Source organism: Pinus tabuliformis, chromosome 2_1 (genome assembly GCF_031772625.1).
Source record: "Pinus tabuliformis cultivar Carrire ecotype Pingquan chromosome 2_1, CPIR1, whole genome shotgun sequence".
NCBI classification, from domain to species: Eukaryota; Viridiplantae; Streptophyta; class Pinopsida; order Pinales; family Pinaceae; genus Pinus; species Pinus tabuliformis.
Genome location: NC_142299.1, coordinates 637,466,179 through 637,538,267, shown reverse-complemented (window position 1 = coordinate 637,538,267; position 72,089 = coordinate 637,466,179). Strand labels below are relative to the sequence as shown.

The window sequence follows — 72,089 nt, the reverse complement described above, 5'->3', positions numbered from 1 at the left end:
AGGAATTTGGTTCAAAATATGTACACAAGTTCAATTCACAATCATAAGAAACATCCATATCAATAGGTGAATTAGAGTCATCTACATCACCTCCATTTTTCCAGTTTGAATTTCTAGTTCCTGTCTTTCCAACCTCATCAGGATGAACACTTTCAAGTGTCTTTGTCAGCCACTTTGGGGGATCTTTCTCAGATGGTCCAAGCTGCTCTGTTGATTGAGTTGGGACTGAATCAAGATTGAGTCTCCCAATTCTATCAATCACATCACTTAAAGCATCATCTGTTGTTGGAGTTTCATGTGGGGGAGAGTGTTCTTCAAAAGAAGATTCCACATGTTGATCTAGTATAGGAATCCCCCTATCAAATTCTTGAAATTATTTTGCTTTTACAAATCTATCCAAGCGATCAAGTTGTCACTCAACAACATTGTCAGTTTTGGATGATTCAAGAAAAATTACATCTCTAGATACAACAAACTTTTTATTTACTTCATCATAGAGATGGTATGCCTTGGAGGTGTTTGAATACCCCAGGAACATAAATTTACAACTTCTAGCACCGATTTTGTTTCTATGTACCTTTGGTATCAAGGCATAACAGGTGGAACCAAAGACCCTGAGATGCTTTACCGAAGGAACATGTCCATACCACATTTCATATGGAGTCTTGTTCCTGATAGCATTAGATGGACATCCATTCTTTATATATGAAGCACATAGAACAGCATCAGCCCAAAACATTATCTTTACATTTTTGAAGAAGAGCATGGATCGTACCATATTTAATATTGTCCTATACATTCTTTTAGCTACACCATTCTGTTGGGGATTATAAGGCACAGTTGTTTGATGTTTGATCCCATGTTGGCAAAGATAGTTTTCAAATTCATTTGATATGTATTCTTTTCCATTATCAGTGTGAATAGACCCAATATGACATTGTGCATCATTTTCAATCCATTTATGAAAGTTCTTAAATGTTTGAAAAGCATCAAATTTGTTCTTCAATAAATAAACCCAACACATTCTGGTGTAGTCATCAATAAATGTCATCATATATTTATTTCCATTTGCAAAAGGAACAGGCATTGGACCACATAAATCTGAATGAATTAGTTCAAGTTTTCTATGTGCTCTTGAATGTGAATCATGAAAACACTATTTTCTATGCTTTCCTAGAATACAAGAATCACATTGCTTAAATTTCATAGGAATTGTAGGCAAACTAGCAACACCATTTTTCTTCAACAAGCGGAGGCTGTCATAGTTCAAATGCCAAATCTAGCATGCCATAATAAACTTGATGGATGTGTACCTTCTTCACAATGATAATTGTATGAGAAATGTTGTGTACGAGTAGAGGTACCTTGCAACTTGATAAGCCTTTCTTCTTCTATTCCCCTCATGACAAGTGAGTGGTCAGATGCTTTTCTCAACTCAAGCTTGCCATCAAACATATGAATGGAGTGACCTTGCCGACAGATGTGAACCAAGGATAGCAAGTTTCTCTTCGGCTGTGGGATATATAGAACATGGCGCAGAAGAAAGTCTGGAAGACCAGGCAATTGAAGCCTGATTTTGCCAAGCCCTGATGGCTTGATTTTTGATTGGTCTGCAAAGTATACTACTCCATCAACATTGTCAGTAAATTATTCAAAAAAATATTTTCTTTGAGTCATGTGGCAAGTTGCTCCTGAGTCAAGCAACCAATCATTTTTCCAAGAAGCAAGTGAAGCATTAAATAAATCTTCATTTTCTCCAATATTACATTGTGCCACAACATAGTGAGCAGATTCAAGTGCTTTCACTACAACAAAACCAGCGATTAGCGTCCCTTTTTACTTCTTTTTTTGCATCTAGAGCCCATTTTTGGTGCTATTTGCATCCATTTATCAAATATGGTGCAAAACTTGACACAAAATTTGCATCAAGTTTTGCACCAAATCTTACACCAAGTTTAGCACCAGGTATTGCAATAGGTTTTGCACCACATTTTGCACCAAATTTTATGCCAAGTTTTGTGTCATCCTTTACACCAGGTTTTGTTCCAGGTTTTGCATCAAGTTTGGCACCTAATTTTGTTTGACATACTTTTGCATCCTCATTTGCATCCACTTTTTGCACCTACACTTGCATCAACTTTTGCATCGACTTTTGCATCCTTTTTTGCATCCTTTTTTAAATCATTTTTTGCATCCATTTTTTCATCCATTTGTGCATCCCTTTTGCACCAAGTTTTACATCGTGTTTTGTGTCTAGTTTTGCATAAAAGTTTGCATCTACTTTTGTTGCATCCACTTTTCCCTCTTGTTTGGCATCCATATTTACATCCTCTTTTGCAACTATTATTGTACCCACTATTGCATCTAATATTTTTGTGCCACAATTAGCGCCTAGTTTGGCACCTCCTTTTGCACCCACTTTTGATTATAATTTTGCATCCACGTTTGCATCCTCATTTGCGTCTAGGTTTTCATCAACTACTACATCTATTTTTGCATCCCTTTTTGTATACAATTTTGGACCGGGATTTGCATCGGGTTTTGTGTCTTCTTTTGCATCTACTTTTGCATCGACTTCTATTGCATCCACTTTTGCACACAATTTTGCATCCACTGATGCACCCATTTTAAATTTCACTTTTTGCATCCCTTTTTACATCTTCATTTGCATCATACTTTGATTCTTTTTTTGCATCTATCATTACATCCACTTTTGTTATGCCACAATTTGCACCATGTTTTGCACTCACTGTTGTATCCACGTTTGCTTCCAATTTTGCATCCATGTTGACATCCTCTTTTGCATCAAATATTGCATCTATTTTTGCATCCACTTTTATGTCAGGTTTATGCATTGGGTTTTGCATCTCGTTTTGTATCTACTTTTGCATCTACTTACATTCTATCCATTTTTTGCATCCAATTTTGTTTTGCCTGTTGCATCAATGTTTGCTTCCACTTTTACATCCATTTTTGCATCTTATTTTGCATATTTTTTGTCTATTGTTACATCCACTTTTGTTGCACCATATCTTGCGCCTACCATTGCAACCACATTTGCTTCCACGTTTGCATCCCCTGTTGCATCCACTTTTGTTTCATCCATTTTTGCATATACTTTTGTTTTCGTTGTTGCATCCACATTTGTTTCACCACAATTTGTGCCAAGTTTTACACCTACCATTGGACCCATGTTTGCTTCCACTTTTGCCTTCATGTTTGCATCCAAGTTTGCATTGACAATTGCATCTACTTTTGCATCCACTTTTGTGTCAGGTTTTTCATGTTGTTGTGCATCTACTTATGTTGTATCCACTTTTCATCCAATTTTACTTCTATTGTTGCCCCCATTTCTATGTTCGCTTTTGCATCCCTTTTCCAACACTCATCATATTTTCTGCATTGATGATATTCCTTATGGCATTGACAATTATGAACAATTGATGACAATGTCAATAATATTGACAATGATGAAAATGAAGATGATGGCGATGACATGAATTGTGATTATGATGATAAAGACGATAGTGGTTACAATGACAATGATGATGATGGCAATGATTATGATGATGACGATGCTAATGACGTTGGCGAATCTTCCCAATTTTAGATGTTGTCATTGTCATAATCATAAGCATTATCTTTGGTGTCATGATCATCATTTTCATCTAGGTCATCATCAAAAACAATAATGGCATGAATGATGATGATGCATGATTACAACAATGTCGATAGAAATTACAGTAATGATGATGATGGGGATGATAAAAATGACAATGACGATGATAATGGTGGTGATGATGATCATCATCGATCATCTGTCAAAAATAGAGTTGTTATTTCTCTTACGTATATCAATGTGTCCTAAACAACCCTTTTCTAGCACTGATCACATTTTTTGGGTTGATGATATTTCTTACAACATCTACAATTATGAACAATTGCAAACAATGTCCATAATGATGATGATGATGGCATGAATGGTGATTATGATGATAATGTAATGATGGCAATAACAATGACAAGGATGATGGTGATGATGATGACAATGATTATGATAATGAGAATGACCTTACAATCTTATGGATTTGTGAACAATTACTAGTTTCAATACCATCTTCTGGATACGTATTACTATCATACTTTTTAAATTTTCTGTCTCTCTTGAGGTATCTTACTATAATGGTGTTGTCAACACTAGAAAGATATCTTGTTGTAATGGTGGTTCTAATGTTAGCACTAGCAAAGTTTAGTAGGGAGGATGCTACTACAAGAGGAATTCCTTCTAAGTGACTATGGCATTCAAAATGAGGCTTTATGGGCTGCTTGTTAACACATGTTCTCATGCTCATATAAAATTAATGTGAAAAGTTGCTTTAATTGGTTCCCATGCATAATTGATATTGATAATGGGGTGGTATAAAATTGTAATGGGCATATCCGTTAGTTAGTTATGATATGTCAACAACATTGAAACCATCCAAGTGACATTTCACCTTGGAACAATCGTCGCTCGTGCGAAAACACGAAGTTTATGTAAATGAAAGTTGTGATTGTAGTGGAATTAAAACCATCGAGAAATATCAAAGAAGACGCTGCCTACCAGTTTTGAAAGACAACCAAGGCATTGAACAACTATTTGCGTTAGGATGTAGTGAGGGAATCGAAGGAAATTTGGCAGCCCTAAGTTGCCATTACTATTGCCAATCACACATTCAATAGTAACCATAAAAGGTAGCCACATATAAACAGAACCTCGAGGTGTTGACAGTCAGAATATATTGTAATAGCTTTGACGTATATATAGTTTTGTGTTTAGATGAGAATGAAGTGGGCTTCATCCAGGGTTCGGCTCAATCCTCGTCCATTCCATGCAGTGGTGTTTAATTCGCCAAGCAAGAGAATATTACGTGAGTGTTCAGAGTTAAATCAACAGAAATCAAGGACGTGTGATTGTCAAATTATTGCTCCTCCCTTATGATTGAGCGCTTGATGCGATGGTCATTATCCTTGGGTGATACTTTTATTCCCCATTTTCTATTGAAAAAGTAGCGTTTTTCTGTTCGATTATGATAGGATTGGATGAACGCCGGTTTGGGTGGATGTAGACCCATGTTTTTTTGTGGTGATCTTCAAATGTCTTGAGGATAAGAAAAAAATCCTTGACCAAGGTCCATGGTTTTGGGGATGAGTTGGTCTTCTAGTGAAGCCATGGTTTCCCAACTTCAATCCTCTCACTATGTTGCTGATGACTACTCTAGTATGGGTAAGATTCCCAGTTTTCCCATTCACTTTACCCATCTAGATCTCTTAGAAAAAGTGGGCAATTTTATTGGAAGATTCGTCAAAGTAGACAGGGAAAGACTTTTGAAAGGCATTTTCACCTATGTTTGCATATGTGTTTAGGTAGATCCCAATGAAGTTTTGCGAGATAAAATTGAGCTCAAGTGGATGGGAATTGTGTATTCCCAACCCCTGGACTATGAAAATACAACTTTTCGATATAGGAATTACCAACAAGATAGACACCTTCAAACTGTCTGTCCCTTTCCAATAGGGGCTTCCTCCTTACAGTCATCTAAGAACTCTAGCTGCAGTTGGAGGGATCTTAAGGAAAGAGAGGGATCCAAAATGTAACACCCCTCCCTTGTGTGTCAAACTTTGCAAACCTAAGCTGAGAAAAGCTAGGTATGATGTGTAATATAAAAAGTAAATACATTATTAATAAATTAATCACTTGGAAAAGTGAGACACCAAGAGATGAGATTCTTGCCAAATCACATTGGTGAATGGGAAAGGATAATTCTTTCATGGTAAAGCTTCTCGATTTAATTCTAGATAAGTTGGATGGATTGGAGATAAATATCCATTGAGAAAAACATAAAAGTTGTGCGGGAGAGAAAGGCAATCTTCTATGAGGAAAATCCTCATGGGAGAGAAAGGTGAGCTTTTATGAGATAAGCCTACGCAAATGGATAAAAAGATCCATAAAAGCGAGACACCGCTAATGGAAACCATATCATGAAAGAAGGTATTAAATACCCATTGCATAGATCAATTGGAGGCGGTTGATCCATGGCAAGAACCTCGACTCGGTGGTGAACTGAAGAGTCATTTCTAGGTTGGGTAGCGGTGCTCTGTTTTCCAAGTGTCGTTCTCTCTTTTGATCTAGTTTGACTCACTTGCGTGGATTGTTCTGTATGTTGGTTTCTTACCCTCTATGTTATAAATTCCTTAGCATATGAGAGAATTTGATTGAGTTTTAAATGCACTGCATGTGGCATTAATGAGATGATTTTATGGATGCACATAAATGAAATTCTAATTACAGTCACAGTATGTGGATCTTATGTAGAATTGGTGTTAACCTGTCTTTTGTTAAGATAGTGAATAGTCGTGCTTGAGCCGCTATGCAAATTTGTTAACTGTGGTTAAGGCTCGACTGTATAAACTATGGTACAAGTTATTTGTGCTATGCATCCAATGCTGCGCTTCTGATTAATTGTGCATAATCCCTAAGATACACATCTTAACGTGTCATGCAACTGTGGCAGACGGATTATTGATTATGTATGATAAATGATTTTGTTTTGAAACAGTAGAGCCTATGGTTCGGGTTATCTAATATATGCATTATGCATTATAGGATGAATTGCATCCATTGAGGCATTCTAATTATTTATTCGTATTGCATAAGATATATGTCGGTGGTACTTTCGGCCATGACAATAGGAATATGAACATGCTATATGGCAAAGCTAGTTATTGTAAATGGATGACCTGATCTCCATAAATGTTGGATTGAATCCTCAAAGGAGGGATACTCGAATGCGGGATATTGAATAATATTGATTAGTTCCTCCTCTGTGATGTGATGTAGGCATGGGTAGAAGTGCTTGTGTTAGCTTTGTTATGAGGTAGTTGTATATGAACGCGTGTGACAACCATTACATCTAAATTTATTACAAGCTAAAATTAGTAAAGGAAACCAATATGTTGCCTTTAATACTATGGCTAGGAGGTGTCTACTGAAAGAGGACCCAAAGTTGATCATAATTCATGGAACAAGGTTCAATCAACCTTAAGCACAATGCAAGAATAGGATGAAAACCTTAAGCATGACCACCAACTCATCGAATGGCCTTGAGGCTGCAATATGCAAGAAGAGGATGAAAAACATTGACTTTGAAAGCTTTTACAACCAGAGAACCTTAAACCCCAACTCCCTCCTTAGGACAAGTGTATTTGAGTTTACCAAGAGTTGGCTTCCAACACACCCAACGCTCAATGCCAAACATGACATGGTACACTAAAACACAAAGACCGTAAAACCTTTCAACATATCGACAAAGTACACATTCTTCCTTGAAATACACATTCTAAGGAAACCCACAAATGACTTCTCCTCATTTTGAGGATGGTACCTAAGTTAAATTGGATTGCATAGGGATTTCTTAACACAGGGTTCAAAATTATTACAACAATATACTCATTAATCACTAAATATGTCATTTGTAGGAATTGCAGTTAGGTGGGGAGGATAACACTCCTATCCATTTTTAAAGCTACACCCAATTAATAAGTTCTCCATGTGCCACAATAAATGCAATTTTTATGACTATAGTGACACATCCCTCGAGATTTCCTTCCACACCAACACTTTTATCCATGAACTAAAGAGTGACTATTTCATTATTATATTATACATACATGTTAATATAAGCATTAAAATTTGTATTCCTTCGTAAAAAATGCTAGTCCAAGAGATACATTTGATCACCTTGTCTTGTATCCAATATCCAATGTTGACCCCTATATCCTTAGATCTAGAGTGAAGGTTTCATTTCTAATGTTGTGTTTGAGCTTAAATTCTAATTAAATATTTGGGTTAGCCAAGGTCATTACTTAACTTAATGGCTTTGCAATATACAATGTATCATATTTTTTTTAAGTTCAATTGGTGAGATATGTCTGGGGGATTGAACTTTCGATCACTTGGATACACAAGGGCTTGCCAACATGCTTTTTTCCAATTGTGCTAGTACCCTCAGAAAATATACAATGTATCATATTAACATCCACTTAAACCAAATTGACTTTTGGGACACATGTCTCTTTGATGTTGAAGGGAATCCAATTATGTGATGTCAAACACATTCCCTCACAAACACTCACAAAGACCCTACACTTTTTAGGGTTCGAACCTAGGTTGTCTGTTATGAAACCAACTCACAAAAAGATAGAAAAGATAGATAAACAACTTAGAAATCAGCCTCTTCGAAGGGGCAACCTCCTTTACATTACACAAAAGAACAATTATTGGATGATACAAATGACAAAGCCTCATTTCTATATATAGGAGTCTAAGGGGTCACAATATAATCAAAGTCAACATAACAATAATAATATAAGGGCACAAAAATAACAATAGTGGGCTTCTATGGGGCACAATAATAACAATATGGGGACAATAAGGGCACAACAATAACAGTAAGGGCCACAATGACACTAGTAATGGGGGAATCACTAGTGTTATAGGGACCTAACATTGTCTATATGGAAACACTGTATAATTTTGAATTTATTTATTGTAGATTTGTACATAGATGGATATTCCTTTCTTTGCATTTATCTTTTAGACTTCTTGCTTTCACCAATTGATTTAGAGCTTATGGAGTCTCAAGTAGCACCAATCCCCTTGCTTCTATTGGATTGAATAACATGATTTCTCTTTTGAAATCCATAATATCTCATTCACATGCTTCCTATTTCTCCCATAAGACTTTAGCACAGACTCCATGATCATGTTTGTGTCCCTCTTAATAACGCACTCCTTGGAAGGGGCCATAAAATCTTTTATTAGGACTAAACTTGGATGTCTCTTCTTTCTTTCCCTTTGATTCTTCATTCAATCATACCACCCATCAACTTGTTATTTTTCCATTTTTCTTATAATGACCTTTGTTGTTGGGAAGGTGCCTTTCAAGTAGTTTGTCTTTGCATATAGATACACATAAAGTATCATTATTTTAATCTAATGGACGTGGTTGTTAAAATCACCAATATTTAATTAAATATGCATTGTTATACCTTTGCTCAAGTCAACTTCAATTCAAATTCTAACACATGTGTGTATACCCTTCCTTGCTTAGTTTGTATATTGTTGTAAGTCCCCAATATATTTATGTTGGCTTTTGAAAGATCATCTCATCCCAAAATAAGTAGGGGGGATTCAATATTCAAATCCAGAGTGGGGTTGAAGAAATGGATATTGAAGATGGATTCAATTATAGAAACTATCTTTTGAAAAAAGGTTAGTTTTGCCCCAAAAAGAAAGTCCCTCCTTTGAGACCTTGCCACAACTTCCATAGTTGTGAAATTTTACAATAATAGAACCTCTAGAGTAGAGGTTTACCATATACTTAGAACTTAGGTTGGAATTGATTTGATTCTTGAACTCTTTAGATGATGACTAGAGATCATTAAATACATAGTTTGAAGCGTTTGCTTGTAGTTATTAATGAACTTGTTAACCATCCATAGATGAATACTTCCCTTGCACATGTGCTTGATTTTGTCAATAATGAAAGAATCCTACTATGTTTTTGGTATATTCGACAAGACTACATCTTTAAAATAAAGAAGATTCAATTCTTAATGCTTTGCAATCCTGTAAGAGGGAGGGACAATCGAAGTCACGCAGGAGGAGGTATTCCCTTTGTTTAGCGAAACTCTACAGAGATAAAGCACTAAATGCAAGATTAACCCCTTGTTTATGTGATAATTAGGGAATATATATCTATTCTCTCAAAGATTAGTCTTATATATTCAAAAAGAATTTCTCATTTATTCTAAATAACACTTAACACTGTTTATAGAATAATTTCTCACCATTACAATCACAATAATCATTTTTCAAGGCAAAAACTACATCAAAACTTTTTGAATATGCAAGTAGATAATCTCCACAAATGAAGATGAAAACATATTTTGAGCATGTTTAAAGTGGATTAAACTATAATAATAAAAGACACAACAAAAATCTTGATACAATAATAGCTCAAATAATTATCTTTAACAAAAATCTATTAAAAATTACTATAAAATTATAAAATGAAATTAACATTAATAAATAATCAATTAATTTATATAAAATCCCAATTTAATAATGAATAATTACTTAATTCTTTAAGTTCCACTTCAAAGAAAGCATTGACACATCAGCTAGAGAAGGGTGCATTATTGTTTTTGGAGTAAAAGAAGGGTGCATTATTGTTTCGGAGTTCTATGTCCGTCGCATCAATATTTTATTTGATGTGCCCAATTATTTTTCCAAAGTAAAACTATTATTCAGCTTAAATAATAGAATGTATAATATTTCAAATTCTATAAAATGTATAATATTTCAAATTCTTTGAAAATCCGTTTTACTGAAACACAAATATATGGTCGTCGATGACATGATCGACGGTAGATATTCTATCCCGCCTTTAAATTCAAATCCTCTTGGTAGTTTGGCGCCATTGCGCGTATCCCTCTCAACGAGCTCAGTAGCTCGCATATGAACAATCATGGTTTGCAATCGCATAAACATTGCCCCAGAATCGATCCACGAGCCACCAGATCTCTCTTTGCACGACTTCCAACAGTTCATCTGCGTTTCTTCGTGGTCAAAACGATTTCAGAAAAGGTATTTTTCTGCAAGAGAGTGCTAAAATTGCAAAGCGCCATTATTTTCTTGTCGCCGTCATGAATCCTCTACGCCTTGTCCTAATGAAATTATTTAGAGTTCTTGATTGGAAAAATTTGCCATATTTCAACTTTCTGGAAATATTTCATTAAATAAGCTACCGTATTATCTAAAATAAATCTGAAGAAAGAGGTCGTGCTCAAAACAATGTTTTAAGCAGCAAATTTCACAAGGGTTATTTCTGGTTCAGTTATTCTGAGCTTTCAATGGAAAATTTTGACTCTATTTTGGCTTACAGGCAAGATTTCATAAACTAACGATCTCTATAAATGGACTAGACAAGGTTGTGCTCAAAATTTTGTTTAAAAAATGGCAGAGTTTGGGAAGAAGTTCTTTAAGTTAATGGATCAGCATTCAGATGCATTTCGAGTGGTTTGATTGAATGATTTCTGTCTCAGTTCCGCACATTTAAAAGTTTTGGAGAATGGGAATTGATAATTCTGGTATTTGATGGTGTTCTATTCAAATTACACAGAAGAAGATAGAAAGCTAGGGCTTTTAGAGGCTAAGCGTACACAATGGCACAATCTTTACAGGTTTTCGTGAGATTTTTAAGACAGGCAAATAGGATAGAAAATTAGGGATTTCACTAAGCCAAGAAAGCTAATGCTACATTCTTTACAAATTTACTTCAGAGTTTTGAGACTGAACATTTTTGATGTTCAAGTGGTTCGTAGATATCTTCATGCGGTTTCTATTTCCATGGAACCAAGAATTTGATACCTCAACATGAAATACTGTGCTCCGAAGGGTTTTCCCTTCCAGCTCATCTTTGTGTAATGGAATAGAATCGTTAATGCTCTTTAGTGTCTGGAGAAGTCAAAACTAATGGATCAGGAAGCAGGGGCTATTGGAACGGTTAGTAATTGAGGGAAACACTATCCTTCACAAAATAACAACGTAGAGGAAAACTCATGGTACATTTTTGTAGTTTTGGTCAGATTAGGCCATCCAAGCATGCCGTTAGAGATTTCAGAGAGAAGCTCTTTGTTTTCTTTAGCACCGGCTGAAGGGGAGAACTTTTGCCACATTCCGGGGTCATCTCTGTTCATTATATAAGGAGGTCTTGTAACCTGCTCCAAACTGCCAGTTTCTCTCTTTGAAAGTTTGTATTGAAAACCAGTGCTGGGTCGAAGGTTTACTCATATGAAGGATGCAGAAAATGAGAGTCCTTTAGTGAGTCCATGAAAAAGGCTTGGCGAAGATTTGGGGCAAAATGATACCTGCAGCAGAGCCAACAAAGTTCCAAAATTAGAGCCAACCTCACCAATTAAAATCTGCAAACAACCTGGAATCCTATCTTTAGGACGAGATTGTTTGAAGCACCCCGAAAACTCAAGTATGTTATTACTATGCTACCTTTCTATAGACTGGAATTATTTCTTTTATTGTTGCAATATCTGTGATATAGTCCTGGTTCAAGCAATTGAAAGATAGACTTGATTTTTCTTCTAGTTGATTATGAGACTCTGTACTCAAGGTCATAAGAAAAAAAAATCCAAAACTTTTTAGCTAGTGAAGTATAAGTTCCTGAAAGTTAAATAGTAACTATCTCTATCCAATTACCCACTGTGTAGGCAGGCATATCATTGATTTTAGCAAGCCTTAGCATTTTCCTGTCTACCTGGATAAGGAAGCAAAATACAAACGAATAGCTATCTTATCCCTGGTTGAACAGGACAGGTAAAAACCATTGTTTCCTTAAATTAGTTTCATCTTTTACCCCTATAATAAGTTATTGTGTCAGGTTTCTGAACTCTTCCCTGACACACATGAAAGTCACATGCAGTTTCAACAATGGTATTGATAAATTATAACAAATTCTTGTACAAGAACATTCTTATAGTCGTTGCCTCTCAATGCCAAGCAGATGTTGCAATGAGAATTTTGTCCAACCATCCAAAATAGTAAATACATAGCTCCTCCTTCTTCCTTAGTCTTATAGCTATTGCAATATGATTAACAGAGCAAAGATTTAACCGTGTCCTTAACATTAGCACTGAGATGATATACACTAAATCCTGCCATAGTCACTCTAGCTCTCCATTTTCCTGTAACTTCATACCTCTCAATCCTTTCTTCTCCCTCACAAGCAATTATGTTCACTGTGTCTCAGGCAAGGCATTGTTTTTCAACATTCATACGATTTCTGCTATCCCTTTTAAGTGTAGCATCTAGCGACTCAAACACTGATGAGTAATAGTTTAATGCTTCCATGGACTGGGGGATGAAAGGTGTATTATTAGTGTTAACCTCTTGTTTTATGATCAGAAAGTAGAATGTCATGCTTGGAGGCCTTTTTTAACATATTGTTATTCGGTAACCATAAACTGCTATTCACAAAAACCAGGTATCATAATTTCTTTAATTTCAACTTGTTTCTCTTATTGGGGACAATGAAATGTACTGTCTTGCAATCTCTCTCACATGCAAATGAGCTAGCAGGTTTTCTTGAAATACAATTAAGAAACTGCTGCAAAATTAGCAAATTAACTCCATAAGATTCCCCCACAAGACAATGCTGTTGCTTGCCCCTTGTCATAGTTAGTTGCTTGGAGTCCACAAAATACTCCCACCTCCTTTAAGAATTCAATTCATCTCCAATCATTCGCTGCTTCTGTGGGGAAGGGTGCATTCTTCTTGTTACCTCTCAAATTGTATGTAATGATAAGAGCCCTAATCCACAATGTACAACTTCAGGGAACTGTTAGGATGGTCACCACCTTCACCTCAACAACCTATCCTCTTCACTTTAGGCTGGCTCTCCTTTGGCTCAAGGGGATATACCTAATACTATTAATAAGACAAAGAAATGAGGCACAAGGTGAAGTTGAGAGAGGCCTTAGTAAAATAGAGTTTTGGAGTTTTTAGGGTTTTAGAATAAGTGATGGAAGGAGAATCAAATGGCTTATGAGGTCAAGAAGAAACTCTTCGGAGAAGTGGCTTATTTCCTTCAAGGATTAGGGGTTTGAGACTAGAGTCTAGAACCAAAAGGAAAGAGTGATCCCTCACTCAATGAAGAATAAAAATGAATATCAAGGTCTACAAGAAGGGAACTTTCAATGGAAAACCTTCACCAACAAGATCAAATATGTTTTGATAAATGTACTTAATACTTCTTACTAGGGAACCAAAGGAAAAACATAGCAAGGTGCCAAATAATCACCAAATCAACAAAGGAATAATGCAGAAGAAAAACCCTAAAACATCTCCCTTCCAAGTGGTAACTTACCCCCTAAATGGATTGATCTTGAAGTCTTGTAGAAGACGAGCATTTCATCATTAATCTGTATGCACCAAAATTCAAATAATAACCAAGAAAGAGAAGCTTCAAGAATTGAAAACAATCATCCACAAAAAAAGAATCCCTTACACCATAAATGCTCCAAGAAAGATATGTCAATTAAGTTCCAAGGAGTGAGAGCTACAAAAATCCAACCATGAGTGAAATTGAGGAAGTGCATCTCTTTACACATGAGATTGACCTCCTCATCAACAAACACATCATTGACAATAAAACCAAATAAAATGCTCAAGGGAGCTTATTTTTGTTACACTACTGCTCAAGTGAACTTATTCATTTTCCTACCCTACTGTAGCATGTACAAAATGCAGCTACTAGGTGAAGTCAGTGATCCAATGCAGCCACCTTAACATCTTGGAAGCACAATGCCCCTTCCCTCAGTGCTTAGTCATCATGGAAAACAGGGAGACATCAAACTCTGAATGGTTACAAGTTGGAATCTCTGTCAATGCCTCTCTGGGAATGAATTTGGATGCCTGCAAATGAAGTATGTCATGAAGGGGCTGTAACTTTGGACATGTTCTGCTACATGATATATCTACCCATCCCTGCAAAGGACTGTTATAATTGTTGTCAAACCATAAGGTGTTTTCTTGGCTCTTGAGCATCTCTTCCGAGAAAACAATATCCCCCTTTACTGCATGTTTTTGGATTCTGGTTTTAAGACTATATGAAAAAGTACAAGACTGTTGTATTTTTGAGTCTTGCACAGATTCAGCAGTTTGCATGTCAAGGCCATATTATCAGTTCTGCACTCTTCTGTTCCCTTTGGACACAAATCACTGTTCTTTTGCAAGGCATTCCCGGAACAAATTTCAACAATGTGGTGATCCATATGACCAATTGGTGTGTTCTTCTGCCTTACAAGAGAATCAATTTTATTTTCTAAAGTATGCCAAAGAATGGCACCAATGTCATTCTCAGGGCATCTTCAAGCATGTATTCTTGAGTAGGGCATTGATACATCCTCGAAGGACTGTCCCCAAAAACTATCTGAAAAATGAATACAACATTTACTATAATAGCTACAAGTTGATACTTTCCAGGAATGGTTATTACCTTGCTCAATCTACCACATACATCTTTTTTATTGTCATTTTCTATCATGGTGTATACATTTTTTTCAACAATTTTGAAGTGTGCCCTGCCTTCAATGCAATGTTGGTTCCAGGAAGGAATATAATCACTGTCGAACTACCATGACTGCCATTTAATGATATCAGGCCTGTTTCTTCAAAATCTAGCAAGCTCTCACAAGGCAAAGGCCAGACATTAATAGAACAATGAGGTGCATTTCCATTGTCACCTCAGCAATCCTCCTTCTGCTTTTTAGTGGAATTATACCACACAGGAGGCTTCCCAATTTTCACCTAAATGATATTCTAAGTTATATGGATCAAGGTGATATATCAGATGAATCAAAGCTAAGTAAAGGTACTTTCAATGGACAAGGGCACAATTGTCTATGTGTAGGAGCAGTGTACCATATACAAAGCCCTAGAGAGGTACTTGTGACCTAGGGTTACATCGTGTAGATCAACAAAGGGATGCCTAGGTATACAAATACCAAGAAAAGGTTTGCAAATAAGAAAAGGCAAACCTTCGATTTAAGACCCAAGTTGAAGCCTTAGCCAAAGTTAGGATTTAGCTAGGGCACAAATTGCCTAGGGTAGACTGTTGGGGAAAATTCAAGCATGAAGAAAGCTAGATTTTGAGTGCCAAGGATCAATCAAGTTTAACTCAAGCTACTAAAGCCTCAATGTCTATCCAATAGGAGACCCTTGTTGAATTTGACCCTATGCCCTAGCCCTAGCGGCCTGCTTTAAAGGACTTCAAAAAATAGAAGAGGAGATAAGATGAAAGTTTTTATGATTTTTGATCACCAAAAGGATTCCTAGTGCCTTTTCCTACCTGGGTGATGTAGTCTATAGGGCTAAATTTAAGATAAATTAAATTTATGCTTGGAGTAAGAGGGAAAACCCTAGTTTTCACTTGATAAACCCTAGCTATCTTTTTAATGGGGGGGAAATTAAATAAATGAAAGCTCTCTAGGAGGTCCTTTATGGTATTCAAGGTTTAGCATGCAATAATCAAGCAAGATTTCCATATAAGATATGCATGTAGAGATGGAATAAGAAAAACCCTAGCATAATTTTATCACATGAAAAACAATAAAAATCTGCAATTACACTTAAATTCTTCCAAGAAATAGCCTTCTTTCAATCCCAAAAAGACACCTCCAAGACACAAATCATTCGCCAATAGCAATGGGTCCAAAAAGATCACATCTCCACAAGTAGCGAGTTGCATCTAGGCTAAGTAGAGCTTTATAAAAGAGGTTGAAATCCACAAGTGATGATGATAAACAAGGGAGTGATCCTCTATTTATATGAGGTCAATCACTTCCATTAGTTTTCCTAAAAGCCTTATAAGAAACTTAATTCTGAGTGGGCTTGAAGTAAATGGGCTACCAAGCCAACTCAATAGTTCAATACAAAAAAATAAGCCACTAATGCTCGCATGCATGGGTTGAAACTCTTCCCAAGCATGATGTTATGCCCTTTTAGGGGTAATAAAGCTCCAAAAATACAAAACAAGGGCTAGATGCATCTCCAACCATCATAATCAATCATGAATTGAGGTTGAGTCATCAGATCAAGCCTTAAAACATCTCCCTTTATTTTCCTCCCTTCCTATGGATTATAATTGATAATCTAATATTTTTTAACTTCATTTGATTCTCTGAAGTTGATTCCCTTCCTCCATTTTCATTAAAATCATCATGTTATAAGGCAAAAGGGCATACCTTTATATGAAATTTTGCCAGCAAAGAGTCCAAAATTAAATTTTCATGCAACTAAGCAACATTGCTTTTTAACAATACTCTTGGTTCAACATTTTTTGACAATGGTCTTGGTTCAGTACTTTCTTACGAGCAGAGCCCTCTCCATTCCTTCAAGCAAGAGTGGTCTCCTTGGAAAAACAATAAATGTGATCATTTCAATTTTTTCATAATGTAATACCTTGTACCGGATATCTTTGGTTTATGCCTTCTAAAATCTTGGATACCTCATCAATTTTTCCCTTAGAGAAACACTGTTTTACAGAGTCAAAAAGTTAGTTTCACAACCTCTTCTAATTATTTTGCCTTCTAATTGTAATGATTTTTCCACTTCACTGGTCTGAAATAGAGCAGACATTACTTCTGTGTATACTTTAACATGTACAGAGGATTTACAATCTATCACTTCTTCAAGAACTTTTTATGCCTCAATTTTTTTTCCTACCTTCCCAAGATGATGCATGCCATAGATAAAACTTGCATGACTTGGAACAACACGTTCCCTAAGCATTTTGTTCAGTATCTGGGCAGCGGCTTGAACTTTCTTTGATTTGCAGCAAGCTTTGATGAGTGAATAGTACAGAGCATCCTCCTACAACATGGCATAGAGCAAAATATGCTTAACAGAAGTAGTCATTCACATCAATAGCAGGAAAACCATCCTGATGTGTTTCCAACAAAACATTATCTTGTGATACCCTACACACCACCATATTGGGTAAAAATGTAAAACTAGCATGTGTACCCCCAATGCCAACATTTTTTTCAAGAAGTTCCAAACCATAGCAGACAAGACTCTAGATACTAAAATGACAAGAAAAGTTTACAAAACTTTGAGAATTGTCAAGCCTGTTTCAGAATCTCAGATATCTAGTGGGCTATGCCTGTCCATGAATGCACGTGAGAGACCAATAATATACAAGAAGGCAATGAAACAATCACAAAAGCACCTACACTCAAAATTCCATTCTGGAAAGAAGGAAAAGACTCACTAAGGATACCAAGGGGTGCAAAATTCTAGATGTGAGGAATAGCAGTTACTGAGGAATACGGTTCATCTATTCTTACTGTTACAGATAATGCATTTACCAGATTGACTCAAGGTCTATTTCCTAGTGTCATGGAACACTGTGTTTTGATGATGGCTTTTGGTCTTGTTCCCATGGAACTGTAGTTGCATCTGGCTTAATCAATATGAAAGGGCTGCCCTGTGCGCGATTAGGAAGAAGTTTCCTTTCTTTCTCCTCTGGGTTATGTTTCAAAATTATAACCATCAGCTATCGGCATGTTGAAGGGATCACACACCTTTCAAGCAGAGCCCATTTTTCTGCAGGATTGTCCATAGGCATTGTTGCAGGTAACACCCCTTCATACAGAAGCCAGTTTTCCACAGAAGAATGGTGGCTGTTCAGTGACTCAGGACCTCTCTGTGCAGTCACAAGTAGTATCAGCATTATAACATATCCTTTCAGAATTCAAGTATATCTTCTCACTGGAAAGCAAAACAACCTCACTTCAGAAACAACAAACAGTGTAGATTAGGGTGAAATTTGTGATCTATGATCTTCCTGATATATGTCATTCCCTTTCTAATCTTGATGACATTTTACAGGTCTGTATGAGCAGAAAGAATTCTCTCAGTGCTTAATCATTTTGAATTTTTATGGCTTCTCATGTTGGTCCCCATGTGAGTATCAGTTAATACTGCTGTCAAATTGTATAAAACAGATAGACAGGAGGACTGAACACAGAAGGTCTACATAAACCAGTTTTGCAGTGCTTCCTTTTGCTATTCATAAACAACTTGCACTGTGGGAATGTACTACCTGCAAGGTTGCGTTGTTTGTTTCATGAAAGGCTGGCCGCTAAATGGCATTGGGAGCCCAGTTGTTTACTTTCCAAGTTAGTCATTCCTATCAGATTTACTTTGGCTAAATATCGTAAGTTAACACCCCATCTTTTGTGTCATATGAAGTTGAAGTTGAATCTTTAGAGTAACAATATTCTCCAAGCTTGTTTCTTTTGTTCAGCAAAATAGATTTCTAAGTTTATTGTTCTTTGTGTCACTGGCCCATAGTAAGGTTGCTTATTTAAATAATTTATTCAAATTATCATTTCTGTTATTAAACAAAAAATATTGTATAGCCCAGAATTGGGCCCACTAGAGTTCATTCCCCTGTTAGGTCAACATAAAACCTTTGTTGCATAGATCAATGGGCCATGCAACATTGGGCATATCATTTTTTAAATTCCAATAAAAAAAAATTATTTGAAAATTAAATTTTTAATATAGTTTTTTATGAAAACCCAAAGAACCCGAAGAACCCAAAGAACCCAACCCGAAGAACCCGAAGAACCCAAGCACACGAAGAACCCGAAGAACCGAAGAACCCGTTAAAGGAAAAGAACCCAAATTTTTTTTTTGAAGAACCCGGTTCTTCTGGGTTCGTCTGGGAAGAACCCGTACCCGAATCCGGTACTTGGGTGCGGGAACCCGGGACGGGTTCGAGAACCCTACCCCCAGGTGCAGGTACCCATGCAACACAGATTTTCATGGATATAACTTAATATAACTTTCTTATGTAGAAAACATGGCTTATCTTAGGCTTAACCATGCATATAAAATACCACCTATCATCTTCATTGAAAAAAGAATGGTGTCTTTGTTCATAAATATCAGTGATTAATCGTAGGAATGGCTATTATTCTCTATCAAACAAAATCAAGGACTAAGTAATGAAGATCTTGGTCGACAACAAAACTTATGATTATTAACTTCACATTAAAATTCACTTCATCTCTGCCACCTTCAAGGAAATCTTTGTTATCCATCACCATATTGATGTTGTGACTTGGTCCTTGAAAAACATTCAGCATGTTTGATTCATGGAAACCTTCAAGTTAGACAGTATATGTCATGCTAACTTGCAAGAGATTGGTGTGAGGTACATTGAGGCTTGCACGGCCTGCCCTGCAGTTTGCCCTCATGAAAGCATAGAAGTAGATTATAACCAGTTTCTTAGGAAACCATGAATCCTTTCTAGCCTTGACATCTCCGTGACCAACAAGATATACAACTCCTGATAATTCAGAACACTTCCATAGTTCCAAATGTACATCACAAGAAGGAAGCAGGTGGCAAAAACCATTTATCCAACCATTTTCCCCCACTTTCATCAAAACTGCAGAAAAATAAATTAGCTCAGTTGATCCAAATAGAACAGGAAATCCAATCGCAAGGAATATATTTTTTGCCCATATAAGAACCATGACAAGAGTCACTAGGCTTGTAGTCACCATAATCATCTCTACCTTTGCAATGCCATATGCATTTGATATCTCGACCGTGCTCTTAAAACAATCACATACCAAGACACACATTATCATTAGAACCCAGTTGATGACAAGAATGTAGATCTGACCCATGAACCGTTGGGATGTGTGAATTATTTTCAATCTGGGAAAGCATCCTAGGGCCATGGACATTTTAATAGATGAAATTGTTGCTGAGATCATTGCCTGGCTTGCAATCATGGCAACAACACTAGCTATCACGAAGACTGGCCAGATAAAACCATCTGGAATTGAAGCAGAGAATACGTTCTCCACCACAGAGGGATGCTTCATAAGATATGCAACTTGATCCATGTAAGCCAATAGTAGGCATGGGAATACTACACATGTGAAGGCTATCTGGATGGATCTTACTGAGAAGTGACCCAAATCAGCAAACATAGCTTCAGCTCCTATTATGCATAACACGCAACCTCCTAGGGACATCCATGCTTTGATAGTGTTCCTCTTGAACAAGTAATAGATATAAACAGGATTGAATGCCCTTAAAATTGTCATGTCATGTTAAATAATATTGTAAAGTAAAATAGAACCAATAGAGAAAAACCATATCATGAGTGCCAGAGAAAATGTCATGCCTACTTTGCTTGTACCAAACTGTTTTATGCTGAACAAGATCACCAGGAATATGATTGAGACAATGACCACTGTGTCTTCCGTAAAGCTAGATATTTCATCTTGCATGCCACTAACAACAGACATGACTGATATTGCAGGTGTAAGTATGCCATCCCCAATTACCATGGAAGTACCCATGAGAAACAAGAGTAGCAGTAGGGTCTTCAATTTTGTACTTCTCTAAAGGCTTTCTTTGATTCTTAATCATCTTTCCAGTTTCGGGGTGGGCAACTTGAGCTTGAAACTGGAATTTTTTTCATCTGATGGTTGCTGGTTGGGGAGCAGATTGACCTTCGCATATGTGCAAATCAAAGAGTACAAGGAAAATGTCCCCCCTTCACCATTGTCATTGGCTTTGAGCATAATGAACACCTATTTAGCCAAAGGGATGAGGGCTATTGTGTACATCACTAAAGCTAATGCACCCAAAACATCTTCCTCTCCTTTGGTACGAGCTTGGATGAATACACTAGTGAAAACATACAAGGAGTTGGTACCCATATCTCCATAGACCACTCCAAGTGTTTGGAATGCCAAGTCGAGCGTCTGTCCTAATGAAAGGTCCTTATCATGGCCCTTCTGAACACCGGGCACATCCATGGCCTCCACATCAAAGGAATCCACTCACTTGGTCTTCAGAACGAGCCCACGCCTCATTTTGTGTCATGTCTGATCATCGTCAACAAACCACCTTGGGGATTACCCTTCCATTTCACTGCCATCAACCGACCTGGACTCTGATGACAACAAAGACATTGAGCCCTCACTGATCCCATCCCTGTCTTTCTCATCCTAGACATTGATATGATAATGGGGTTGGCAATGACAAGAATGATACACAAAAGAGAAATCAATAAAAACTTAGGAGAATCCCCACAACTGTTTATAAAAAAAGCACAAGTTTATCATCCAAAGAAGCAATTTCTGCATTCAAAGACCACAATCCTCAATCTCATAATTTTATCATCCATAGAAACAACTCCTGCATTCAAATCCCATAATCCAGAAAAAGAAAGAGCTCAATCTCTTCGACCCACATCGTAACATCGCATCCCACATCCAGATTTCCATTGAAATCTTGAAAATCCTCATACCCAAATGATTTTTTGCAGTGACTTCTATGAATACATTACCATCCTTCGATCAGAGCGTTTTTGTTAAAGAAGAAACATATTATATATCTTCAAGGAGAAACATATAATGGTAATGCAAAGTTTTAAAAGGTATGTGATCCTTAGGCTTATTGGAGAGTATATAAAAAATTTCACACCTTTTTATGAGATATGGGAGGAAAACATGTTAAAGATTTTTAATAAATATAAAATTTCCAAAATGATGCTAGTTACGTGTGATTCTTTTTTCATTGTTTGTGATTATGAAAAATGAAACTCAATGTTTTTTCATTAGTGCACACATATTTCATTATATAATTGCATATAGAAAAATCATTCCAGAGCCGATAACAATAAAAGTGAAGAATTTATGGTCCAACGTTATATTTAAGGGAGATGTTTAAGGATGACGTTTGAATTTTGTTTTTCATTTTAAGACATTTGGAGCAAATATTAGGAAGGACTTTGAGAGAGGAATGTCCTTGATTTTCGAAAATGGAGTTGTTCCTTTCCAGCCATATGCCCCAAGTGACCATCAAAGGGAGAGCTCATAAGTTTTTTGGATGTTTTCTTTATAGCCATTTTTTTACACATATCCATAGAGTCCCCATGCCATTGATGTGAATTACTTGTTCGGTTTTTTTTAACCAAAATTTTTAACCAAACAAGAAAAATAAAAAAAATGCCTCAAGATCAAAGACTGAAACAAAGACCTATTGACATACCTTTTAAAGTATGGAAAGAACTTGTAAAATCATATGAGAAGTTGGATGCACAAAGAAAAGCCGGCAATGAGAGCATTCAGGTATTGAATTTTTCATTAAACATTATTTAGAATGTATTAATACTTATAAGTATCTTAGACATGTATTTGTGTGAAAATAAATTGAATTGGTTTATGTTTAAGGACAAGGCATCCAAGGCGAGGTTAACCAAGACAAAAGTCACTCATCGTAGTGGCCAGAAAGGTTTAAAAGCACTGATAACAACCTTTGTAAGTATATTAAACATGTGATATTTTTTTAATAAATTTTGTACTAGAAGAAAGTCATTGTTATCTAATTTCTCCCTATTTACTGATTGATAGGAACTAAAATATGGAAGACCTCCAAATCATTTGGAAAAGGAGGTGCTGCAGCAAAAGAGATGGGTTGAATTTGTTGTTTGGATGGACTCTACGGTATGTAATCTTAGTTGGATTTCCAATATACTTTTAAACCATATTTTCATTTTATTTTTTAGTACTATTAGATATTATATCTTACCTCATTTTATGGTTAACATTGTATAACAAAAACATGCGTTGTGTTATGTAATTAATACTAACATGTAATATTGATTTTTTTTGTCAGAATGCTATAGGTAATGATTGCCAAGACGATGATCCAAATTATGTTCAACATATATCAGGAGATGATGAGGATGAGGATGAGGATGATGGTGGTGGAGGAGATGATGATGATAGTTGCGGTGTTGGTGATGATGTGGATCAGAGTAATGAGGATGGTCAAGATGATCATGAGGATGATCTTGGTGGTGGTAGCTAGGCATGCACATGCATTGTTTTTTATGAAGAAATTATTGTGTAGAATGACATTGTTATGTTTAGATGGGTGTTGTGAATTTACCCTATATCAATGAGACATTTTGATTTTGTAATCATACGATGAGTTTGATTTATGTATGTTGTTAATTTATCGTAGAATAACGATATTCATGAAATATTTTGATTTGTTAATCATATTTGAATTTTACTTGTTTTGATTAAAAATAATACTGATTTTATTAGTATTATGTTGCTATTTTATACATGTTTTGAAAATTGTTAATGACACATTGTTATTTTTTTGGATGGATGTTGTCAATTTCTCTTAAATTTCTTTACAAATGATTTTGAATTGTGATATCTGCTTTAATGATATTTAGAAACTATCATATATTTCACTATGAATCTATAGAGGGGGTCATATATGTAAAGAAAAATATACTCTATATAAGAAGTCAAATGCGGATGTAACCATGGATGCAAAATTGAAAGTAAAATTGGGTGTTAAACTAGGAATTAATACAAAATGCAAACAATTGACATACAAAGTGTTTTAAATTAGAAGTGAAAAATTGTGCAATAGTTGACACAAAGAAGGGAACAAAACATGGCATACAAAAGGATATCAAATTGGGCAAAAACAAGGACACATAAATGGGCACCAAATTAGATGCAAAAAAAGACAACAACTAGATGTAAAATAAGATGCAAAGTTGAGCGTTAAAAAGATACAAAAAACGTTACAAATTAATATGCCAAATGATGATGCAAATAATGGTGTAAATTTGGGATGCAAACTTGGGTGCAAAAAAGGAAAAAAAAAAAAAGATGTAAGAAAAGACATAAAACAAGATGCAAAATGGGGCTGAAAAAAGGTGAAACCAAGGATGCCATATTGGATGTAAAAAATGAATCCTAATCACATGCAAATTTAGGCTCGAACTCAGACACAAAATTATATGCAAATGTGGACACAAAATGAGGCAAAAAAAGATGCAAATTTGGATGGTGAAAACGATGTAAAACTAGACACCAAAAAATGCAAAATTGGATGAAAAAGTCGGTGTAAATAATGGTGCAACATTGGACACAAGTAGACACAAAAAAATGGTGCAAAAAGGGGCATAAAATAGCTTAAAATTGGATGCAAAACTTGGTGCAAAAACAAATACAAAAGTAGACGTAAAAAATGGCTCTAAATTGAATGTACCATTAGACACAAAATAAGATGCAAAGGTGGACACAACACATGACTCAACATAAGATGCAAATATAAATGCAAATTTGGATGCTCAAAATGATGTAACATTAGATGCAAGAGATGGTGTTAAAAATGATGCAAAATTGGATGAAACAAATGACGCAAAATATGGTGCAAAATGAGATGGGAAAAATGGAGACAAATCAAACGTAAATGTGGATGTAAAAAATGGTCCAAAAAAAGATGCAAAAATGGGCACAAAAATGGATGCAAAATTTGGTGCTAAATCAAATTCAACACATGGTGCAAAGATAGGCACCAAAGCTGGTGCAAAAATAGAAGCAAAAACTAGTGTAAGACTAGATACAAAACCTGGCGTAAGACTAGATGCAAAAACTGACACAAAATGGATGCATAAAAAGACGTTAAATTGGATTCAAAATACAGTGTAAACTTGATGCAAAAATGGAAGCAAAGAATGACACAAAATAGGAAGCAAAAGAGAATGAAAAATAGATGCAAAAAATGACACAAAACTAGAAGCAAAACCTGTCATAAAATAAGATGCAAATCTTGGTTCAAAATTTGACGCAAAAAATGATGCATAGTTTGGTGTAAAAAATGATGCAAAATCTAGCGTGAAAAAGGATGCAAAATCAGGTGCAAAAAAGGACGCTTTAAAAATTGTACAATAGAGCCAGATTTAGCGCCAGGTTGCTCATCACAATTACAAAAAAAATGCACTAAAATCTGGCGCTAAATCTGGCGCAAATCGCTGGTTTTGTTGTAGTGTTTACCTTTGTCTGTATCATCAATTTTACCTTTCTGTTGGTTTCTTTGCTGCTCAATTTTGTCCCATGGTAACTTGCATGTAGAGGCATCATGTGATCCATTTCTTTTGCAGCGTATGCAGTGCAAATATTCCTTTTCTCCTTGAGAGTGTTTGACCCCCCTGCCTCTGAAATATCTTCCTCTTCCTCTTCGACCACCTCTTCATCTAGAAGAATCTTTAGCAGGATTATTTTCTTTATGAGCAAGGCACACAACCTCTTCAAAAGATTCAGGGGTTGTCTTCTTTCCAAAGCTTTCTCTCTTTTAGCAAACTTTTTTACAAGAGAGTCAAAGGTGATATCTTTGAGATTTCCATTTGCTTGCAATGACTATTCCCAGTGAGAACTATTCCCACAATAGATATGATTGAATGCATATTGTAAAAAATACTTCTGCTGATAGAAAAATACTTCTGCCAATATACAGTAAAATTGTACTTATGGTGATAATTTTTAAAAAATTACAATTGAAAGGGGTATTCTCTCCATAAGGGGCTTTGTACTATCTTTGTCTTTAATGTTAAGGATGAAACCCAACAATAATAAATGCAAATTGATTATTATAAAACATTTCCCAAAGAAATATTCAAATCAGCTATGCACTCTCAAAAAAATTTCAAATCTCTTCCTCATCATTTTTTTCTTTTTTTTGCAAGTTATAATAAATAGTAATCAGTGCTAAAGTATGGAAAAAAATGCTTCATAATCTGCCAATTCTCTCTGTCTGATACCAGAGCAGCGTTCTTCAAAACAGTTCAATGCAACGTTCTGAAATACCATGTCCTTCTGCATCAGACAAGAACTAGTAACAAAAACCAGCCTTCAGATTAAACTGCATGTGCCATGTCCTTTTGCATCGAAGGAGAACTAGTAACAAAAACCAACTCAACTACTTCAAATGAAAAGCCAGAGACACCAGTCACCTTGAATTGTTTTACATGGAAAAAGCAACAGAGCTATCAGAATTTGGTCTTCACCAATCTAATCTTAATGCATGTCTCAAATACTTATGAAATGCCATGCAGTCAATGTACCAAAAAACGGCTCAATACAATGTCATGAACAGCATACAAAAAATGGCTCAATATAATTCCAAAAACTTTAATTGTATAGCATGCAACAAGAATGTCAGCGTACCAAAAACCGACTCAATATAATTCCATGCTATGCTCCCATTCCAAGTGAGAGGCTGCATTCTGAAAACTATTTCAAGTTCGATTCCCATCTACGCTCGTCTTTTAGAGGGAACTATAGTACGGAAGAGTCTGCGTCTGAGTTAGATGACTATCGCTCCCTTTGTGGTGGAGAGCCCTGTGGGGTCTGTATGGTAGGAACTTCCACTTTTTCGTATGAAGGACAGGCCAGGTTGGAGTAAGGCGTACTTACAAGAATAGTGTGTGTCCTATAGATGAAACGGAGGGACGGAGACTACAGATGAGCATGATGTAGATGAGCGAAGGATTTCATCCAAGGACAAGGTTGTCCTAGTGTATACAACATTCAATCATGTCAAGAACGTTTTTCAAAAAACCGCCCTCTGCAATGGAATGTTGTTACCAGGACGGGGGTGTCAGTTCTGCAATATGGGCAGAACAGGAAAATAGGTAGAAAAGGGAGTTACAAGGGTAGAATACTAAAAATAGGACTGGCTCCAATACCATATCAGGCCAAGTAGTAACTCCACAAAATTCAATTCACGTTATTCCTTTAGGTTGGTCTTTATTATATACATGAGGGAGACTTTTCACTTCATCTCCTAATGACTGTTCATATTACTTATTTATTTACATTATATTCACCCAATGCTGATGATTAGGTGTCAACAAATACCTTTCTTTTATTAAAGACTACATCATAGCCTTTATCTTCTAGCAAAGCAATGGACACAAGATTCTTCTTCGGACCTGGTACATACTTTACATTGATCAGGGTGAGGAAAACTCTATGCTCCCTCTGAAACACAACCGTACCTTCACCTGAGACACAGTACTTTCCATCATCACCCATCTTGATCCACATCTAGAGATCCTTCTCCTCCAGGGTACTGAAGAGATTCTTGTCACCTGATATTTGGAAAGAGGCTCCATTGTCTAGATACCAAACACATCCCACCATGGATGAAAACATGCATGCAATAAGAGAGAAATCTAGCTCAAACTATGAGGCTAGTGCCTCACCATCAGATCCCTTTGAGGAACCCTTCTTGGATTTATTCTATGGACAATTAGTAGCATAATGGCCCACTTCATGACAATGAAAGCATCACACTTTCGATGTGTCAAAATTCTTCCCACCATGGGAAGAACCGGATTTGGATTGGGATGCCTTCCCTTTCCCCTTCCTTGCCTTACTCGCTAAGGCTAGAATTTCCTCATCATCTTGGTTCGATGAGGATCCATCTCTAGTGCTTCTTCTTATCTCCTCCTGCATCAGATCCGACCAAAATCATTCCCAATTTGGCAGTTTTTCTCTTCCATTAACCGATTCCTATTAGCTATGCCAGCTTTTAGGAAGACCGATGAGTGAAAGACTCACCATTTCATCATCCGATGTCATGATCCCTACACTTCCAATCTCATCCCTATAGGTGGTGAGCTTGTTCAGATAGGTAGAGATCATGTCACCCTCTTCACACTTGATTTTTGATGCAGGAGCATCCGAGCACTCATAATTAAAGAAGGAATCCAAAGCAGAGGAAGCAAGGAGGATGTGGACCATCGAAGCAAACCAAGGACATTTCTGTTAAAATAGAGTTTCAATGATGGAAGCGATAAGTCTCTATAAGACTTAAGTAATGTAATTGTCTGCCATATGTATACGAATAGAGAGATTTAGGAGTTGTTGAGCAAATCGTCGAGAGGATTTGATTGGATCCTTCCAGTGATCCGATCCAATGTTTTCTTATAAATTATGGTGAACCTACGTGTTTAGGGGGATAGAGAGCAATAGATAGAGATTGTGTAAGCAGTAGATAGATTTGATGTAGTCGAAAGGGGAACTTGTCTCTTAGGTTGAAATGTCTTTTTCTGTATTCAATATTTTATAATGAATAGATGTGTGTTCTGTGGATTTCCACGTGTCTATATATTATGTCCCTTTTCAATTCTATGTGTATGTTTCGTATATAGAGTTAATACTGTGTTGCGAGATTGCTGATCAACCATCGATCACTGAAAGGATTGATGGCAATCCAATATTAAATAGAGTATGGCAGAGGACCTATGTTTAACACAAAGTCCATCAATAGAAGCGAATGAAGGGATGAATAATGAATGCACAGGAATCATATCACGTTGGAAAAGTTATTTGACATATTTTTGGTTCCATGAGCATAAATCCAACTTACACTAAGATTTAGCGCAAAACACAGTCAAATCCGAAATCCAGACTTGAAATTTTATCAATGGGAACTTATACCATTATCGGGTCCATAAGACTGATCGGAATGGCCTTTGAATCAATGCAATTGTGATCACGCAATTAAGTGTGGACCGTCAGATCTAGATTCAAATCGACAGTCGAGATCTAATCGCTAATCGCATATCAGAGCAGTCAAGGGACAGTGCGATGGCATACTATGGAACGACGATATGCAATGCCAAAATAGCGATGTGCTGATATTCGTTGGATCAGAGGAAGGAATGGACGGTGGAGATGAAGCTCATCAGAGATTAGAGATCCGACCAATCGAAGTTCAGAGGAGAGCACGGTGGAAAGGGAAGCGAGGGATGGACCCGACGGATATATAGATCCAAGTGGATTGTTTTTGAAGTTTGAACAAAGAGTTTAGAATGGAGTTTCCATGTGTTTCTATGCATTCCTGTGTATTGCGATAAATTGGTTGTCCTGGGTTTTTATAACTAGAGTGCATTATTTAACACTCCCGATAGTGTAGTGGGCTCCGTTAAGTTGAATGGATCCGGACTCTGAAGCTCAAATGCATATTTAATGCTTCTGATAGACTTATGGGCTCATAACCCATAGTTTCGAGGATCAAAATATTTTAAGGAAAGGGGATTTTGGCCTTACCCCAAATTAACAATGTAAACTTTGAAACGGGAACTATAAACTCAAAACGGGAACTCTGGCCAAAAAACCCCGTAAAAACATCAAAAACAGTGCTAAAAACAAAAAGTGTTGGTGTTGGAATAACACCTTTTTTTCCTAGGGTAAATTTTCAACATGTTTTAAAAATGGCGGTGAAAACCAATTTTTTGTGCAAAAATTGTCCAAAAAACACCCTCAAAACGAAGTGTTGATGTTCGAATAACATTTTTTTTTTCAATGGTAAATTTTGTGCAAAAAACACCCTCAAAACGAAAAGTGTTGACGCCGAGATAACAAAAAGGATTTCAAGGGTAAAATTTCAACATTTTGAAATAATGGCGTAAAATATTTTATCATGACCCCGAAAAACATTAAAATTTCAAAAAAATAATGAAAACATAAAATAAAAATAAAAAATAAAATTAAAATTAAAACAATGAAACAACACAAAACAAAAAAAATTAAAAAAAAAAATAGCAAAACATAAATTAAAATATATACTAAAAACAAAACATAAAATAAAAACAAAAAACAAAAAAATCAAACATAAAAAAAAAAAGATCAATCATAAAAATGTAAAAAAATTAAAATATATACTAAAAACAAAACATAAAATAAAAATAAAAAACAAAAAAATCAAACATAAAAAAAAAAAAGATCAATCATAAAAATGTAAAAAAGAAAAACAAAATTAACCTATAAAAGATAAGAATTAAAAAACTAAAAAAAATTACAAATTATAAACAAATAAATAGTAAAAAAACATATTGGAAAAAAAAAAAAAAAAACAACAACAACAACAAAAAATATGTAAACCATAAAAAAATTTGGAAAAAAAAAAAAAAAAAAAATATATATCAAGTTAAGTAACTAAAAATAGAAAAATTATGTAAAAAAGAAAAACAAAATTAACCTATAAAAGATAAGAATTAAAAAACTAAAAAAAATTACAAATTATAAACAAATAAATAGTAAAAAAACATATTGGAAAAAAAAAAAAAAAAACAACAACAACAACAAAAAATATGTAAACCAAAAAAATTTGGAAAAAAAAAATAAAAATAAATATATATCAAGTTAAGTAACTAAAAATAGAAAAATTAAAAAAAACTAGGGGAAAATAAAAACAAACAAACTAGATTAAACAAAAATAGAGAATTAACCCAAAAAAAAAAAAAAAAAACTAGTAAAATTAATACTAAAAACATTTAAAAAAAAACAAAAATACTCTGAAATTATTAAAAAAAAAGACTAAAAAAATATGAAAATTTTAAAAAATATATGTCTTTTTAAATTAAGAACAAAAAAAATAATGGAAAAAGACTTTAAACGTATTAAAAAATGTGTTTTTGATTAAATATATATATATATATATATATATAATTTTTATTGTTGATTTAAAAGAAAACACATAAAAACATTTAAAATGTATTTATTTTTATTTTTTTTATAAACAAACTTTTGTGTTTTTTATTTTTGTTGTAGCCCTCCGCCCACGGCTACGCCCCCGCCGGGCGGCGCGCTGGCAGCAGTCTGATTCCTTGCAGCCCTCCACCCACGGCCGCGCCCTTGCCGAGCAGTGGATGGGTGGCAGACAGATTCCCGGAATTGGCCTGCCGCCCGCCCACCGCCCAGTGAGGGCGCTAATATTTTTATTTATTTATTTATTTTAAATAAGAACAAAATTAAAAAAAAAAATAATAATAAAAATAAAAATAAAAAAATGAAAATTTTTTAATAATTTTTTTTTTGTTAAATAAAACACAAAAGTTTGTTTATAAAAAAAATAAAAAAAAAAACTGAAAATTTAAATGGTTTTATGTGTTTGTTTTTAAATTAACAATACAAATTTTATAAAAAACAATATTTTTTTAATCAAAAACACATTTTTTTATACTTTTAAAGTGTATTTTAATTTATTTTTTTTGTTTTTAATTTAAAAAGACATATATTTTTAAAATTTTCGTGTTTTTTTAGTTTTTTTTTTTTTAATAATTTCAATTTTTTTTTTTAGTTTTTTTTTAAATGTTTTTAGTATTAATTTTACTAGTTTTTAAATTATTTTTTTCCTAACTTTTTTTTAATGTTTTTTTTATTTTCCTATTTTTAGTTACTTAACTTGATATATATATATATATATATATATATATATATATTGCCAAATTCTTTTATGGTTTATGAGATAAAAAAAAATTAACATTTTTTATTTTTTTTGTTTGCCTTTTTTAATATATATTTTTATATTTGTTTTTTTTAACTAATCAACATTTAAAAAAAGAAAAATAAAACAACTTGAAAATTCGTTAAGTAATCATAATTTTAAAAAAAAATTGGACATAATAAATTTTAAAGTGTGAAAAATAAGTCCTCTAAAAAAATGGTATGCTGCATCAACATGTTGCATCCACACATTTCAAAATCAAAATGAAAGTCACTAATATTTAGAAACAAATATTTATATTTGATACATAAGAAAATTTAAAATGTCAAAAATATGCTCCCAACAAAAAGAAGTGTATTCTGCTTAACCACTTTTGAAAATCGGTTCACGTTTTTACTACCCCTACGAAACGGGTAATCATATCGGTTATTTAAAGTGTCAAAAACTATGCTTTAAAAAAAATATGTCCGTTCTGCATCGCCCCTTTTCAAAGTCGGGTCAATTTTTTGCTATCTCTACGAAATTGGTAACAGTATCAGTTCCCATTTGAAAGTTTACGTTGTTAATTCTCTTTTCATCAAGTGGTATCAGAACCAAGTTAAGATTATGCGTGCAAAAGGTTAAGTTTTCCTACAAAAAGGAAGAAGGAGTGCAAATAGAAGGGGAAGGAGGTATAATTGATAAAGCTGGAGAGTTTATGGTCTTACTATCGTGCAGAGAACGACAACAGAAGGTGAGAATATTTGTAGCAGCCTAGAGCATGGAGTGCTCAAGTGGTTCCAAAGAAGAGAGAACCAGAACGATGCCAAAATACTAAGCTCAAGAGAAAGCTTAGTGAGGCATGTGTAGCAGAGGAAGACTGTTACTGCAAAAGTTGGTTGCAACTCACAGAAGATCATGAAAGCAGTTCCACTAAAGAAGTGAAGTGGGTAGAATTGCTAAGGACAAGGAGAAGCATATGACCAGGAGGTCATAAATTTTTGTGCCTTGGGAGTCTGATGCAAGAGCATCCAAACACTCATAATTAAAGAAGGAATCCAAAGTAGAGGAAGCAAGGAGGATGTGGACCATTGGAGAAAACCAAGGACATTCTTGTTAAAATAGAGCTTAAGTGATGGAAGTGATAAGTCTCTAGAAGACTTAATTAATGTAATTGTCTGCCATATGTATACGAATAGAGAGATTTAGGTGTTGCTAAGAAAATCGTGGAGAGGATGAACCTATGTGTTCAGGGGGACAGAGAGCAAAAGATAGAGATTGTGTAAGCAGTAGATAGATTCAATGTAGTCGAAAGGGGAACTTGTCTCTAATGCTGAAATGCCTTAGTTTGTATTCAATATTGTATAATGAATAGATGTGTGTTCTGTGGATTTCTGCATTTCTGTATATTATGTCCCTTTTCAATTATGTGTGTATGTTTCATATTAATAGAGTTAATCCTGTGTTGCGATACTGTTGATCAACCATCGATCACTGAAAGGATCGATGGCGATCCAATATTAAATAGAGTATGGCAGAGGACCTATGTTTAATGCAAATTCCATCAATAGAAGAAAATGAAGGGATGAAGAATGAATGAATACGATTCATATTGCATTGGCAAAGTTATTTGATATAGTTTTGGTTCTGCGAACGTAAATCCAACTTACACTAAGATTTAGTGTAAAACATAGTCGGATCCAAAATCCGAACTTGAAATTTTATCAATAGGAACTTATACCCTTATCAGGTCCATAAGACTGATTTGAACGACCTTTGAATCAATGCGATCTCAATCACGCAATTAAGTGTGGACGGTCGGATCGAGATTCAGGTCAACAGCCCATATCTAATCGCTAATCACATATCAAAGTAGTCAAGGGATAGTGCGATGGCAGACTATGGAACACTGATATGCGATGGCCGAAATAATGATGTGTCGATAGCCGTTGGATCAAAGGAAGGAATAGACAGTGGAGATGAAGTCAATCAGAGATCGGAGATCTAGCCAATCGGAGTTCGGAGGAGAGCGCAGTGGAAAGGGAAGCGAGAGACAGACCCAATGGATATATAGATCCAAGTGAATTGTTTTTTAAGTCTGAACAAAGGGTTCGAGCAGAGTTTCAATGTGTTTCTATGCATTCATGTGTATTGCGATAAATTGGTTGTCTCGGGTTTTTATAACTAGAGCACATTATTTAATGCTCGTGATAGTGTAGTGGGCTCCGTTAAGTTGAATGGACCCTGACTCTAAAGCTCAAACACATATTTAACACTTTCTATAAACTTATGGGCTCATAACCCATAGGTCCTAGGATCAGAATATTATAAGGAAAAGGGATTTTGGCCTTACCCCAAATTATCTTTTCATCAATTTTACGAAGCTTGTCTTTTAGTGCCAGCTTCCTCTGATCACTGCTATTCTGATATAGATTTTTCAATGTTTTCCACATTGAAAATGGTGTCTCCTTCCCATGGAGACTCGAGACTATGTGATCTCGAACTCCCTCTAGAAGGATTCTCCTTGCTCTAGCCACACAATTTTTCCATTCTTCCAATTGAGTAGCATTAGTTGGCTTGGGGACTTCTTGATCTGAATTCCTTTAGACCACTATCCTCTAATACTGCCTCCATGCAATCCTTCTAGGCTATATAATTCAAACTGCCATCAAGGGCATATTCGAGTCTTAAAACACTGAATGCGATAGGTGAAATAGAGATGTGATAAGAACTCAATTTCTATCAGGAATCACAAAATTCAAACTTATCCCTTCTTGTATACTTTTCTTCCTTGATCACCTTTGCTCTGATACCATGTAGAAATTCCCACCTGCAGATCACCTGATAATGCAATATACTAAAGAAAATTACTTGATCTACTTCTACAAAAAATTATGCAGAAGATTAATCAAATTGAGCAAGCTCAATTGAACACATATAACTGATAAGAAGAAATCAATCACACATAACATAGAAAAAATAACCAAAGGAAAGCCTAAGCATAAAACCCCAACTCTGTATTATCAGACAAGTGGAAATCTTGTCCAAGTTACAAAAAGAATCAGCTCAAAAGCTATCCTACTCTCTTTGTAATCAAACAATGAAGCTCATAGACTGAATAGACAAGTATATATGTCCTCCTCAAGTCTTCCAAGCCCCTATTTCTTTGCCCAATTTTTCTTGGGGTCCAGTGAAGCCACATGTGTGAATTGGCCTCATCACACTCACAGTACAAGAAGAAGTAACAACGCAATTCACTTGGAAATAAATCCTTCTACATGCAAGGAATATTCACAAGGAATATCCTAGAAACTGATAGTACACTGTCCCTCCATCCAATCTCAATTGGGTCTCTATCTAAACTGACATGCATGAGTTATGTATGAGAGAATATTCAATTATCTGAAGAGCAGCAGTTATATGCAAGCATGCATTAACTAATTGAACTTACATTAATTTAAACAAACTGTTTAAATGAATCTAACTGGACTTGACTCAGTTAACTGAGCCAACTAATTACATATCAAATTAGAACTCATCCTTATCTCTTTAACTAATGGATAAATTCCTAAATTAATGGAGAAACTATTGCATGTCCTCACATAGACTTCATGTTTGATTTTTCACAACTAATTAACTCATGGTGAATTAATTATTTTATTTTCAAATAGTTGCTAAGTTCAAATTCAAATTTTACTTCCTATTATAATTTAGGGACGGACTAAAAAAGGAAGGTATCCCGAAATTCTATTTATAGAAAAACTATTTTTAGCACTTTCACTTTTCATCCATTGTAGCTAAGTTCAACATTGGATGAAACTGCTATTTACAATAGTGTTATTTTTAGCATTTTATATTTTTAGCATTTCTTGTTGCTATCTTCAACAGGGAATCCATCTCCATGGATTACATGTTGGGCCTTCCTTCTACTAAGAATGGAAATGACTGTGTTTTTGAGGTCATCGACAGGTTCTCGAAGATGGACATTATGGCGGCCTGCAAGAAGAATATCATGGCAAAAGCCATTGCTAAACTCTTCTTTGAACGAGTGTGGGTACACTTTGGGATCCCACAGTCTATCATCTCAGATCGCGACAGTAGGTTCCTCAGTACATTTTGGTCCAGTCTCTGGTCAATGTTGGACACCAAACTCACTAAGTCCACAACCTTCCATCCCCAAATTGATGGTCAAACAAAGGTTGTCAACAGGATAATCGTACACATTCTGTGCATGTACAACTCAAAGCATCCATGCACATGGGATGAGAGCCTCCCCTATGTTTAGAATAGCTATAATTGGGATCTCCACAGCTCAATCGGCCACAACCCTTTTCAGGTGGCCTTGGGATTCCAGCCACTATGTCCCATTGATGTGGCCATGCAATTTGCAGCTACTCAAGCAGATTCGGCTTATGTCCGGTCCGAAATAGATAAGGCAAACAACTTCATTGAGCACATCCAACATATCTGCTAGCAGGTTCATAACATTCTGGAGAAATCAAATGCCTAGTACACGCAGTGACATGATCAACATCGGGTGCCACACAAGTTTCAGGTGGGTGACAAAGTTGGGTTGCATTTGCAAAAGGAACGTCTTTCCAAGGCCTATCGGAAACTCAAACCACTCTGATATGTTCCTTACACCATTACCAAGGTTGTGGGAGATAATGCATTTGAGCTCAACATTCCCCAATTCCTTGGCCTTCACCCAGTGTTCAATGTGGACAGCCTTCAGCCATACTTTCCACTATTACTAGACACATCCGACATTGAAGAACAACTCACACCAATAAATTTAAATCGAGATTGCATGAAACAAGCTACAACTGATCGGATCATGGACACGCATATCAAGCACACTCACTAGCAAAATATCTAACTGTATCAAGTTGTCAAAATAGGCCAACTCCTTCACCAGGGCAAGTGGCTCAGCAAGGACCAAGTTCAATAGAAGTTTCCTCATCTCATGGAGGAACTCAATGTAATGGGGACCATTGCTTCCTAAGGGGGTAGGAATGATCCAGGTGGATATTGGTGGCCACACACCAATTCCACTTGGATCCCCACCATTGTTTCTTTTAGTTTTTCCGTTTCCTTAATTATAGCTTAGTTTACTATTTTTAGCAGTTTTTCTGGTCCTAAACTTCTAGAGCTATTTTGAGGCCCTAAACAACGTTTTTTTGGCAATCTACTACCAACAATTTTTTATTAAATTCATCTTTTCCATCATAGTCCTCAGAGAGATCTTTCCAATGGGGTATCATGTGCATCAAAAAGAGATAATATGAGCAATTCACGACCCCAGGAAGTTGGTTGTCCAACTAACCCCAACAAGGCACATAAACGCTTGGTGTTACATCTCCTCGGGTTAGGGTTTTGGTTTTTTAGGGTTTGATTTTATTGTTCAATAATAAAAAGGCCCTTGAGCCTCATTGTAAGGTAGTTTGGAGGCATGTAGCTGCCACATCTCTTCTTAGGGATAAGCTACCATTTCTTGAGCTAGTTTATTTCCATTTCTGTTACTAGGCATATTTCAGTATTTTACATTAATGAAATGAAGTATAATTTATGTTGCATCTTGTATTTATAGTTATATCTATAATTTGTTGTGTTCCCATTTAAATCCAGATCAAATCAAATTGAGGAATTTCCTAAATAATAGGGCCTAATTTCTCAAGGAACAACATAAGGAAATAGGAGCTCAAGTAGAGGCAGAAATTGACTAAGCCTGGGTTAGAGTTTCTTAGTGAGTAAAAAGACACGTTATGCACTTGCAGGTTGTGCTCAGTTGAGCAAAGTAATTGTAATACATCTCTATTCATCAGGTTAATGCAACCAGGCATTGGAGTTTTAAGTAGATTTCTTTCCCTAGACAAAAATACTTGTTGCATGTGTGTTATTTATTATTGCATGTATGAAATTACTGTTCTAGATTGTGGATTACTTTCGCTGAGAAGTAGAGTAGGTTTGTGTCTTGTGATTTATATTAAAACTTAATGAGCAGTTGCAAATATACAACATAATTTCTACATGGTATTAGAGTAGGATTTTCATTAGAGCAGGAATTTCGAAGTTGTCTCTCATGAGGCTCGAATTTGAAGATCAATGTAGCAAGATTTTTTTAGACTTGAGAAGATGGCCTTCAATGGAATAAGGCTAGAGTATGCATTGGAAGGCACCTATAATTTTATTGCATGGAGGGATCACATGGAGGAAATATTGGATGATAATGGATTTCTAGAATACATCAAGACAAATGTTGCAAGACCACCAGAATCTGATGCTCAAAACCTTGCTCAGTGGAAGAAAGATGTAGCCATGATGAGGAGAATAATATTGGAGGGAGTATGGGATGACATTGTCTCAAATCTCCATGGAAAAGAAACTTTGTTCACAATGTGTAAAGCATTGATGAAATTGTTAAATAATAATAGTGACCACATGAAGCCACCACTCAAGGATAAAAGTCAAAGTATCAAGATGTAGAAGAATGACACTATTCCATATTATCTGAGAAAGTTCACACAATTTCGTGATGAACTTGGAGGGATCGGTGCTAATGTCCATGAAAAAGACTTCGTAAGCCTAGCCCTTTTGGGCCTTCCCAAGATTTGGAATAACTATTAAGATTCAGTGGACAGGAGGGAGGAACTACTGAATTGGGAATGCTTATGGTTTGATTTGCTACAAGTGGAAATAAGGCGGAATACTAGAGATGGGACTTCATCCAAAGGCGAGGATGATGAAAAAATTGTATTGTATGGAAAGGAAAATAAGGGAAAAGGGAAGAAATCTCAATCCAAATGAGAGTCCATACAAGGGGCCAAGAAGAAAGATTTGACCAAAATTAAATGCTTCCATTTTCATGAATTCAAGCACTATGCCACGAAATTTCCGCAAAAAAAGGTAAGAAAGAAGACCCGAGGAGGAGCGATAGGTGAAGCTTTGGATTCACACTTTGAGGTTGATTTTAACCTTATCGCATCCATGACTAACACAACAATGGGGAGAGTGTCATACTTGTAACTCCATCCTCCCACATCCACCGAAGTAACCATGTCAAATGGGGTAAACATGAAATGAGAGGCTACTATGATCAGATTCGACCTCCTATTTGACCTTAAGGAAGAGGAATTGATGGAAACATCACACATAGTCATCCAACATCAGCTTCAGAATCCTCAGGAGACATGTCAGCCACTAAGACAGCCTGTCCGTTGGTCCCACTATTGTTCTGGATATCTTTTTCCATAATCACTCTCATGCTATGGGAAAGGGGGTGACCAACAACCCAAAGTCGCTCTCATAGGCTTTCTTTCCAATGACCAGAGACCAAAATTTCTAGTTCTATGCCAGTGACCCTAGGTTTTAAGCCTTTTTTTCAAACCCAGAGCCTAGGCCACTACCCAAAATGGAGTGATAGCTTGAAATCAGTAAAAATATAAGGAAACAATGATGTAAAAGAAATAAGTTGAACAAGACCTTTATCAGTCCCCTACTAACCATGCCAGGCATTTCTTCAAACCTATCATCAATATGTAACCTACAGCTGTAAAAAACATAATTAAGTGTATGGATCTCAAACTTATGTGAGAATCGCTACGAACCATTATTCCCTCATATCGTTTGCTGCATTATCATTTATTAGGCCATTGATAAACTATCTATTCGTTTACAAGTAAAAACATGATGAGAGCCATATATAGTTACTATCATAAAATATACATATAACCAAAATAATAAGAAAAAAATAAACATAAACATATCAGCCATCAAAATCCACATATACATCAATACATTTTCAAATGGAAATCAAGGGAATGAATTTCTCATTACTGAATGCAATAAACTAACTAGAGACAGGAATACCACGTTCCACCTAACCATAGAATGGCTTAGCCAAATCCCTCTTCAACCATTCACCCTCATGCCATATTCCAAGCATGAATGTGTGACTCAAACCAAAATAACCAACTAGGGCATATGTTAGGTCACTATACTACTAGTGTAACCCCTTATTGTTATTAGCGAAACTCCCTTATTATATAGTTATGCCCATGTATTCCCCATATTGTTATTATTATGCCCCATAAAATCCCACTATTGTTATTGTTGTTCCCTTACATTATTATTGTTATGTCGGCTCTAATTACAATATGACCCCTTAGATTCCTATATATAGAAAGGAGGTATTGTCATTTGTATAATTCAAGAATTGTTCATTTGTGTAATGTAAAGGAGGTTTCCCCCTCGAAGAGGCTAGTTAGTAAGGTGTTGATATATCTTTTCTATCTTTTTGTGAGCTGGTTTCATAACATTTGGTATGAGAGCTTTGGATTCTAGGGTTTCACTGCTCCAAATAGGTCATCGTGGAATTTTTCACTATAACCTCTTCACTACGAAATTTCAGAAACTAAAACAAAAACTCATTTGAGAAAAAATCGATCTGAACCTCGTGTTCAATTTTCAAATCTTGTCTCGCTATATATTTGGATATATTATCTGAGGAAGATAGGGTTTTTGGAAGCTCCAAATTTCATCTCAAATAGGTCATCATGGAATTTTTGCTATAATATTTTTTCCATGAAGGTTCATACTCTGAAATTAAAACCCATTTGAACCGAAATCGTGGTGAAGTTTGGATATGAATTTCAGACCTTGTATCACTATATTTTCGGAGATATAATCTGAGAAAGTGAGTGTTCTTGCAGACTCCCGAATTACATTCTAAACAGGAAATCTTGGGAAAATCATCATAACTTTCTCTCTGAGCATCAGATTGAAATTTAATAAGAAGTTACAGAAAGAGGACGGATGGTAGTTTTCTTTGTATATTCTTTAGATCCTAAGGTTGAAATAGTGACACATGCCACTTCATACAAGAGCACTCTACTGAACCAGTCTATAATCAGGTCATCGTGGTAGATTTGACATAACTCTTTCTTGCAAAATCCAATCTTGATCAGACTTGTGGGGTTAGAAAGAGAACGCATAGGGCTACTGAAAAAATCAATTTCAGAACTTGGAGATCTAAAATTACAGAGTTACAGTCGTTTCAAGACCGAGCTTCTAAAATCAAGAAAAGACTATATGAGGAAGTTTGATGGCAAGGATCTAGTAAATTGGATACTGCAGATGGAGCAATATTTTGATCTACATGAGGTGAAACTATTACAAAAGGTACATATTTCATCTTCATATTTAGAATCAGATCATTTTTTATGGTATAAAGGGGTTTTTTCTCGTAAACCACATTTTACGTGGTCAATTTTCATGGAGGAATTGATAGCACATTATGAGGATACAAAGAGCAAAACCTTCTTTAGCCAATTGATAAATCTAAAAAAAGAAATGGTCAATGGAAAAGCACATTCAGGACTTTCAAAAAATGAATACAAGGGAAAATTCTATTCCAAAGAAGTAGAGGATTGATGTTTCCATAGGGACTTTAAAGGATAACATTCAACATGAGGTTCGTCTTTGGGAACTTGATTCATTGGAGAAGGCATCCAGGTTGGAAAGAAAAGTGGAAAGAAAAATTATGGCAACAAGGATGTCTACCCCTCACAACTGTAAAGATAGAAGTGTTGTTTCTCCTAGCCTTCCACAACCTACAATGTTGACACCACAACGATTGTAAGAAAAAAGAGCAAAATGGCTTTGTTACAATTGTGATAACAAATATATTAAAGGTCATAAGTGTACTGAGAAGAAATTATTTTACATTGATTGTGAAGATGAGGAAGAAAAGGATCAAGAAACATTAAAACAAGAGGATATACACCAAGAACCAACCCAAGAGAAAGAAGAAATGAATTCGACCATATCTTGTAAAGAATTGGAAATAATTACCACTCCTCAAACTCTCAAGATAGAAGGACATATCAAGAAGAAAAAGGTTCAATAAGAGAAAGATCACATCGAGAATCAAGAAATTAATCTGACAATATCTTGTAATGCAATGGTCAGAATTACCACTCCTCAAACTATCAATATAGAAGGACATATCAAGAAGAAAAAGGTACTAGTGTTGATTGATTCGAGTAGTACCCATAATTTTATTCATTATAAGATAGCCAAGGAATTGAATTGCCTCCTATATCCAGCAGCAGAGCATCAAGTGATGGTTGCAAGTGGAGGAACCATAAATTGCTTTGGAAAGTGCCATAATATCAAGCTATCCATGGGAGAATATGTATTGAATAGACCAATGCTTTCCATTCCAATGGGTGGTGTTGATGTTGTACTAGGAGTCAAATGGCTACAACCCTTGGGTACAATAGCTTTTAATTTTCAAGAACTTTTCATTAAATTTTCTTCAGAAGGAGAGGGAGTTGAATTAAGGGGTATCACAGGGAAACTGGAAAATAAAATCATCTCTAATGGAATGACAAAGCTTCTAAAGAAATAACAAAGAGGCATAATTGCACAATTATGTTCGCTAGAGGTTCCCACGTCGAAATCATCTATTTCTCCAGATCTCCGAAAAGTCTTGGATAATCATTCCAAGGCATTTGAGACCCCAAAGGCCTCCCACCTATTTGTGATCATGATCATGCTATTCATTTTCCAGGAAGTATTCCTCCAAACATCAAGCCTTATAGATATCCCTTTGCACAAAAGAGTGGAATTGAACATATGGTTGCAGAAATTCAACCTAGTCAAAGTTCTTTCTCTGCTCCAGTAGTATTGGTGCACAAGAAGGATGGATCGTGATGTAGTTTTCTGGAGTATATAGAGCTAAACAAGCTCACTATTAAAGATAAATTTCCCATTCCTCTCATTTATGAATTATTGGATGAATTTCACAGAGAAATTTACTTCAAAAAGTTGGACCTTCATGCAAGATATCATCAAATCAAAATGAAAACTGAAGGCATTCTGAAAACAACAATTAGAACTCATGAGCGTCATGGTCAATTTTTTGTCATGCCTTTTGGCCTTACCAATGCACCTTCTACATTCCAAGGTTTGATGAATTCCATTTTCAAACCATTCCTTAGAAAATTTGTGCTAGTATTTTCTGATGATATACTAATCTACAACAAGTCTTGGAAGGATCATGTTCAACATGTTGATAGAGTGCTCAAACTATTGGATGAGAAACAATTATATGCAAAAACCTCCAAATGTTTCTTTGGAGTACAAGAGGTGGAATACTTGGCTCATATTGTATCTCATGAAGGTGTTAAGCTAGACATTCATGATCAAAATGTTCTCCAATTCTTAAAGGATACCTCATGTTGGCATAGAATCGAATGAAACAACAGGAAAATCAACATCGTAGAGAAAGAAGTTTTGATATAGGAGACTGGGTATTTTTATGAATACAACCATACAAACAAATGTCCCTTAAGAAAGCTAAGAAGGATAATAAATTATCTCCAAAGTACTATGATCTTTACAAGGCACTGCAAAAGATTGGTACTATAGCATATAAATTGGAGCTTCCTACATCTTCCAGAGTGCCCCTAGTTTTCCATATTTCATGATTAAAGAAGTTTATAAATGAAAAGATGACAAAGTAACAAGGGTGACAATAAGAATAGTAGAAGAAAATAGTTTGAGATTAATCACAATGAAGGCTATTCATAATTGATTATATTCTTATTATTCACATTTTCTATCATTCAACACTATTACATTGTCACTTTACATTCAAAATTTTTATTTCATCATTTTTCATCATTAAAATTATTAATAATGTTTATCATCTCAACAAACTGAGGTAAATAAGCAAATTTAAAATTAAAATGACCAGATTAGTCTGAGACATCCTTAGCATATTTAAAATGATTATATTAATATTAGATGAGGTTACATATTATTGATAAAATTAATCATATGTTCATTAGAATTTCTTTTGCGCACATGACTAAAACAAGCCTAGATCCATCTTAACTCCGGATCTATCAAGCTCTGAGAGAGATCAAAGCTCTCGAGGTACAAACCTTCCCTGAAGTTTTGCACTCAAAAAGAGGTTTGCACCTCAAGAGATTTGATCCCTCTTGGCACTTGATAGATCCAGAGTTAAGATAGATCTAAACTATATATATATATATATAATAGAAATGAAAAAATCAAAATAAATTATGCTATTTTAATTGGTTATAAGTTCTTATAAAAATGGAATTACAAATAGTTTTTAATACAAAAAATATAAAATCTAACTTAAAATAAATATAAATATAAATTTATAAATTATTATATTTTTAATAAAAAAATATAAATTAATAATTAAATTATATTTTACATAATAATATTTAAAAATTAATAAAAGATAAATAGTAATAATAATAATTTTTACGATATATTTTCAGTAGGGAGATGTCTTTCATATCATGTACATTAACTTTTAAAAAGCATGCATGGACTTTAATATAATGTAAACTAAGTTTAAAATGCATGCATCATAGCTTTAAAAACTTACATTATTAGCTTATGAGTTGTGATTGCAATGTGAACCATATCCTATCTCAACCTCAACCACTACATGGACATGTATATTAAAATTACTAAAATGTAATTTTTAATTTATGAAATATATATATATATATATATATATATATATATATATATATATTATAAAATTAATTATATTAAAATTATTTTTTTGAATATAATAATGGAAATATAATTGAACAATTTTTAAATTCAAAATTGTATTATATATTATAAATATTCAACAATTTACCTATTATAAATATTTAACCATTTAAAATTACAATAGCAGTTGTCTATAACGTGACTTTTTAAAAGCCTTTCGGGCGGGTTTTTCCGGTCGAAATCCGGCAGGAATTTATTGGAATCGCAAGTTTGATAGCTAGTTTCTGCACAATGAAAGCGTCCCCGGGGTTTTTCAGGGTGTTGAATCCAAATATGCAGTTAAAAAACCATTTTAACTGCAACAAATCAAGATTTAACCTCAATTTCTTCCACCGGATTCCATCACCGGAATCTCCAAAAAGTCGCATTATAGACAACTCCATTACAATATACAACGTTGTTATTTAGTACTTATTTCTTATATAAAAAAATCCATAGTCTATGGAAGAAAAAACTAACAGCCAAGTTAAGCGGTGTGATGAAAAAGATAAAACATAGACCGTTCAATCTGACCGTGCGTCCTTTTTTTTGTTTTTCAGTGATGAGGGTATTTATGATGACGTTCGAAACAAACCAGGCAAGATGTTAAGACCTTCTAGATACGTGCATGGGTCGTATAAAAACATTTATCATTATGGTTTAATAAAAAAAATTATTTTTTATTAATTTATGAAGTAATTGGATTTTTTTATTTTTTATTTTATTTTTTAAATAATGAGTCATATTTAAATGTTAGACTTAAATGATCTATAATGTAGATATAATTTTTGTGAATTATTTATATTATTAGGATGTGGATTATTTATATTATTAAGATTTGGTAGAACTATTAACTAATGTAATTTATATCTAAATATTTTTTTATTGCATAATTAATTTATGGTGATGGTTAGGTTGACAGGTTTTTTTTTTTTAAATAATTTTAATTTTGATAAACTTTATGTTTTTTTTTTTTAAATAATTTTAATTTTGATAAACTTATTTTAAAGCCCATAAAATTAGTTTAATTAGGAATATTCACTAATCAAAAATAGAAATTCAAATTTAAAAAACTCAAAAACTAACTTTAAATTTCCCAAAAAGTTAATATTTAATTTTTCAAAAATTTTAATAAAATTTGAAATTAATTTTTAAAAAATTACAAATTAATTAAAAATAAAACATTTTTACCCAAACTAATTACTAATTTATAATGAACTAAATAATTTAGATCTGACATAACATGAATTTCATCCAATCAAACCTAACTAGATAACCAAACAATAAAATTAATATATTTTTCAGAAATCAAACATATCATAACTAAACACAAAGAAACAACACGTCTAAAAATCTAGATGGTATATATGGAAATACCCATACAATCAATATAAAAATATGATAAACATTATTTCTAACTATCACATACCCACTTTCAAAACCAACCAATATTTAAGAAATCGTCATTTCTTGAGTTGATATTATACTATAATAAAAAAATTAAAATATATAAAAATCTTATAATATTAAATAAAATTTATGTATTTAAAATAATAAAATTTATGATTTTTATTAAAATATATAAAAATCTTAATAATATTAAATAAAATTTATGTATTTAAAATAATAAAATTTATGATTTCATTATTTAGAGCTTTTTACCTGTCAATCTAAAATTAGGAAATGTGTTTACATTAAATAAAATTTATGTATTTAAAATAATAAAATTTATGATTTCATTATTCAGAGGTAAATTTTTACCTGTCCATTGTGAAATTTTATGTATTGGTGAAATTGGTGGTTGCTAATGGTAGGTCTTGTTCCTTTTTTGACGAAACATAGAAGCCTTGGAAATTGAAAAAAGACTTATAAATCTCAAAAAGGATGTTGGTTGGAGTATCAACAAGTGTTAGGATAACTTTTTTATCTTGCTAATTTTATTTTTATTTTTTTTACTGGATAAAGATGTTGGTTAGATTTTTTTATTATTAATTTTGATTAAATTTTTTTTATTAATAAAAATACACTTTTTTTTATTTCTTTTCTTTATATGTTTTGGTCAGTAATATTATTATTATAATTAATCTTATTAATAATATTATTTATAATAATAAAATTTTTATTGCTAATTATTTTTTATAATACTATTTATATTAAATTTTATTTGAACAATTTCTTTCTATAATATTATTTTGAATAATTTATAGTAATAAATTATTTCTTACTATAGAGTAATTTTTATTTTAATAACAATTCTCGATTCAAACTAGTTGTTATAATTTTACTATATAGTTTGCTTGGTAATATTATTATATAGTTTGCTTGGTAATATTATTATTATTATTATTATTCAGTTTAATAATATTATTATTTATAATCATAAAAATCTTATTACTAATTATTTCTAATAATATTACTTATAATGAATTTATATAAATTTTTAAATATTATTTATAATTTATTTATTTTAAATAATAAAAAAATATTTCTATAAATTAATTTTATTAATATTAATAACTAGTTTTTATAATCTAATGGTTAGTTAGCTCTTCTCTACATCTATTTATTTTGATGCCTAGATCAAGGTTATCATTTTGTGGTGAACATAAACCACACTAGTTAGTTTGAAACTCATATACAATATTTTGACAAAAGCCTAAATTCAAAAATAAAATTTATATTAGAAATAAATAAATTTATAATTATTATAAAAGAAAATTATCTATTTTTTTTATTATAAAATAAACAATTATATATATATATATATATGGTTGAAAGTGTAAATTATATTAATAATGTTTTTTGTTGATTTTTTTATTAAAATAATATTTTAGAAAACCCCATACATACATACTATATATATATATATATATATATATATATATATATATATATATAATTTAAATTTAAATATTTGAACATTACAATTTTACGAAAAATCATATTACTTTATTGCTTAAAATTTTATTAAAAATCATATTACTTCATTACTTAAAATTTTAGTTAAGAAAAATTGATAAAACACCACCATGCAAAGGCTTTGTCTATATTTTAGACATTTCCTAAAAATATCATCTATCTTTTTGACTAAAAATATACCATTGACCAACATGCTCCCTCATGTTAACTTTATTCCTAGTCCATAATAAATATATTCTTTAAATAAAAATGTAATCTATACCATTAACCACAAATATATTCTTTAAATAAAAATTTAATCTAATGTTAATGGTACCAATTCTAAGTCCACGTAGAGTCCACAACTAAATCTATATCATTCACCATCATGAGGGATAAAAATTTAATCTAATGTGCATGTATCAATTCTAACTCCACATAGAGTCCACAACTAAAACTGTATCATTTACCAACATGTTCCCTTTCCCTCATGCTAAATACTACTCCTAGTAGTACCCACAACTAAAACTATACCATTGACCAACATGCTCCCTCTCCCTCATGCTAAGGCTACTCCTAGTCTATACTAAATATTTTCTTTCAATAAAATTCAATGTGCTACTCCTAGTCCATAATAAATATATTCTTTAAATAAAAAATTAATGTAATGTGCATAGTACTAATTCTAACTCCACTTAGAGTCCATAACTAAAACTATACAGTTCACGAGCATGAAGGATAAAAATTTAATGTAATGTGCATGTACCAATTCTAACTCCACATAGAGTCCACAATTAAAACTATATGATTGACCAGCGTGCTCCCTGGTGCTAACGCTACTCCTAGTCCATAATAAATATTTTCTTTAAATACAAATTTAATCTGCTACTCCTAGTCCATAATAAATATTTTCTTTAAATAAAAATTTAATCTGCTACTCCTAGTCCATAATAAATATTTTCTTTAAATAAAAATTTAATCTAGTACTCCTAGTCCATAATAAATATTTTCTTTAAATAAAAATTTAATTTGCTACTCCTAGTCCATAATAAATATATTCTTTAAATAAAAAAATAATCTAATGTACATGGTACCAATTCTAACTCCATGTAGAGTCCACAACTAAAACTATACCATTCACCCGCATGCTCCCTCTCCTAGTCCATAATAAATATTTTCTTTAAATAAAAATTTTAATCTGCTACTCCTAGTCCATAATAAATATAGTCTTTAAATAAAAATTTAGTCTAATGTGCATGGTACCAATTCTAACTCTAGGTAGAGTCCACAACTAAAACTATACCATTGACCAACATGCTCCCTCATGCTAACGCTACTCCTAGTTCATAATAAATATATTCTTTAAATAAAACTTTAATATGCTACTCCTAGTTCATAATAAATATACTCTTTAAATAAAAATTTAATCTAATGTGCATGGTACCAATTCTAACTCCACATAGAATCCACAATACATGCATATATATAAATTTATTATCGATTTTTTTTTAATAGAAAATCTCCATTAAAATTTTGACATCAAGATAAAGACAGAGATGAAACTGTTACATGAAGCTTAAAGAAGATTAAGAGCTTATTTTGAAGGTAGGCCTTGCTAGTGGTTTTCCTATATATATTGAAGGTAGGTTTAATTATTTTATGGCGCATCGAGTGTTACAGCCTTTCACACTATCAAGGGACTCCTCATATATAGAAATTGATGGGTAGAAGTGTAAAGTGCCCTTATAATAAGTCTAAGTCTAAGTTGTGTAAGGTGCTATTATAATCAGATTGGTAGAAGTGTAAGGAGCACTCATAATCAATAAGAAGGAAATTATGATGTTGACATTGTTTGATAAATTTATCCTCAACATTATCATGCACATGGACCTGGAATTGATTTTTCTTATCATTATTTATTTATGTAATCATTATTTTTCCACTCCTTGTCATTATGTTTGAAGAGCTATTGTATTACATAGTTCTTTGATATTACCGAGTTGACATGGATCAAAATAATTTATTTTACCAGTCAATAGAGAGTTTAAAATATTTTTGCGAATATTTTTACCATGTTGTTCCAAGGTTTACTAGGTTTTATCGTGAGTTATTTTTTAGGTTTTATTAAGTTTTGGGTATCTGCGCGAAAACTTTGCTGAATTCTTGGCGAAGCTCTTTACTCCTACTCTAATTTAAATTCTTTTTATAACATGGTATCAAATCATTGTGTGATCTGCCTAGTTTTTTATTTAAATTCTTTTTATAACATAGTATCAGAGCATTATGTGATCTGCCTATTTTTTGACATAGTATCCGAGCGTTCTGTGCTCTGCCCAATTTTTAACAGGAAAATGAATGAGGATAGAGCCTGTTGCCAGTAAGAGGCAGGCGCTATGAGATCTTCCAACCCATAAGCGAAACCATGTGTCCAACACTCGGCTCGCCCTCAAGCTCTAGACTTGCATGACGTTTCGTGCATAAGACACTGGATATGTATACGGGTGTATCTGTCCAGAATATTCGAGAAATTAGCAACCCACATAAGAATGCTTTTATGCGGGTGTATCTGTCCAGAATATTCGGGAAATTAACAATCGACATAAGAATGCCTTTACCTCCTAATATGCGATTACATCAATCGGATATGCTACCAGATATTTAATACTTATGTAAAGTATTAAGATATACGAGTTATCAGCTGATATGCGAGTTACCAACATTGAAAATGCCAGTCATGGTGGGTTACGCGGACTATATGCGGATCACTACCGTGATAAACCAGTTATCGCCTCTTTATATGCGAGTTGTTGTCCATACGCGGATTATCACCGCAAGATAGGCAGATAATTACGCTGATATGGGAATTTTTTGTCCGTTTATGCGAATGATTTCAGCTTCAAATCTGAGTAATCGCCGCAGGATATGTGGTTTATCTCCGGGTTATGCGTAATATTCGAGTGATACGTTAGTTATAATCTCATGGGATATGCAAATTATCAATAAGATACGCGGATTATCATCTAATTATTAGTTGATACGCTGATTATCATAAAAAGATACGGGGTTAATTAGGCTGATAATTAGGTTGGTTTTGCTATTTATGCGAGTGTTTTCAAACAAAATGCGAATAATCACCGTGTATCTCCTGGTTATGCGAGCTATCACCGTGTATCTCATGTTTTACTTTCCTATGTTTTTGTTTTCTAACGACCCGCAATGTCACGCCCCTACACCTGCGGTAGTCTTCCAACCGCTTGTAGCAAGGTGCTGCACCATCGAACGCATTCTTTTCACCAATACTAACATTCGTGGACTACGCCTACTTTCACATTAACATACTTAGTTTGTGTTTCGCAACTAAGTAAAAGCAATTATCCTTTATACTTAATGAAGCCCATACTCATTCATTATCATCATGCAATTATACCGGGAACAATAACAATTGCAACAAGTATAAAGGGGAGGGGCAACTCCCCGTAATGTGAGTCTGCCCAACAATATATTATATCAGTTTTTCAATAATACAATCATCAAGTATACTTGGCAAAACTCCAAGTCTATACTTAGAATATTTTACAACCGAGGCATAGAACTGCCTTTACAACACTTGTGCCAATCTTACACAGTAGGAGGGTGCTCACCCGAGACACCTAGAACTCCTCCTTAAGTCCTGCACAACTCTGCACGTTCTTTACCCAACACCCGGCACACCGTACCAACCATCGACCAAGAAGTACCTCTGCGCAATCCTCAAACCATGCGCATGAGCTATGCGCATTCACCAACTGAAACTGTGCACTTTTTACCCTCTTGTCTTGTGCGTACTCCAAGTGCGAAGTTGTTGTTTCAAAATGGCTTCAACGCAAGTCATTTATACACACATTACATCGTTTTACATGTGGTCCCTTATGTGGGTGGCAACCCCTTGGCCGACCCCCAAACTAACACATAAGGCGCCCATAACATGCTCTCCTTGTGTCGGCCATGCCTCAACGCATGCCTCTCCCAAGTCGCATATAAGTCTCCAACACTTAGCCGCATTTCTTCCAAGTGTCGTTCGTCGTCGCATTTCTGTCCAAGGTATCGTCGCAACCAACTCGCCGAAACGTCGCATTCTGTCCGCCCGCGCGCCCGACTTGTCCGCGTGCACGATGCTCACCCGGCGCCCGTCGCACCGATGTTCCGAAGGCCTTACATCCTCCTCCACCTGAAATCGTTGTCGTCCTCGACAACATACCATCCCGGTAGCTATCATCCTCATCCATGATGTTGACTCCTCCACACAAAGCAAACATCCTTGCAACATGTGTAGAGCCTCATCTCCATCTTGCTTCGACTTAGTGACCAACTGCCACCAAGCTCACCATACCAAAGTATGCACCTCAACAATATGTTCGCCATTAGATATCATCTTGATCCATGATTACTGACCTCCTGTCTTCATCATGTGTCCTCATGTGAACTGTTGTCATGATACTCCAACATAATGCTAACACACCTCTGCACACTTCGCGACCCCATGTTTGAACTAGTCGGGTGATCAGTGCAACTATCACGTTCAAACCATGAGAGTGAACATCCTCATGCCACCATCAGTCATTTCTCAAAACATCCTGCCACATCCTTGACTCATCAAGAATCTATCTCCATAATCCATGCTCAGGTCCATGGAACTTCATCCATCTCATCTGCAACATGCTGTCCATGATGTTTGGTGTCAATGTGCTACATGAAATCAACCACATCTATCCCAACATCATCATGTGTGGGTGTGTCTCCTCCATATGAAGAGATCATCTCATCAAACCAACTCTCGATGTGCCACATCTAGGTCCATGAAGCAATCCTTCATCATATCTACAATGTGCCATCCCTCAAGTCCGCCATAGAAACAAGTATGCACTTGTCTCATCTATCCATGTGCTGCTCAATCAGCTCCCATGTGCCAAAAGTAGTTGAGTCTCGACTCAACCCATGCCCAAGTCAAGGCATCACCATCATCGTAACTCCATCACTCCAAAGTGTCTCATATCGATCCTCTACATCAAGTCACTCTTCTAAGCCATGCCCATACATGTACTTTGAAAGTATGCATCCCATACTGCATCAAAGTCTCTTGACCTCAGCTCCTCAATGCATCAAATCCTCTAAGTCCACCATATATGAAGTCCCTAAAAGTCACAACAAACTCATACCATCATGAGCTCCATAAGTCATCTCCAACCAACATCTCCATGTAGTAGGAATGCTCCATAATCTGCTCACAACTCTATCAAGTCCATGGTCTTGTTGTACAAGAGTGGACAACCTCTCCATCGACTCATAAGTAGTAAGTGTCCATGTCACACCAGCAAATCCATCTGCACAACATTCCTGCCTTGGCACTCTTCCTTGGATGTCCATGACACCTCTACAAGTGCTCCCACACAATGTCCTTGCATAAGACTGCCATGCTCCATGCCTCCAACTTGATGTCCATGACTATGTTGCCCATGTAGTCCAACCAAGTAGACCTATCACAACAATCGGTCATCCTTATCCAAGCTGCAATATTCGATCTAGTGAACTTGGTCACCCAACCATATCATCATGTCATGAGTCTCTTCCATCACAGCTCCTCCACCAAAGTGTCCACCAAGACTATCTCTTGGTCTCGGCCATGAGAAGTCCACCCAAACATCACAAGTGTGTGCCCTCCTCAACTGTCCATGAGTCATGCCGGGCGCTTAGCCAAATCTCCATGTGGCTAAAGCATGACCCAATCCTCCACAACGATCATCAAGTTCCTCCCTTGTCAAGGGCCTTTGCACCTTCTACCATAAGGTCACAAGCAGCCCCAACAAGTCCTGCAACAATCAACAATCCTTGCTTCTCCATACAAGGTTCCATCATAGTCATCCATGGCAAGATCCTCCATAGCATAGGAAAACTGGCTTTGCCTCTCCCTACATACGGTCCATCCACCAAATTCCCAAATGAAACACAAGTATCAATGGTACTTACATCATCATCATGAGGCTCCTCCACATGAGTATCCTCATCCATCCATGTCCACAAACTGCATGATCCTGGTCCAACTTGATCATCCTCAAGTTCATCCTCCATCATGGTCATGTCTACAACATCTTCAATCATCACAGCTTCCTCTTCCTTGTTAGCACAATCTGCAACTTCATCTTGCTCCATTGTCCAACCAAGTTGAAGAAGCTCTCCTTCAACATTCTTTTCCAAGACTTCAAGTTCCTTTCGAATCCGGGAATTTTCTTCTTTCATCCGCTTCAACCTATATAAGGTAAGCAAGAGCTTCCCTTCACCTTCTCCCAAACTTGCCATGCCTTGTCGTTCAGCTTGGTCCAAGCACTAAGCTTCACCTCTGCTAAACCTGCTTCCACTATCACGAGCAACCCTGCTCAAACCAAGTCTTGAAACTACCTTCAAATGCTTCAACACCTGAACCTTGTTCAAGCCTCAATATCACCTGTCATGAGCAACCATGCTCATCAGCTCCAACAGAGCTCTGATACCGCCTGTCACGCCCCTACACCTGCGGTAGTCTTCCAACCGCTTGTAGCAAGGTGTGGCACCACCGAACGCGTTCTTTTCACCAATACTAACATTCGTGGACTACGCCTACTTTCACATTAACATACTTAGTTTGTGTTTCGCAACTAAGTAAAAGCAATTATTCTTTATACTTAATGAAGCCCATACTCATTCATTATCATCATGCAATTATACCGGGAACAATAACAATTGCAACAAGTATAAAGGGGAGGGGCAACTCCCCGTAATGTGAGTCTGCCCAACAATATATTATATCAGTTTTTCAATAATGCAATCATCAAGTATACTTGGCAAAACTCAATATCTATACTTAGAATATTTTATAACTGAGGCATAGAACTGCCTTTACAACACTTGTGCCAATCTTACACGGTAGGAGGGTGCTCACTCGAGACACCTAGAACTCCTCCTTAAGTCTTGCACAACTCTGCACGTTCTTTACTCAAAACTCGGCACACCATACCAACCATCGACCAAGAAGTACCTCTGCGCAATCCTCAAACCATGCGCATGAGCTATGCGCATTCACCAACTGAAACTGCGCACTTTTTACCCTCTTGTCTTGTGCGTACTCCAAGTGCGAAGTTGTTGTTTCAAAATGGCTTCAACGCAAGTCATTTATACACACATTACATCGTTTTACATGTGGTCCCTTATGTGGGTGGCAGCCCCTTGGCCGACCCCCAAACTAACACATAAGGTGCCCATAACATGCTCTCCTTGTGTCGGCCATGCCTCAACGCATGCTTCTCCCAAGTCGCATATAAGCCTCCAACACTTAGCCGCATTTCTTCCAAGTGTCATTCGTTGTCGCATTTCTGTCCAAGGTATCGTCGTAACCAACTCGCCGAAACGTCACATTCTGTCCGCCCGCGCACCCGACGATGCTCACCTGGCACCCATCGCACCGATGTTCCGAAGGCCTTACACGCAAGGTCTAGTGCTTTTAGTTTCTCAGATTTAGTTAATAAGGTTAGATTCTGGATAAGATCAATTCTGAAAAACTTATATTTATGCATTTGGTGAGTAATATCTAAAAGAAAACCACTTCAATTTTAAATTATAATTTTATTAATAGGAAATACAAAATCTAACTTAAAATAAACAAATCACTCTCTAAAATTTTTAATATATTTTAAATAAAAATTCTAAATTAATAATAGATAATTTTATATAAAAATGGAAATGAAAAAATCAAAATAAATTATGCTATTTAAATTGGTTGAAAGTTATTATAGAGTTTGAGTTACGATATATTTTAGTTGGGGATAAAAACCATGAATGGATTTTAATATCATGTAAATTAAGTAAAAAATGCATGCATTATAGTTTTAAACTTACATCATTAGCTTGTGAGTTGTGATTGCAATGTGAACCATGTCCCATCTCAACCTCAACCACATGGACATGTATATTCAAAATTACTAAAATGTAATTTTTAATTTATGAAAAATATACATATCTATTAGAGAATTAATATATTTAAATTAAAATTCATTATTTTTAGATTTGATAATGGAAATATATTTTGTAACATGGAAATTCACAATTGAATTGTTTTTAAATTCAAAATTTTGATTACATATTATAATTATTTAATAACTTAAACAAGTGTAATATACAAAGTTGTTGTTTAGTATCTGCCTCTTATGAAAATAGTTGATAAATATAAAGTGAACAGATGTCTACATTACACAATTTATATATATAAGAAAAGGGATAAAAAAAATAATTGAAAGTTAATAATGATAAATATGTATTTCTCATTCATATATATATGGTATAAAATATAAATGAAATTTTAAAATGATAAATATGTATTTCTATAATCATGATTTCAAAATTTAAAAATATATATATATATATATATAATTTAAAATTGCTAATAATAACTAATATATATATAAAATTTAAAACTGCTAATAATAATTTTGAGATTTTGCAAAGTACACCTCAAAATTATGATAATTTTATGGTAGATAAAATTCTAATTGCATAAAAAATAACAAAGATAAAAAAGTAGGAATGACACTTTACGATTCTTATGTATTAAAACTATTTTTAAGATTCTCATATATTAAATTATTTTTAAGATTATCTTTTAAAATTATTTTGTGTAAAACACTAGAAAATGAAATCTTTTAACAATATCTATATCTCACTTCCTTTAAAAAAAAATTATTTTATATCATTATATGACTTATTATGTAAAATATATAAAATTTAATTCATTAAAGATCCTGTATAAATATTTAAATTGAAAATAACCTACTAAACCTTTGACTCAGTCCCATAGGATGAGAGGTCATCTGCGATATGTCTCCATAGCATGGGATCGGTTCAATGGAAAATCCTAGTCGTTCGATTAATAGGAGCGGTTCAATGGAAAATCCTAGTCGTTCGATTAAAAGCCAAAAGGTAATATAAATTGTTTTATGGGAATTTAAGTCTTAAAGTTGGGCAAGGGTTAATCAATCTGTTATAGGGCATTAAATGCCCGGTTACCTGTATATTTTATAACAAAATAACTAATAAAATAATATTCGGGCATATTTTTTATTTATCTAATCAACGCGGATGTGTTATTTTGTTATAGAATATGCAGATAACCGGATATTTAATGCCCTGTGACAGGCTGGTTAGCCCTTACCCTTAAAGTTGATCCGAATCCATGCATGAAAAAACTAACAACCAATTTAAGCCGTATTCCCTCGTATTTACTCGTCCATCATACCTGCAGCGCTTTCTCTATACACTCTCAGCCTGTTCTCGACACACTCCAGTGGAAAGATGTAATTTATTGCAGGGAAGCTCATTACTTGTTTCTGCTGCAAGAGACATTTGCATGAGTCTGACTTAACATGCCTTTTCACTGCATGATCTTCTGCGCTTTTAACGTCATAAATAAAAGTGAATTGAATGTAACTAACGCACACAACTATTGTCTACAAGTGAGTTCAAAATCTTACAAAAATATTCACTGTTAAAGTGTTACAAAAAAGTGCTTTTGCCTTTCCAACCATCTGCCCTTTATTGTTTGACGAAATATTTTGGAAAAGTAATCACAAGAAACACAAGAACAAGTGCACCTGCTTTTACATCGCAATAACCAGTTGTTATTGTAAGTTGCTAATGCGAAGAACAACTACACCTGCTTTTATGTCGAAATAACTAGTGGTTATCATAAGGTTTTAATGCCAAATATCTCTCAGTTATCGAGAGGAAGTAATGAAGCTATTCATGTGCATATAATATTAGTTGACATTGTAAAATGATTGTAAGAACACAGTTTCAATTTGTTTGACAGAAAATATGAAATTAAAACATGGAGTTGTCTTTAGTGCCATTGCTTTAAAACATCGATGGTTAGAAATTACTTAAGACAACGACCAACACGAACTTAATGTTCTTTTTGTAATCTTGTCTTTCAGCTACCTTGGCGTGATTTGGTCCAATCACGAGGAAGCTATTTGTAGTTCTATTTGAGACCACATCAAACATCAGGGCATTTTTAAGTAGATTGCAGATTTCCGAATATTCGGGAATCCGATGGATATAGGGTGCGGTCAATTTTTTGACTGTACCCATGTCCATCGGATTCTCGAATATTCGAAGAAATAAGCTCGCACAGACAGACTACCTTATTATTATTTTGCAAGAATTAAAATCTTAACCGACATGAGAACACACATGAGAACACACACTGTTTTTTTCTTTCTGAAATTTAAAGTGCTGTGTAGACCTTCTGTGGATCCCCATGCTCTTGTGTCAATGGTTCTTTCACGTTTGTGGATGCACGGGCTTCTCTTTAAATAATATTTACTTGTCGCTCACGTTGTCAATGTTCTCAAAGCCCGTGTTAGGTTTCATTTAGATTTTCAAAGTTTATTAGGTTTCATTTAGATTTTCAAAGTTTATCTGATATTTTTGTTTTAAAACTTGTGGTTTATGATCAAAACTGCCTTCATTTAATTAGACTCTGAATTTTCTAAAATAATGTTGAAAATACAGTTTAAGTTGAAAAATGAGATAACATACTTTGGATTCTTGAAAAGTGATGGCATATTTTGGTTTTAGAATCTATGTATAAAACTTGAAAGCCTCTAAGTTTTATTTATGCAAAGGACTTTTCAATTGAGAAAAGAAGAGGGTGCAGGTTTTCCTTCCCTTTAAATTGAATTCTAACTCTATGTTGAGCTTTAACCAGCTTTACCAGACATTAATCATTTAAAACTTACATTTGGGTTCAAACCACTCTATTAACGAACTATATTGAATCTCTTATGTAACATATACAAAGTAAAATTATAGATATAACGTTATAGAAATAATCAATGCCCAATTTAGAAGATACGACTTTATGGAAATGATGAATGCCCATTTTCGAAGAATATGATGCTTAATTTCTAAATGTAGTATTAAAATAAGAATGTATCTGGTCATTTTTCATGTAAATATGTTTCCAATTTGTTCTGGAACTTGCTATTTTCTATGTTGAAGTAAAAATTTCTATTATATAAATTTTAAATACCAACTTTAGTTCATCAATTCTCAAAATATAGGTTGTGCTTCCCTTTTAAATATAAAATGTCAAAAAAAGGGCAAACTGCATTCTAATACTTGCACGTCGTTAAGGTTGTCTTGAGTAAGAAAAGAAAGAAGCATAGTGCATTCTAATACTTTGCACGTCGTTAAGGTTGTTTAGAATAAGAAAATCGGTTTTGAGGCATAGATTGGACAAACTTCTCATTAGAGTTTCCATGAATCCTTAATTATCGAGTTTCAATGTAATTTGAATTTAAGCGTTGAAAAGCCACACAAGCAAATTTCCTCGTATTCCCCATTTAAATTCTCAAATCCACTAAGGTTTTTTTTAGCATGTCAGATGATTTGAAGTAGTAAGTGTCTAACTTATCTTTATTTTAGAGTATAAACATCATGCAATATGTGCTTGTATTGTAAATATATGTGTAATAGATATACGCAAGAAAGTATATAAGCACACATTACCATTAATCAAACAATGTTACATACATAAATGTTGTTCTAATATAGACTATGTTGGACACACAATCATTTGGCTGAGAAAATTCCTCAAACACATGCTAATCTAGGAAGCATCTACATTTAAACAACTCTTATTCTTTACTTAAAAAGACAAATAAGAATTATATTTTCAAAGTGATATATTTCATTATATACACATACATATGAATTTATTTCACATAGATATTAATGACATCATACATATTTTAAAATTACCTATTAATTTTATTATTAAAAATAAATACCCATTAAGCCACTTTTATTGTCTTATTTTTTATTTTCAAAAGCAAAACAACATATTTGCTTTCAACAATTTTGTGGGAAACCATCTATGATATCATACATATTTTAAAATTACTTATTTATTATTAAAAATATAAAATACAAATAAATATCCATTAAGCCATTTTTATTGTCTTGATTTTTTATTTTCAAAAGCAAAACAACATATTTGTTTTCAACAATTTTGTGGGGCACCATCTTTGTTTGAGTTGGGAATCCTTATTTTGATTGAAAATTTCCCATTTGATACTAGTGATAGTTGGCTTAGTGGTGTTTTCGCAAACTTTCCCCAATAATCCTGGTGTTTTTGCAAACTTTCCCCAATAGTCCTTATCCTCACTCACAATTTTGCATTCCATGCTAGGGATATGCTACCTAGGGATATGCTACCTTGTAGGTGATTTCGCAAGTTCATTACTTTCAATTTCATCAAATTCAGCTGCATGCTTAGCTTTAGCGCTTAACTTTCTGCCCTTTTCACCTAGCATTTCAATAGTTATAAGGTTGTTAGGTAGGAGTATATCGAGGTAATAAACTTTAAGATATTTTTAAAACTAGAAAGGTAACTATAATAGGTTAATGATAGTGTAAATAAAACTAAACTAAAATAAAATATTTATATCAATTTTATAAAAAAATACAATTTTATTTAAAAAGTTTAATTATTTTGAAATTTTACAAGTTTATTATAAGTTTTTGAAATTTTTGTAAATTTATTATTGGAAATAAAATTAAAAAGGATAAGAGAGATAAAACAGGGTTTAATTTTTTAGGTTTAGGATGGAATGACTCAGAGAATCTCGAAGAACCTTCGGTCTCTATAGTTATTTATCTTACAACTTGGTTTTCATGCCAAGAGTACATAGGTAAATGTGATATTAAGCCATGCACAAGGGAGAATAAGATATTAATTTTGATTAAAAACCACATGCAAAGAGTATATAGGTAAATGTGATATTAAGCCATGCACAAGGGAGAATAAGATACTAAGTTTGATTAAAAACCCCAACGTTAAAATTTTTTAGAAATATTTTAAGTTGTTGATATTTTCAAATCAATATATAACTTGTCAACATACTCTTAAAAATACTAGCCACAAATTATTTAGAAACTTGTAAGGCAACAAAATGTTTATAAACTTATAATGCCACACAGTCTATAGAAATCTAGATAATTATTTTGTTGAGTAAGCCACTTCTTTAGTCTTTACAGAGTATCATGTTCAACAAGATTCAAACTGAATAGCCACAAAAAACCACCAAACTCATCATATAACATCCTCAACCCTATAGGGTTGGTTGGAACAAAAAAATCTGTGAGAATGGTAATAGTTGAAACAAAACAATATTCTCACATACAAAAAAGCACAAACCTCCACAGATATATACAGATAGTAAGTAGGCATAATCCATTTTTCAACTCAATTTTTTCAAATTTAAGACAACAAACAATTGAATCAAAATTCCATTAACACTTATAAATGCGGGACAAACCAAGAACCGAGATGTAGAAAAGAAGCAACATATAAAACATAACAATGTCTCGTTCAAAGAACAAACGTAAATAATAAAATCTAGGTTAACATTAATAAAAATTTGCACGAGGAAACCATAGGTCATTAAGTCAACCGAGAGTTACCATAATGATGTTGCAACTTGTTTAAATGCATTCCAATTACAATGGAGAAGCGAAGAAAGAAAAGGTTCAGACCATTATAAAACAAAACATCTGTCTCTCAAGCACTATGGTAATCGTTATAAAAATGAACATTTATGTGTCAAGCACCATGATAATCATTATAATTGTTGCACCATCTTCCCTTGCTATGATTATTTAACACCTTAGATGGTTACATGCATTTTTTTTGGAAACAACTCTTCTAGGTTGCACTATGTACTATTTTGCACCATTGGATGGAATGTTAGATGATTAAAGATTTTTAGGCCATTAGATTAATAGTTAATAATTAAGAAAAAACTAATAGTTAGAGTTGCTTGTTGTTAAACAATTTCTTGATGGCTTAAGGGTTTCTTGATGGCTTCTCCAAAAGAGCATTTATCTACATGGGCTGTGAATGTTTTATATGGTGGGATTCTTCTAGAATGTATCCCTTATAGCATTTCCTTTGCAACCTTTAGTGCAGTTGCTAGCTCATATTCTTCTTTACTTTATAAAATGTTCATCCACCCAAAAATAAGTGTGCACAAAAACAAGCCCAATATCTTCAAAAATTCATTATATGATCCATATAAAATAAACAAAAATACAAATTTAATACGTCATATGAATATTGACAAGAGAAAGATTAAGTTGTAATGAAATTTATAGAAAAATAAATAAGAGAGATTAAACATTTTTCTAAAATATATGACTTATCATTATTATAAGATAAAAGTGTATTAAATTTATTTATTTTAAAAATTTAAATTAATATAAATCAAAATTTTTAAATTAATATGAATCAATCCTAATCTATATGGTTAACTTATTATTTTAATTTTTAAATTAATATGAATCAATTTCAATCTCTATGGCTAACTTATTAATTTAATCTATAGATATTATTTTTTTAATTTGAAATAGTCAAAATATTTTAATTTAAATAAAAGTCTAATTTTCTATATCCTTAATTCACCAAGTAAACTCTAATAAATTGTGATTTAAAAAATTATTAAAACAAAAACTGAATTGATCAAAATATAATCACCTTCAATTTAAATAAATAATTCATATTTAGGCCGATAGGCCTTCCTATGAATGAACATAGTCGTCAACCTTTTCATTCTCTGATTGACATCTGTTATATGCTTTTTTGTTTGACATCTGGCAGTAAAAAGATATTTACCGATTCATTATCCTCGCCACGCGTCACATCTGGCAAGCATGCACTCATCAAGTTACCTATATTCCCATGTTTCTAATGGCGAACAGGTATTGAACAGGCAAGCATGCACTCATGGATTAGAAGACTGTGAATGCAGATTATCCCAAAAAGGGCATTGTGTAGCAGAGGATTTTGGTGTATGCTTCCAGGGTTATCTTCTTTTGGCTGTGTTTCTATTTATTATTCATATTTATATTCTTGTAGCGTGTCTACTGGTTTTTTATGTAAAAAGTTCTGAAGTTCATGTCAAATCGTTTTTGAATTAGTGAATTCTCTTGGTTTCCTAGGGTTTGTGGTTGTTCTTGGGTTAGGATCCATGCTTTATTTCCATTTTAGTTTGTCTCAGAGTATATGTCTGCTTTGATTTCCTATTTTCCTTGTTCTTCAAATTTGTTTTCGAGGGTTTAGTATGGGAAAATCTCCATTTTATTTAAGGCAGTGTGATCGCAATTGCATTGCCTAAAAGTGGTTTTTTTGAAGGAGATTGATAGTAATTTTTTGTTGTGGTTTTGGATTTTCTATTTTGATGTTTGGGCTTTGATATTATGCTTTTGTTCTTGCTCTATGTGCTGTAGATCGCTCTTTTCCTTGAATCATGGCTTGTATGAAGCAGACAACACGAAAATATACCGGAGGAAAGGCTCCGAGAAAGCAGCTCGCAACAAAGGTAACGGCTTTCCTATATTTCTTTCGTTGCATCTTTGGTGGAGTTAATTGAGGTGCGATGTTTTTATTGTGGCATTTTATTCTGAAGCTCCTTTTTTAAATTAGGCTGCTCGTAAATCTACTCCCACGACCAGAGGTGTGAAGAAGCCTCATAGATATTTTCCTAGAACAGTTGCTCTTTGGTATATACACGTAGTTTAAATTTGCTTCGGATTCTATCGATATGTTTACAATGTTTTCTTTATAGTATATGTATCTTATTGCAAATTGTTTAATCGACTGAACAAAGAAATTTGAAAGTATCAGAAAAGCACATAGTTGCTAATTCGAAAGCTGCCATTTCAAAGGTTTGTGAGGGAAATTGCCCAGGACTTCATGGTAACGTGTTACCTTTCTTGTTAAAATGTTAGCTTAATTGGCGACCCATTTAAATGAATTGCTTGGTACTCTGTTCTAGCGGTGGTACTTGTCTAATTATTTTGTTTTATTGTCTTCAGACGGCTCTGTGATTCCAAAGTCATGCTGTCTTGGCACTTCAGGAGGCTACAGAGGCCTATCTTGTCGGTCTGTTTGAAGATACTAACCTCTACGCCATACATGCGAAGAGGGTGACCATCATGCCAAAAGACATTCAACTTGCAAGGCATATCCGTGGGGAAAGGGCCTAGGCCTGTTTTCACGGTGATGATTTGTAAAGGTCTGATTTTTTTGGGGGGAGAATTTTGTAGCATGTACATATATTTGATGAAGGAAGCTTTTTGCAGAAACGCATTGTAGACTGCAGGATTCTGTAATGTTGTATAATTGAAGTTTACGTCGACTATAATGGATATTGTGGATTTATGACTTCTAATTGAATGGGTCGACTCGAGCTAATTGTAGCTGCTTATTAATATGAAACTTTTTGCCATTCGAAGCCATGTTTTTTGAACCCATACTGCATGTTGATGCTTGTTAAGCTCTTCATTATTATATGGTATAGTTATTGTTTATCAATGTTTTGGAACCCATACTGCATGTTGATGCTTGTTAAGCTCTTCATTATTATATGGTATAATTACTGTTTATCAATGTTGAAGTGCTATATGTGTCTTCATGTATAAATTTAATTTGTGTTTCGGTAGACAACATTCCTCGTGATTTATATTCTGCATTTTCTATTACTTTACACTGATAATATTCTACACTTTCTATTACTTTTCACTGATAATCGACCACAATACAAGATGTTGTATGAATGCAACTTATGCAATGTCTTTTATCAATGTTGAAGTGCTATATGTGTCTTCATGTATAAAACTGGTTGTTGAAATACAAGATGTTGTATGAATGCAACTTATGCAATGTCTTTTATCAATGTTGAAGTGCTATATGTGTCTTCATGTATAGAACTGGTTGTTGAACAATAATTTATCCTGTCTGCAAGAGAGGGTTGTTTTATCATGTCTACAAGAGAGGGCTATGCATCTACCAAAATTCTTGATAGTGGAACTTGTTTATATGTTTTTTAATAATTGACTTTGAAGTTTACAAATAGTTGGATGGATTTTATTTGCTAGGCTAAAGCAATTATTCTACAAATCCACCATGTTTGTGAGCAATAAGTATTTATAATTATGTTATTGAATATTTGGATGGATTTTATTAGCAACGCTGAATCTACTATTTTGTAATGCACAATAGTCTTGTGATGTGTTTCCAAAAATATGTTCTTGAATATTTGCATGGATTTTATCTGTCTGACTGTTTATCTGTCTGACTGAAGTGAGTGATTATGGAATGTTTAGTGGTTGTATCAATTTGTTTGGAAAATTTTTTTTTTGAATACTTGGAAGAGATTAGTTTGTAATGCGCGGTAGTTGTGAGCAATATATTTGCAAAAGTGCGAGTTGTTGCAATGCTTAGGTGGGAAGTTTCTTTTGGAAAATTGTTTTGCCATTGTTTTTGTGATGGTGTAGTTTTAGCTAGTATTCATTTTTATTCCTTGTGGAATTTTATTCATTCTTTCCATATGGCCAATTCATTGTCAGTTTGTTAAATTTTATTCATTCTTTCCATATGGCAAATTCATTGTCAGTTTGTTGTTGCCGTATCGTCGTGGCCACACTTGGTGAGCCACAATGTGGCTAACTCATTATTGTCAATTTAGTGCATCTCAGCGACTTTGTCAATTTAATGATGACTTGAAGAAACTCTTCAAGTGTCATGTTTCGTTATCCAGTGTGAATTTTTATGTCTTCTTCCCATGTGGCCAAATCATTGTCAATTTAGTGCATCTCGGCCACCGTGTCAATTTACAACACATGTTGGTTGAAGAGTTTCACAGTTAACTGCTTAACACTCGGTTCTGATTTTTCATGAAACCCTCATTCCCAGTTTTCAGGAATCATTCATTCTCAGTTTTCCAACCAAATTACTCTTTAAATAAAAGAATGAAACACTCGTTCTCAAATAAAAATGTTCTCACGTAAAAGATAGAAATACTCGTTCTCAGTGTTCTACCCAAATTTGAAGGGTTACCACCAAGTTTGAAGGTTTTAATGCAATAGCATTTTTAATGCTCAATTTGAGGGGTCTGGTTTTTTCTGGGTACTACAATTCTTCTAAATAATGGAAATTTCCAGCTTATTTGCTTATATCAAACATTTGTGTAGGGTTTCAACCAATTAACATTTCATTGAGTATGTATTTACAAATCAATGATTTTGGGATCAAATCCCACAAAGCAATTCTACACATGCTCTTCAAATTCCTTATTCCTTCAAGCTTTTGAAAGTAAAACCAATGAATTATCAAATTTTACTATAATAAAAAACAATTAGAAAGCCTTTAGCCATCCCAAATTGCTCATCCTTTAGGCTTGAACCAACATCTCTTCTAGAAAAATTCAACAATTCCAATTTAATAATCCTATCGGCCTATCTTTGTACCTTTTGAGACAATTACTAGTATAACCCAATACATGTAAATAATATTAACCTCTATACAATGCACTTTCAAATCCAAATTACAATACATAAATTATCATAAGATAAAACATCTTTATTATAAAATTAATATAAAATAACAAACACCCTCCATACCTTTACCTTTGGTGGGACAAACACGCCCTCCCAATTCAGAATCAAGCGACAGAAGACTCCACAAAACCTGGAGAATTCAAAAAATTAAAGACTAGAGAACATGGAGAATTTTAAAAAGACAAACACCGCAAAAGGAAACGAATAAAGTAGATAAGCCATGGATGATGCGACATTATCCCCTTATTAGGTAGGTTACACCCATTGATATGATTAATGTTTAAAAAATAATAAGCGAAATTAGTAGCAGCAAAATTGTTTATATTTATTTTTTTAAAATATATTTAATTTTAAAAAATATTTTAATATAATAGTTTTATGGTATTAAAAATAAATTATAAGATATTTTAATGATTTAAATTTTAAGAGAGATTTGATCTTATGGAGTTAAGATGGATCTAGAGTATTTTAATTATTAATTATTAATAATTTGATATTTTATTTTTATTTTTATTTTTATATAATTTCACTAAGTCCATTCAAAAAGTCATAAAGTTAAATTAATTATATATATATATATATATATATATATATAGATATATAAAACATATTTTAATTGTGAAATGAGAGATGGTTTTTGGGCATTTGGTATTGATGAACCATGGTATTGGCCCATTGTATTGAAACAAAGTTAATAATATGCATGGTAAAGTTGGGGTGAATATTCATGGTTAAAAGTCTTTTTATATTGTAAATATTAATTTTTTATGTGCTTATTAATGAAATTTAAATGTGATTACAAAATTATTATTTTAATTTATATGGTAAAATAAATTGTAATTAATAGCTACTATTTATATCTTATATATCTTAATGTGATAGAGGGTTTAGAAAGAATAAAAAATATAAAAAAGTTATCATCCAAAAGGCTAAAAATAAATTATGGGACAGATTGCTTAAAATAGCCTAGGGGACATATTGCTTCTTCATCTGGTTGACGTATTTGGCCATTTTCCTGTGAAGCCTCACAATAAACGCTCTCAGATTCTCGACAAACCCCTTGCTAAATAGATTATCCCAAGAGCTAGCAGCCAGAGCTAACGAATAGAACAAAAAATACATAATCTTTCCTCCCACACTTCGTTTGACCTTTTCCAGCGTCCTGTTTCACAACACAGTTATCTGAGAATTAGTCTTTAACCGAGAAATAAGAATTTTGTCTCTCCGCGAATATTGGCCTCTATGTATGCTTTTTGTTGATGATTAAGAGTGGGATTAAACACTTCAATATAATACTTTTTCTTTCTCCCTAGCTCATCTCAAATAGGCTTATGGAACTTATCCATAACAAAATCTTTTATGGGACATGAATTCAAGTAAATACCCTATTTACTAAACCATTTGTTATTTTGCTACATGAAGTCTTTTTTCTTTTGCACAATGTCATTAAAGACAACCTTAGGTCATCTGCCTCTTCCATTTGATCATTTTTTTAAATACCTTATGACTCGCACCATAGAAATTGCTTCAATATGAGCAGCCCTTATGATGCAGGAGCATCCAGCTCCGAGGAGTCAAACGACAGTTGACTGACTCACGGAAGAAGAACAGAAACAAGACAAAGACTACAAGCTTGGGTGGACAGGTCATTAAGTTGGTTGTTGTCTATTTTCTTTTAATTATTGTTTGTTTCATTTTATTTCAGAGCATTGTTAATTACAAGTTGTTTTAGCTTAGGAGATGAATAGGGTTTAGTTAACTCTTTGTTAAAGAAACTAGGTGGCAGTTATAGAATTCAGGTTGCACAGTTCAACTGAAATAAAGGGAAGCAGTTATGCTCTCCATGTAATTTAAAAACAGAAAAAGAATAGAACAAGGGGAGAGACCCCTCCAGCACAAGAGTAACAGACAGCAGAATAAGACCTCTGTAATACAATTATATTATTTTTGCCAAGGAAATAATCTACTGTTAATATTCTCACATGCATGTACAAAACTCTTTCTATATGTTCTAAGAACTAGATTGGAACGAATAACCACTAACTGTAATAGGAGCGAGATAACGAAAGAAGTTCTATAGACACCCATTTGAATCGGAGTAACAAAAGAAGCGCTACAGACTTGCGTTTATAGCGAACAAAAGCACAGAACCTTTTCGGCTGTTACAAAAACAATCAGGTACCAACAAAACGAGCTACTGTTTCATTTTCTTTTATAAACAACACAAATACTGTGTGCAGAAAGGGAGATTTATTTAATACAATTCACCACATAACTGTGGGCGTTATAAAACAACACAAACTACAATTTTCTGAGCTTTGTCAAACACCTAACGCCTCCAGCGAAGCGGCCATATAAATTATTACATTCGAACAGAGAAATAAGGGTCACAGAACGCCGGAATAGGCACGGCCGACACATTACAATCAAAATAAAGCCAGCACCTAAACTATCAAACCCTCCATGGCCTACAGTTAAACTCAGAACGGAGCAAACCCTACCAGTTTGCGAGATTAGCCAGATTCGAGTGGAGCCGAGGCTGAGTGTGGACAAACCCTCGACAGCTAGCACCAAGACAACCTACACACAAACAGAGCAAGGTTAGAACAGAAACTGGGAAAATCGAAGAAAGACTGATATTAAAAGAAATGAAGATGTGAACCAAGAGAAACGCATAGTACTTACCGTCGAATTGACAAGGAAACCAGTAGAAGCGAACCTGAAACCCTAGTTGAACAAGGAACGAGAATTGTGAGAAGTTGAAATAGGAGCAGTGACAGTGTAAAACAAAGAACCATAAGTTACCTTCAGAGACGAGGATGAGCACAGCTAGCCGCGAGCGTTTGAGTTGCAGACAATCTGTATAGGAACGCAACTAATTAACGGAACTAGAAGAAACCAGTGACAGAGAGTGCCCATAAAACAAGACTTACCATTATATACAGGTGAAGACCAGCCAGGTAACGCGCGCCAAGACACTCATAAACTAAGCAGAGGAAGTCCGAAGATACAGCAAGCCACCAGGAGTCGCAGCAGAGAGGTGTTCAGGACGTGGGTATGGCGTATCACCCGTAGAAACCACCGTGAAGCAGAGCCAGGATCGAACCCGGAGAACCATCAACCAAACCGCAGAGCAGAGCTTGGACTGAGCACGAGAATAAGTGAAATGACCCGAAAGCACAAGGAGTAGGGTTTTACAAAAGGCGGGAGGAGAAAGGACCGGGTGAACCGGCAGGTGGCCACCCTCAACCGGGAAGGAGGGTTTGTAATAAATACAGACAGATAGAAATCAAATCGATCATACGGGTGGTTGACATTACATTAAACGTTAAGGTGTGACAGTTCACCTACCAAGATTCATCACCGAAGAGTCGAGAGACCTGTAGAGTGACAGCGTGGGTTAAGTAGCCACGTCACACGTTGGGCTGGGCCATCAAAAGTGGTATCAGAGCTGGTTGACAAATAGGAAGAATGGAGGGTGGTAGAGGAGGAAGAGGAAGAGGAAGAGCGATCCGGAGAATAGCAGAAGAGGGACTCCGTGAGGAGATTCGCGTTTTGCGAGAAAGATTAGCAGTGGTAGAAGCTGGGGGAAGAAGGAACCCAGCAGATGACAGTGATGAGGATGTGGCAGAACCAGAAGATGAGGTTGAAGGGGTGACACCGGAACTCCGGTTGTTAAAGTCAGTTTTGCTATCTAGTCATAAGCCAAAGCATGAGCTATCCACTTATGACGGAAGTCTGTCTGCAGATGTGTTATTGGATTGGTTAAGCGAAGTGAACAAATATTTTGAGTTTGAGGAAACCAGTGAGGACAAGCAGGTGAAGTTCGCCGCCACAAAGTTGAAAGGACATGCATCCTTGTGGTGGGACAGCGTTCAGGCGGAGAGAAAGAGGCAACACAAACAGCCTATAAAGAAGTGGGCCCGAATGGAGGCCAAACTGAAGGAAAAATTTCTGCCAAAAGATTATCAGATTATGTTGTACAGACAGGTACAGAACTTGAAACAAAGAGGAATGACTGTTAAGGAATTTACAGAGGAATTTTATAAGTTGAATTTACGGGCAGGGTATGTGGAAGATACCCCAGAAAAAACAGCCAGATTTGTGAATGGTTTGAGGGGGGAAATACTGGATGAAATCGGTATCCTTTCACCCCGGACGTTGGATGAAGCCTACCAGTTTGCACTGAAGGCAGAGGAGAAAATTAACCGGAAGCAAAACGCCAGGAGGGGAGGTGGAACTGGCAGGGGAAAAGGTAAGGTTTTTGGTAGAGGTAGAAGTGCAGGTTCCAGTGAAGAAGGCAGCAGTTCTAAGTCTGCTGGCACAGCAGAGAGGGACAATAGCACTAGAGGAGGACGACCAGCTCAGCAAGGGCGAGGAAGTGGTCGGGGCAGGGGAACTGTCCAGTGCTATCGTTGCCATAAGTTAGGACACAAGTCATATGACTGTCCTGAAGGTGAACCTGTAGGTGGAAGAGGAGCTTATGTTGCTCATCCAGAGGATGCTGAAACAACACCTCAAGAAGTGGAAAACGCCCCAGAGACAGGCGAAGCTTTGGTATTGAATAAAGTGCTGTTAAAACCAGCAAAAGAAGTTGCAGAGCCTGATCAGCGAAAAGCTCTGTTCCAGACTGTTTGCAAGTCACAGGGTAAGTGCTGTAAGCTGATCATCGATAGTGGAAGTACCGACAACTTGGTAGCAGTAGAGATGGTGGAAAAACTGGGTTTGAAAAAGCTGAAACATCCCACTCCATATAAGGTGTCATGGCTGCAGAAGGGACACCAGCTGTTGGTGGACGAACAGTGCGAGGTGGAGTTTCAGATAGGCAAATACAAAGACAAAATCATCTGCGATGTTATGCCGATGGATGTCTGTCATATTTTGCTAGGACGACCCTGGCAGTTTGACAGGAGCGCAGTTCATGACGGGAAAACCAATTGTTATAAGTTTGTCAAAGATGGGATCAAGCACACACTTGTACCCATCAAAGAGGAAAGTACAGCAGAAGCCAGTGGAGTGAAGGCATTGCTGATGGGCGGAAAAGAATTTATAAAACAGATTGAGGACAATGAAGTAAATTTTGCTGTCATAAGAAGACCAAAGGCAGTGGTACTACATACGCAGATTTCAGATTTGCCCGAAGAAGTTCAAAAGCTGCTGCAGGAATTTGGGGACATCGTGGTGGATGACCTTCCAGATGAACTACCACCCAGGAGAGGTATTAGTCACTGCATTGACTTTATACCAGGGGCAAGTCTGCCAAACAAAGCAGCTTATCGAATGAGTCCTAAGGACCATGAAGAAATCAGGAAGCAGGTCCAGGAGTTGTTAGACAAAGGGTTGATTCGAGAGAGCATGAGCCCCTGTGCAGTACCAACCGTGCTGGCTCCAAAGAAGGGAGGCGAATGGCGAATGTGCACAGATTCCAGAGCCATAAACAAAATTACGGTTAGGTACAGGTTTCCCTTACCAAGAATGGACGATATGATGGATTGCCTGAGCGGGGCAGCTTATTTCTCGAAAATTGACTTGAAGAGTGGATATCACCAGATTCGAATTCGAGAGGGAGATGAGTGGAAGACAGCTTTCAAGATGAACGAAGGCTTATATGAGTGGCTGGTGATGCCATTTGGGTTGAGCAATGCTCCCAGTACGTTCATGCGCTTGATGAATGAAGTACTGAAGGAGTTTATTGGGAAATCCGTGATAGTTTACTTGGACGACATCTTGATTTTTAGTAAAACTAAAGAAGAACATTTCAGGCATGTTCGCAATGTGTTGAGGAAGTTGCAGCAGAATAAATTGCTGATCAATCTGAAAAAGTGTACTTTTTTTCAGCGGGAGTTAGTGTATCTGGGCTTTGTAATTGCAGAAAACGAATTGAAAATGGACCCAGAAAAGGTGGCAGCTATAGTTAGCTGGCCTTCACCGGGAAGTTTATTTGAAGTCCGCAGTTTTCACGGATTAGCGAGCTTCTACAGGAAATTCATCAGGAATTTCAGTGAGATCTGCGCACCTATGCTGGATACGATCAAGAAGACAAATCAGCCATTTCGCTGGACTGAGGCAGCGGAAAGAGGTTTCCAGATTTTGAAGAGGAAGATTACTGAAAGGCCGATATTGAGGCTGCCTGACTTCAACAAACCCTTTCAGGTTCGTTGTGATGCCAGTAATACAGCCATAGGGGCAGTACTGAGTCAGGAGGATAGACCAGTCGCATATTTCAGTGAAAAGCTGAACGAGAGTAGACAGAAATACTCAACCTATGACAAGGAATTCTATGCAATTGTCCAAGCGTTAAAACATTGGAGGCACTATCTGTTGGGTAATGAGTTTGTTCTGTTTACAGATAACTCTGCGTTACAGTACATTATGCAGCAACATAAATTGAACCATAAGC

General features: G+C 34.7%; 1 protein-coding gene and 1 pseudogene across 1 annotated transcript; one reads left to right on the top strand and one right to left on the bottom strand.

The window, feature by feature from the left end:
- Window positions 1-17,412: 17,412 nt before the first annotated feature.
- Window positions 17,413-21,644, bottom strand: LOC149202166 (putative potassium transporter 12; annotated as a pseudogene).
- A 936-nt stretch (window positions 21,645-22,580) lies between these two features.
- LOC149202165 (uncharacterized) lies at window positions 22,581-23,699 on the top strand. Its single transcript, XM_089399908.1, has 3 exons — window positions 22,581-22,974; window positions 23,068-23,160; window positions 23,333-23,699. Exons 1-3 carry the CDS (start codon window positions 22,846-22,848, stop codon window positions 23,525-23,527), a joined length of 417 nt encoding a protein of 138 aa, XP_089256034.1. The 5' UTR covers window positions 22,581-22,845; the 3' UTR covers window positions 23,528-23,699.
- Window positions 23,700-72,089: the final 48,390 nt, after the last annotated feature.

What these genes read in the sequence shown, in the direction of transcription:
- LOC149202165 (XM_089399908.1), top strand. Translation starts at nt 22,846, where the DNA reads ATGTATTTGTGTGAAAATAAATTGAATTGGTTTATGTTTAAGGACAAG. An exon ending in AAGCACTGATAACAACCTTT is followed by an intron (nt 22,975 to 23,067) that starts GTAAGTATATTA and finishes ACTGATTGATAG; the next exon opens with GAACTAAAATATGGAAGACC. An exon ending in TTGTTTGGATGGACTCTACG is followed by an intron (nt 23,161 to 23,332) that starts GTATGTAATCTT and finishes TTTTTTTGTCAG; the next exon opens with AATGCTATAGGTAATGATTG.